General features: G+C 48.5%; 3 protein-coding genes across 3 annotated transcripts; all 3 read left to right on the top strand.

The window, feature by feature from the left end:
- Positions 1-18,055: 18,055 nt before the first annotated feature.
- LOC122389748 lies at positions 18,056-18,844 on the top strand. The gene has a single exon (XM_043382071.1). The coding sequence runs from the start codon at positions 18,056-18,058 to the stop codon at positions 18,842-18,844; it is 789 nt and encodes a 262-aa protein (XP_043238006.1).
- A 16,505-nt stretch (positions 18,845-35,349) lies between these two features.
- On the top strand, positions 35,350-37,970 carry LOC122389747. The gene is made up of 3 exons (XM_043382070.1): positions 35,350-35,633; positions 36,719-36,844; positions 37,704-37,970. The coding sequence occupies exons 1-3, from the start codon at positions 35,412-35,414 to the stop codon at positions 37,968-37,970; spliced, it is 615 nt and encodes a 204-aa protein (XP_043238005.1). The 5' UTR covers positions 35,350-35,411.
- Positions 37,971-58,152: 20,182 nt separating this feature from the next.
- Positions 58,153-70,648, top strand: LOC122389761. Its single transcript, XM_043382103.1, has 3 exons — positions 58,153-58,357; positions 65,008-65,175; positions 69,266-70,648. Exons 1-3 carry the CDS (start codon positions 58,249-58,251, stop codon positions 69,607-69,609), a joined length of 621 nt encoding a protein of 206 aa, XP_043238038.1. The 5' UTR covers positions 58,153-58,248; the 3' UTR covers positions 69,610-70,648.
- The last annotated feature ends 981 nt before the right edge of the window (positions 70,649-71,629 follow it).

Here is a 71,629-nt window from a genome sequence, read left to right as displayed (position 1 = left end):
AGTTACAGTGCCGCCCCTTACAATGTGGGTGGCGTCCTCAAAATAAAAGTGATGTTGCCCCCCCCCCTCCCCCGAGTAATGGTGGCATCTCTTCTTTAAGTATCGGAGGCGCTCCTCATTGTCATTTTGCCCCACATCACTGCTCACATGGCGCCATTCAATGTAATGGTGCCACCCCTCAACGCTCAACGAGATAATTGCGCTCCTCACAGTGTCGGTGGTGCCCCTCAAAGTGGTTAAAGTACCCTAAAAAAAATTGGTGACGCGTCTCGAAATGATGTTGTCGTCCCTTAGCATATCTGCTGCGCCCCCAAAATGATAGTGCCTTTCCTTAACCCTCGCCCGCACATGGGGGGGTGGGGTGGTTGCCACCCCCCCAGGTAGTCTTTCTGCTCTGCACTCAACATTTTTAGAGCTAGAAAGCTGATTTTTCGTATAGCTGCTCCTCTATCCTTTCTTGATGTCCACTGAAAATTTCAAGTTTCTGTGATTTTTGGTTTCGGAGATATGACTTTGTTTTTCAGGTCATGTCATGACCCAAATGGCCAATTCTCAACACCTTGCGTTTGCCATGGGCCTTGTGAGCTTTTGACACCTTGATTTCGGTCTTTTTTGCCAGTCTTACCTCCCACCTATCATGGAACATGTTGTTCGACGAGGTACAGGTGTCAAGGTCAGGGTCAAGGTCAACCTAGGTCATCTAAGATAATTGCGTTTTAGGCAAGCTGAATTTACTTTTTGTGAATTTTTTTTTACTGCATTTTTGGTAAAAGCTTCTCAGATCATTATTTCATGTAATATGAACACAAAAACAATCGGTGCACACATCAGTATACACACAGACACACACAGACATACAAACACATATAATTGACCTTGACCTAACTTGACCTGAAATGACCTCAGCGGCAAAAATCTGGTCGGGTAGTGTGACAAAGAGGTTCTAGCTGGCTTGGCATCGGAAAACAGCATCGTCATCGGTATATGATAAGCAGCGCACTTGATATCCAGCGGTGACCCAAAACAGCAACATTTTTTAGTTTGACCTGAACTGGGTATCATTGGATTCGTCTCTTCCCAAAGAATCTTTTTGGTCTTTACCGCTAAACTCTATCTCGAACAGGAACGAAATGGCGAGGGCGGTGGCAACCCCCCCCCCCCCCATGTGCGTTCTAGGATGGGAAAATGGCATGTGCGGGCGAGAGTTACCCGACGCCGGGCTGAGGCTGTTTGACCCCCTCCCCCCTCCCGACCCCTATAACTTGGATACTGGGCCACTTAGCGACACGCGGTAAGCGGCATTCGAAAGAGTGTCAAAAACTACAATTGGGTTAGTTGGTTAACCGTACTTTGGTTAGGTCAAGTCAAATGTCAAATATCAGGTAACCAGAGGTCATCAAAGGTGAAATGTGGGTGAAATGTTGTCTGTTTCAACATTTATTGACAAACTGGCGCATAACTCGGGGAAGAATAGAACTACAGCACCGCGAAAAAGCGCATTCGATAGCTCTTCAACGTTCCTATAAAGTCATCGACTTGACCTAACATCAACGGCTTAACCTCCATAGCACAACTTGTTTAACCCGTGCCGGGCCGGGGAGGGTTCGAGGGGACAGTGGACCCCCTCCGCCCCTCTACTGAGCTGTTTTAATGAGGAACCTTTCTACTGTAATAATTATTGACTCACGAAAGTTATGACATTGTTTTTTTAGTACTGTGCTCCTCTCGTCGAGATGCGTCGAATGAACTATTATTTGACATTCAAATGTCATTTGGGAAATTAGCGCTCAGGTCCAGGGCATGACCTAACTGGCAAAGGTCATGTTGCATATCAGTCGATTTGTATCGCCAAACTGAAATCATCTAAGGTGTTTTCATCGCTCAGGCATATCGCATGTCTCTATCAGAAGTTATTGAAGAAAAAAAAACTGCTGGAGGCCTTCCATGACCTGACATTACCTCAAGGACATAACGAGGGGTCGTGGGTGGCAATTTTCCGATTAAAGGGACCCTCCCACCTTCAAAAAAGTTAATGAATTGGCATGAAAGTGATGTCACTCGGTTCAGAAAGAGCAAAAACGAATATCTACCAAATTTCATCGAAAAATATTCACCGGTTTTCAAGATACCAGACTTTTACTTTTTTTTACTTTTTGGGATCTCCGCTGTTCCTAGCGACTTTATTTGAAAGTGCGGCATTTGTTGCGCGCAAAGCAGCATATACCACAGCGTGCTACAAAACGTTTTAGTCAAACATTAAACGGACGTTCGAAACCCTGATGACGTCATCAGATTCCCGTAATGGTTAAGAGATAGGGACCACGCTGGTCCCACCCTGCAAGTAAAGGGAAGAAATTTATTGAACACCATAAAGCTGCGGGGGTTGCGACCAGGATAAATGGTGGTTTCTGAGCCTGGCCGCAAACTTGGCTATCTCAACTCAAAACTAATGTTAAGGTGGGAGGGTCCCTTTAAGTGTGTCATTTTTAATTGTTTTCTTATGTTATGTTTAAATTCGTTAACTTTGACATTTGTCTACCTATAAAAAGAGGCACATGCCCTGATTTCCTCCCATTTCATTATACCTAATGAAAGGGTCGCAAAATTGTCCTTACCTTTGGTCAGGTCAAAGACATCGCAATTTTGAGACTTACGACTTACATTTTATATATACAGTTACACACTGTTTGTCTTATCAATCGCTGAAGTTATAAAGGGATCGTTCAGTCGGTATATCTATGGTGAGCATTTGCCTGTTCCGTAGCTCAGTTGGTAGAGCACCGGACTCCCCGCATTGTCTTCGCTTGCATTTTGTCCGCCGGCCGAGCCGGAGAGAAAGTTACCGAGTGAAGGTCATTCAAATTTCAAAAACTCAATGACAATGTCACTGGGGTCACGAAAATGTTTGAGTAGTTAGGTATAACATTCATATTAACTTGGGGGGGGGGGGAGGGATGAACGTATCGTTGCAATACACTGTTCATTACGCGAGTAACTAACAAATAAAAAATGTACGAGTTCATCCTTATCCACCCGCTCTCCCTCTCCATAAAAAGAGAGTTAATTGTGTTGCATTTTATTTATATCTATGCAGAAAAATAGAGGAGTCAAAGGATATGGCCGAATATCAGCGAACCTTGCCGTGTAAGCAATTGGGTATGACAAGTGGGGGTAATGGCCCCGTCCAGCGCCCATAAAGTGGGCACCACTCGTGCGACCTGCTGACCACTGTTCTAGATAGAGCCATAAAACACCGTGAATATTTTAAGCTGACGATACGGATCGACTGGTATGCAACATGTTTTATTTCTGGTGAGGTCATGAACTTGACCTCAGTTAAAATTTTAAAATTATTTTTTGTAGTCAAATTATATGTAGTTCATTTATCGCATTATGATGAGAGAAATACTATATCACGGAAAAATAAACGTAATACCGCTGAGCTTAGGTTGAATCTGAAATCATTACTTATAGAAAGAGTTATAAAAGAACCGTCGAACGTGTCTTTTTTGTCATTAAATATCAGTAGGTATGCCGCCCCCCTCAGATGCCAAGTGCCGCCCCTATGAGTGCAAAATGCCGCCCCTAATTGTGATTGCCGACCTAGTGAAAATCCCTTATAATACGCCCTGTTTGAAATATGATTTTATGTAAAATAATTGATATGAAAAAGCCGTCTTATAAGTTATGACCCCATTTCACCACACGTAAGTGGCAGAAATGACAATGATCAGCTGACGCATTTTTCTTGGCCGAAGTCAGAGCGCGCGGCCCGACGCACCACGCGTATTTGGAAATTCCGACCTCGACGAGCATCAGAAGCCAACTAACAGGCGTGTTCGAAACCGCAGGAGCTGATGATGAACGGGTTTATCGAAACTTGATTGGATGAGCATATCGGTAATAGCGATTTCAGTGTGTGCATTTATTGTTCATAGTGGTGTGAAATGTGGTTGGGGTACGACCGACAACCCGTCGGGGCGAATTTCGCACTGGGGTACTCAAAATTTGAAGAATTTAAGACGTTTCCATGAGTTTTGAAGGTATGGATAAGTTCTAAAAATCCGGTTCTCCTTATCTGGGCCATTAACTCCATACGGTCCAAGAAAGCTGGCACACTACCTTTAAACACCCCACCTTTCAAACGAAAACTATTAAATAATGCTGCGATTAGTTTATTTTGTATTGTGCAAAAATACACATGCATGCCTTCCTATTTACTTCTCTCAGTAGTTTCCCACCCAACTCTGACCCGAAGTCTGAATGTACCTGAGAACCTGAGATCAGGTACCGGAGAACGTAGGCGTTCAAATGTTCACTCATTTTTATCCAGTCAGCTTTCGGATCTTGTCGGAATCCGAGTTTCTTCGACCAGCGCGTCCAGAGGTGAAAAAAACCTGCTACTCGCCTGCGTGCGTAGGTGACAGCCATAGGAATAAGGAGACAGATTCGAGCATCTTAGTTAATGCATCTAAAATTGATAACTAGGCCGTTTCCGCTAAAATCAGAGCTGTCTTCCCATAGAGAGTCACTATGGACCACGGCACAAAAATTTAACAGCGTCATCTCTTTGTAGACAGCTGGGGCTGAAAAATCCCGCCGGTGCGACAGCCGGTGCGTTGTGAATCGCCATAGACAACGCAGGAAAAACGGCGACAGCGCGACAGCTCGTCCCCGCTCGTCGCCGGTTGAGCGGTGGCGGGGACCGGCGCGGCCTTGGCCGCCGCCGGAGTAGGGGAGGACCGGACGACTGGGATGGGGGACGTCACATCTGGGCCACAACTGGGGTGAGGTCCATGACCATCGGTCCCAGAAACTTGGTAGGAGCGTTGATAATTGTTTCTGACTGCTGAAGCAAAGGCAAGTGAATCAGTGACAAAGCTGACAATCCTTTCGTGAGTTCTGATTGAACTGGATCTGGAAGCCAGGAGCCAGGAGAAGCTAGGAAATCGATCAGACCTTTAGGTAAGTTGGAAGAAAGTGATTTATTTTTTGTTGCTGTGTCACTGAAATGTGGTGATGCGTTGTAATGCCCAGAGGCCGAAATTTGGCCTTCAAAGGTGATGAGAAAACGTAAAATAGGGTACCTACTGTTTCAAGATGGCTTGTAAAAAATTCGTGACAGCTAGACATCGCGTAGGTGACAGCTTTTGAGTTTTATTCACCTCTGAGCGCGTCCCTGTGCTTGCTTTGGCCTCTTTTCGGCGTGTGCTAGGCTGTTCGGTCCTTGGCATGATTGGAGACGCAAGCGTTGAACAGCCCCCCCGCCATGGTGGGCAAGATGAGTTTGCTGAGTTTGTGACCAGCCGCGCACTCCAGCTGGGAGCCTTCTTTTTCTTCCAAGAGGTTCAGCGAGATCTCCTTAAACACACTCCTGGGGTTTGTGCAGTGTGCACCCAAACAAAATGGCGCGGGTTTTAGCCTCAACTCTCAGGGACCTGAAGATGGAGCATATGTCCTCAGTGATTTTGAGACAAGTGACAGATGGCTGGAGCAGCTTTCCCCGGTTCAGCAGGTCTGTGAATGTAGCGGCAGCCTCCTGCTCCTCAGCTCCGCTGACTGCTATTTTCACAGAAATTTTGCGATGGCCATCCGCGAGAAGGTCATGACAAGGGTTGCATTTGTGCTTCTTCTGCACAGCGTGGGCCAAGTAGCCGGCCATGTGAAACACCGCGTCCTTGCCTTCTTCTGGACCTTCCTCAGCGGGGAGAGACTCCGCAGCGATCTGTGTTAGCTCTGTTGCCACACGGTGGTCGTTCTCCTCTCGCTGCTGAGTAACGAGCCGCATATCTACCGCTACTTCATCCGGAGTGTACCCACTACCCAGACAGCCACAGCAGGCTCTTGGCACGGATGATAGCCTCGCCTTCTGTAAACTGGCGCGGGCTGGCCCAGAAGTTGCCACCGGCAAGTTTTCTGAGGTCAGGTACTTTGACAGGCCCACCAGGCCTCTGCATGTCAGGACGAGACCCCGAAGAGTGTCAGAGGAGATTTTTGCCGCTCCCGGTTGTCGATCCCAGTCCTCCATCAGAGCGCCAAACTTCTCCAGGTACTTCAGACCGTCTTCATTCTCCAGGCAGATGGGCTTGAGTAAATCGTCCCTTTTTGCCACGTGCTTGTATGGCGACTTCACGTTCACAATGTTGAACCAAGTCCTTACTATCTTCAGGAGCTCGGCAGTGTCTGCGAATCCGTCGCACCCAGGCTCCTTACTGTACACCATGAGCCCTGCTATGGTGGTCTCGTGGGTGGCGGAGTCTGCCAGCTTCACGTTCACGCGCTCTATACTTACTTGTACTTACTTGATGGGAAGCGTATATATGCTTGGAATTGCATCTGGTCTCAAACGCAGATTTTTTCGGTCAGTTCTTCTGGCTGTTAGTGCTTCCTCGCAAAAACTCTTCGTCGAGAAATGCAGCTCACACACTCCACTGTAGTCCAGACATATTGGCTTCAGGGGCTTTAGTACCTCTATCCACTTCTGACGACGGGTTTTTTCCACAGGGAATTTGAAAACAGACTTTTTCTGTTTATAACCAGATCTACACTTAAGAACAGCACATTTACGTGCCATTTTAAAAATGTATGCCTACTAAAATCTACATATCAGCGAAGTGTTCACAATTAAAACATGAATAAACCTACCAATACACTTCAAAAACTGACAGATGGACAGCAAGATGGACAGAGATGTCCTTCGATGTGCATAACAACCATGTGATAGATTTCATTTTCCAAAATTTCGCTGCATGTCGCGTCACGTTTGTCGTCTTAGGGACCCTCCCACCTTCAAAAAAGCTTATGAATTGGCATGAAAGTGATGTCGCTCGGTTCAGAAAGAGCGAAAACAAATATCTACCAAATTTCACCGAAAAATATTCACTGGTTTTCAAGATATTAGACTTTTACTTTTGTTTACTTTTTTGGGATCTCCGCTGTTTCTAGCGACTTTATTTTAGAAGTGCGGCGTTTGCGGCAGATGTTGCGCGCAAATAGCATATACCACCGCGTGCTACAAAACGTTTTAGTCAAACATTTAAAAATCGTTAGATATTTGCGCTGACGTCACACCTAAGCATTAGCCCCTCTGAATCAAAATGCTGCAATTTTGAAATTCAATATTTCCGATTTAAGGCATTTCTCGATGTTGTGAGTGCCGAAACCGGTAATTGTGAGCCAGGGACCCCATTTTGGCTATCTCAACTCAAATATAATGTTAAGGTGGGAGGGTCCCTTTAACCCGCGCGGGGCTGGGGGGGGGTAAATTTTACCCCCCCTCGCGAATTTTTGCGATATCTCAAAAACGGCGGCGCGCAGCGCCGCCAAACTTTCAGTACCTTTTCTTACATCAATTTGACACGTTCCCTGTAAATTTGAGCGAAATCCGTCGGAAAATTTTTGAGAAATTGACGTTTTAGTGACGTCATGTTCGCCATTTTCGCCTCAAAAACGGCAAAAGTTCAAACGCCGCTAACATCTTCATTTTTAAAGGAATCAAGACGTAACAAAAAAGGTTATACGTAATTTTACTTTGTCTATCAAATGGCTATCTCGGTTTTTTGAAAATTTTGGATTTTGGCCTAAATTTTTTCAAAAAACTGAATTTTTTGGGAAAATCATTATAAAATCGAAAATTTTGAGTCTATCGAAAAAACCGGAATATATGTCAGAGAAGTGGTATATGTGCACCTACATACCAAATTTTAGAAGAATCGGTTCAAAAATGTGGGAGTTATTCAAAATTTTATGACGTCACGACACACAAATTTTTTGAAAAATGACTTTTTTGGAAGTTCTGGACCTCGTACGGAAACAAAAATAGCACCATTCGATTCGCCGTGAAAAACTGCATCAGATAGACACCTTTTTAGGCCTTAACAACCAACTTCAAAATTTGACCTCACTTGACCTGACCTTGACCTGACCTCGACCTGAAATTCATCCAGAGGTGGTCCATATCACTTATTGAGTGTGCCTATTGAATTCTATGAGTAAAATGACCCATAAAACATGTGTCGCACATGCCCTTTTCTATATTTTGTTTTTTGGTGACCTGACCTAACCTGACCTGACCTTGACCTTGACCTCTGAATGATATTGTATGCAACGAATATTGTCTTGGTAGCCTAAGAACACGTTTTGGGCGATCAGTCTCAGTCCATGACTCCATTCTTCGGCAACTACGGTGCAAGGCCGATACTGTAGAAACTTGCAATTTGTACCCTTGACCTGACCTTGACCTTGACCTCAAACTTTAAATTAAGTACATGTTTTTAGTAGTTCGTGATGAGAGCTTTCGATTGGCGTTTGAATTTTCCAAATCGGACCATTAGTTTGGGAGATAACAGGGGAGGGGGGGTAAAATTTACCCCCCCCCCCCCCCCCAGCCCCGCGCGTTCGGCTGGAGACCCCAGCCCCGCGCGGGTTAAGGGACACTTCCGTTCGGTTGCATATTTAATCCTGCAGTTGCAATAGAGAACAGAGTCTACAAAAGATCAATTTTATCCAAAAATATTTAATTGTTTATGATTATAGAACTTTCATTCAAAAGATGAAGGCCAGACGAATCTGTAGATAAATTTTCGCGGCCATTCTACCAACTTAAAGTGATTTAACCCTCGCCGGCCGAGGGGGGGGGGCGGGTGCCGCCCCCCCATAGGGTTTTTTTCGCGATAGCTCCGAACACGCTGGCGATAGAGAGCTGAAACTTGGCATACCTGACCTTTGATCCAAGCCGCATCTTTTGACACCAACCGCATTTTTGGGTCAGGTCAGGTCACTGACCTATGACGTCATAAGTGAACCTCTGCACGGTCTTCAGATGTCGCAACTTCGCAACGCCCTCACTGCCAGAGGAGATGTCACAGGGAAATGAAACTTGCAGGATCTAGTATCCATTATGAGTCCCACAACTTGTATATCTCGGATTTTTCCTAAAGGTCATATGAGGTCAGGTCATTTTCGTGACCTCACCATTATAAGTCAATGGGGAAAAATTCAAACTGCTATTCTGGCGCCGGGAACGATCTCCAACTATCTCAAGCACACAGAATCGTGATTTTATGCACTCCTTGCAAGGTTAGATGCGTCACTTTTGCAATGTTGACCTTGCGTGACGTCATTTATGACGTCATCAAGGTCATATTAGTTTTTCGTCAATAACTCTTGATCAAATTGAGCTAGCGAGTCGGGAAAGCCACCAATGGACTCAGGAAGACCTGCCGAATCGAATGATATGCGACATGACCCCTTTCGACCAACTTCGTGACCTGGGGGTGCTGACCTGACCTTGACCTGAGGTCAACACCCCAAGTTGACCTGACCCGGACAAAAAGCATATCATTCGACGCGCCTGAGCGAGACGAACACGATGCTGCCAAAATCGGCGCTCTGCGGCCGTTTTTTGCGAAGTTATTCACCAAAAACTGAACCGTACCTTGGGGCACTTGAACTGACCTCAGAGGTCACCGGTTGACCTAGGACCTTAAAATCGGGTACCAATCTCTGCGTCTCGTAACAACGCACACGCTCGTTTTTTCCGCGACGCGCTAGCTCCACCAGGGGCGAAACGGCGAGGGGGGGTCGTACCCGCCCCCCCCCCCCCCCCTCGGCCGGCGCGTATGTAGAAAACCAATAGGTCCGGCGAGGGTTAAGAAGCTTGTAAAATTTTGCCTCAATCAAATGTCGATTAGGCTAAGCCACTGCACAGTCCATGTTTAAAGGGGTCTATGGCACATCTTATGGCAAAAGTCAAGCCACATTTAGGCGCACACCAGGTGACACCAGCTTCGAGCCAGGTCAATGAGCTTAGTCGTATCGAACAGGAGCCACAGCCGCTCGCGGACTGAACTGGCTCACGTTATCCACCGTAGAAGCAAAATGGCGCAAAATGGCGCGATGCCCTTTGGTGGACATGGTCAGAAGAGATCGGCGATTCGAACGATGTATAATACGACATGTTCCAGAGTGTGCTACTTAACATAAAGCTTCATATGTATGCCGCCATCTCCAGTTAATAATTGTCCTGTTATTGTGTCCACAATATTCGGCAAAAGTGGTCTATTTAAGTTTATACAATGAAAATGTTAGTTTCTAGGGCTTCTACGTAAACTCAGCTTCACAGCCATGCCACTAATTTTTCATATTTTCTCACCGAAAGCCTTACAAATTGATGTTCATCTCACCCTACTTAGGGTCCGCCGGTGGTGTCCGAGCGCCTCTCGACAAACTTCGATTTTGCGGTCAGTTTTACCAACGATAATTATTTTCTAATGTCCGTGAAGTTAGCGTCAGCAACAGCAACGAATACAGCGTCGGATTCAGAATCGCTTAAAAAACTCATATTTGGTCAATTGGGGGACGGGGAGCAAGAATATGACCTTTATTTGGCCCTAGCTCTTACCACTTACCCCTTAATCGGCCCTTAAAGGAAGGGGCGCGTCAAAAGTGCCTCAAGGGTTCGTCTGATCGCCAAAATAAGGGTCGCAATCGATTCCCCGGGTCAATATCTAGCCGCAGCTTCGGGTTCCAGATGTGTGCAACTTACCCCTTACCCCTTAATCGGCCCTTAAATGACGGGGCGCGTCAAAAGTGCCTCAAGGGTTCGTCTGATCGCCAAAATAAGGGTCGCAATCGATTCCCCGGGTCAATATCTAGCCGCAGCCTCGGGTTCCAGATGTGTGCAACTTACCCCTTACCCTAGCTAAGGGTAAGCTAGATAGATATTGACCCGAGGAATCGATTGCGACCTTTATTTTGGCGATCAGACGAACCCTTGAGGCACTTTTGACGCGCCCCTTCCTTTAAGGGCCGATTAAGGGGTAAGGGGTAAGTTGCATACATCTGGAACCCGAGGCTGCGGCTAGATATTGACCCAAGGAATCGATTGCGCCCCTTATTTTGGCGATCAGACGAGCCCTTGAGGCACTTTTGACGCGCCCCTTCTTTTAAGGGCCGATTAAGGGGTAAGGGTTAAGTTGCACACATCTGGAACCCGAGGCTGCGGCTAGATATTGACCCGGGGAATCGATTGCGACCCTTATTTTGGCGATCAGACGAACCTTTGAGGCACTTTTGACGCGCCCCGTCCTTTAAGGGCCGATTAAGGGGTAAGGGGTAAGTTGCACACATCTGGAACCCGAGGCTGCGGCTAGATATTGACCCGAGGAATCGATTGCGACCCTTATTTAGGCGATCAGACGAACCCTTGAGGCACTTTTGACGCGCCCCTTCTTTTAAGGGCCGATTAAAGGGTGAGGGGTAAGTTGCACACATCTGGAACCCGAGGCTGCGGCTAGATATTGACGCGAGGAATCGATTGCGACCCTTATTTTGGCGATCAGACTAACCCTTGAGGCACTTTTGACGCGCCCCTTCCTTTAAGGGCCGATTAAGGGGTAAGGGGTAAGTTGAACACATCTGGACCCGAGGCTGCGGCTAGATATTGACCCGGGGAATCGATTGCGACCCTTATTTTGGCGATCAGACGAACCCTTGAGGCAGTTTTGACGCGCCCCGTCCTTTAAGGGCCGATTAAGGGGTAAGGGGTAAGTTGCACACATCTGGAACCCGAGGCTGCGGCTAGATATTGACCCGAGGAATCGATTGCGACCCTTATTTTGGCGATCAGACGAACCCTTGAGGCACTTTTGACGCGCCCCTTCTTTTAAGGGCCGATTCAGGGGTAAGGGGTAAGTTGCACACATCTGGAACCCAAGGCTGCGGCTAGATATTGACCCGGGGAATCGATTGCGACCCTTATTTTGGCGATCAGACGAACCCTTGAGGCAGTTTTGATGCGCCCCGTCCTTTAAGGGCCGATTAAGGGGTAAGGGGTAAGTTGCACGCATCTGGAACCCGAGGCTGCGGCTAGATATTGACCCGGGGAATCGATTGCGACCCTTATTTTGGCGATCAGACGAACCCTTGAGGCACTTTTGACGCGCCCCTTCCTTTAAGGGCCGATTAAGGGGTAAGGGGTAGGTTGCACACATCTGGAACCCTAGGCTGCGGCTAGATATTGACCTGAGGGATCGATTGCGACCCTTATTTTGGCGATCAGACGAACCCTTGAGGCACTTTTGACGCGCCTCTTCCTTTAAGGGCCGATTAAGGGGTAAGGGGTAAGTTGCGCACATCTGGAACCCGAGGCTGCGGCTAGATATTGACCCGAGGAATCGATTGCGACCCTTATTTTGGCGATCAGACGAACCCTTGAGGCACTTTTGACGCGCCCCTTCCTTTAAGGGCCGATTAAGGGGTAAGGGGTAGGCTGCACACATCTGGAACCCGAGGCTGCGGCTAGATATTGACCTGGGGAATCGATTGCGACGCGTTATGCGCCAAACTCCATATAGAAGCGGACATTGGGGTTCAGATTGTTATTATGAGTAAAATATAAGTCATTTACTTCATTAAACGGTTGTTTCTCTATGCGGCGATCATTTATGAAGCACGCCACACTTAGTTACCAACGAGCGATATCATAATAGCTCCATTTTTGGCAGTATACTGGCTGCGGCCGAGTGCGACGGTGGCGCCGACTATCGGCTACTCGTGCAACTAGGCCTCGCGGTGGCTCCGGCGGCCAAACTTCAGATGAAAACGTCCCTGTGTGGAGACTTAACGATAAACTGAAAAATGCGATATAATGCAATTAAATTCAGTAATATGCGTTTACCCTGACGTATTTTTTACCAATATTCGGGGAGAATTGGCACCGGGATTTGGCAGGAGAAGATAAAATGTTTATGAACATTCCAGATTGTATTATACCTACATTGCATTGTCAAAATATGTCTCAATATATGCGAGACGTCATGCTGTTTGCCGTAGTATAGCGAAATTGTTTCATGAAAGACTCAATACAAATATAACGGGAGTGATGTATCTTAATTTCATTTGGTGGTGCAAATATTTTTTTCTTCCATGTCCCGATCCCGGGTCGAATTTTTCTCTCCTATGGATAAAAAGTGCAGAGATGTGTTGCTCAGTTAGTGAGCTACAGCGTAGTATAGCGACATTTTTATGTAAGCTGCCTATTTTTTCATACTGTGCTAGTTTCCACGAAAATCCGTGCATGCACTGACCAATATTTTTTTCTTCCATGGCCAGATCCCAGGTCCAATTTTTATCCGCTATGGATAAAAAATGCATAAATATGTTGCTCAGATGGTAATCTACAGCGTAGTATAGCGACATTTTTATGTAACTACCCTATTTTCTCACACTGTGCTCATTTCCACGAAAATCCGTGCTTACGCTGACCAACATTTTTCTCTTCCATGGCCAGATCCCAGGTCCAATTTTTATCCGTCATGGATAACAAATACATAGATATGTTGCTCAGATAGCGAACTACAACGTCGTATAGCGACATTTTTATGTAACTTCCTTATTTTCTCACACTGTGCTCATTTCCACGAAAATCCGTGCTTACACTGACCAATATTTTTTTCTTCCATGGCCAGATCCCGGGTCCAATTTTTATCCGCCATGGATAAAAATACATAAATATGTCGCTCAGATGGTGAACTATACCGTAGTATAGCGATATTTTCATGTAACTTTCCTATTTTTTCACACTGCGCTATCACCCATCAAAATCCGTGCTCTCACCGACCTTAGTTCTCTGGCGTTGCCGATAGGCGGCGCTGGCGTCGCGTCCCGCGCTATGGCCGCGCCTGGCGCATAACGGCTTATTTTGGCGATCAGACGAACCCTTGAGGCACTTTTGACGCGCACCGTCCTTTAAGGGCCGATTAAGGGGTAAGGGGTAAGTTGCACACATCTGGAACCCGATGTTGAGGCTAGATATTGACCCGAGGAATCGATTGCGACCTTTATTTTGGCGATCAGACGAACCCTTGAGGCACTTTTGACGCGCCCCTTCCTTTAAGGGCCGATTAAGGGGTAAGGGGTAAGTTGCATACATCTGGAACCCGAGGCTGCGGCTAGATATTGACCCGAGGAATCGATTGCGACCCTTATTTTGGCGATCAGACGAACCCTTGAGGCACTTTTGACGCGCCCCTTCTTTTAAGGGCCGATTAAAGGGTGAGGGGTAAGTTGCACACATCTGGAACCCGAGGCTGCGGCTAGATATTGACCCGAGGAATCGATTGCGACCCTTATTTTGGCGATCAGACGAACCCTTGAGGCACTTTTGACGCGCCCCGTCCTTTAAGGGCCGATTAAGGGGTAAGGGGTAAGTTGCACACATCTGGAACCCGAGGCTGCGGCTAGATATTGACCCGAGGAATCGATTGCGACCCTTATTTTGGCGATCAGACGAACCCTTGAGGCACTTTTGACGCGCCCCTTCTTTTAAGGGCCGATTCAGGGGTAAGGGGTAAGTTGCACACATCTTGAACCCGAGGCTGCGGCTAGATATTGACCCGGGGAATCGATTGCGACCCTTATTTTGGCGATCAGACGAACCCTTGAGGCACTTTTGATGCGCCCCGTCCTTTAAGGGCCGATTAAGGGGTAAGGGGTAAGTTGCACACATCTGGAACCCAAGACTGCGGCTAGATATTGACCCGGGGAATCGATTGCGACCCTTATTTTGGCGATCAGATGAACCCTTGAGGCACTTTTGACGCGCCCCTTCCTTTAAGGGCCGATTCAGGGGTAAGGGGTAAGTTGCACACATCTGGAACCCGAGGCTGCGGCTAGATATTGACCCGAGGAATCGATTGCGACCCTTATTTTGGCGATCAGACGAACCCTTGAGGCACTTTTGACGCGCCCCTTCTTTTAAGGGCCGATTCAGGGGTAAGGGGTAAGTTGCACACATCTTGAACCCGAGGCTGCGGCTAGATATTGACCCGGGGAATCGATTGCGACCCTTATTTTGGCGATCAGACGAACCCTTGAGGCACTTTTGATGCGCCCCGTCCTTTAAGGGCCGATTAAGGGGTAAGGGGTAAGTTGCACACATCTGGAACCCGAGACTGCGGCTAGATATTGACCCGGGGAATCGATTGCGACCCTTATTTTGGCGATCAGATGAACCCTTGAGGCACTTTTGACGCGCCCCTTCCTTTAAGGGCCGATTCAGGGGTAAGGGGTAAGTTGCACACATCTGGAACCCGAGGCTGCGGCTAGATATTGACCCGAGGAATCGATTGCGACCCTTATTTTGGCGATCAGACGAACCCTTGAGGCACTTTTGACGCGCCCCTTCTTTTAAGGGCCGATTCAGGGGTAAGGGGTAAGTTGCACACATCTTGAACCCGAGGCTGCGGCTAGATATTGACCCGGGGAATCGATTGCGACCCTTATTTTGGCGATCAGACGAACCCTTGAGGCACTTTTGATGCGCCCCGTCCTTTAAGGGCCGATTAAGGGGTAAGGGGTAAGTTGCACACATCTGGAACCCGAGACTGCGGCTAGATATTGACCCGGGGAATCGATTGCGACCCTTATTTTGGCGATCAGATGAACCCTTGAGGCACTTTTGACGCGCCCCTTCCTTTAAGGGCCGATTAAGGGGTAAGGGGTAAGTTGCACACATCTGGAACCCGAGGCTGCGGCTAGATATTGACCCGGGGAATCGATTGCGACTCTTATTTTGGCGATCAGACGAACCCTTGAGGCACTTTTGACGCGCCCCTTCCTTTAAGGGCCGATTAAGGGGTAAGGGGTAAGAGCTAGGGCCAAATAAAGGTCATATTCTTGCTCCCCGTCCCCCAATGGACCAAATATGAGTTTTTTAAGCGATTCTGAATCCGACGCTGTATTCGTTGCTGTTGCTGACGCTAACTTCACGGACATTATTTTCTAGGAGGTAAAAATGACACCATCGGATAGTTTGGAATGTTTTGCACACGATTAGACTGCTTTTTACTCAAAAGAAGAGAAAAAATATTTTGAATTTATGCGTGCTAATTCTGAAAAAGGGCCACTGTGAGTCGTCCGACGCGACGGGGACGGAGCAGGCTTTGTGGTCCGCGGCGACGGCTGCTCGGGTGACCTCTGGATCCGCGGGGTCTGCGGCCTCTCGTCTTCCGTTCCCCCTGTGGCCGCTGGAGTCGGTGTCATGTGACCGTCTCCGTTATGGGCGAGCGGTCGGCGGGTGTCCGGCACGTATGTACAGTAGGTCTATTAAAAAAGTCCCTGTTGTGTTATGGTCCAACCCCCGCACGGCTGCTGGCCGCGCCTGCGCGCGCCCCTGCCGCCGCCACCGCTGGCCGCCCCGGCTACATGCCTGTGAGCGCCTCTGCCGCCGCCAGCTGACTGCGCGCCGAGCGGCAGAGCTGGCGCGGGCGACTAGGCGCGGCGCTCGCCATACTTGTTATCTTTTTGGACACTCTTTCGGCCTGAACGTATCGCAGTATAATAAATCGCGTTTTTCATTGATTGTGTGCTCTTTCACTCAAACGAACCAAAACATAACATGGCGCGGTCGGTTTTGTAATTACGTGACTGAGCAGCTTACAGCGCGATGAAGAAAATTTTGATTCAAGAACTGACGGCGCTGCTGGAGAGGCAGACGGAGAGAGCCGCCGAGGCCGACAAGCGCCTGGAGCGTTTGGAGAGGCTGCTGTACAGAGAGCCCTCCGCCGGGACCGGGACGGGCACGACGGCCGGAGTGTCAGAGTCGGGGGCTGAGCGAGGCGCTGATGGATCCGTTGGACCAGCTGCCGCCGCCCGCCGGACTGTCTGCCTGCCGGCGTCGGCGACTCCGGCCCCGCAAGCGAAGTCGGCCTCGACGTGCAAGGCCCGTGCCGAGTGCAGTGTGCGCGACAGTGAGACAGGAGCGGTGAGCAGGCTGGAGGACTCTGAGTCGACGCTCAGACACGCCGTGACAGTGGGGGCAACGTGGGGTGCCCGTGTCACGTGCCCAGACCTCTGCGGCACCAAGGGACATTTCGTGGCCCACCTGTCGGCCTACAAGAGGGACCGCAGTCGGCCGAGTGTCGCCCATGCCGCCGCCGCCACCAATCGTCAGTTTCTTGAGCGTTGCCCTACCTGTGGCCGTCGCCAGCACGCCGGCGGAGACACGTGTCGCGCCGCTGGCGCCATCTGTCGTGCGTGTGGCGAACCAGGACATTTTGAGGTAGTGTGCCACGAGAGGGCCACCGCCGCGGCCGATCGTCCAGTGGCGACCTCTGCAGTGACGAGAGTACGCGACTCGCCGGTGGTGGCGCCAGTAACGGTAGCCGCCGGCACCGCCGTGTTGCCGCCGCAGGCGGACACGGGCCGCACCGGGAGTACTGCAGCGCAGCCCACAGAGCCGGACGGAGCTACGGACGCCTACGGAGCCTCGCCGCCGCCGGCGGGAGGCATCCCAACTTGGAGCACGGACCGAGTGCACGGAGCCTCGCCGCCGCCGGCGGGAGGCCCATCGGTAGCCACCGGCGCCGCCGTGTCGGTGCCGCCGGCAGACACGGGCCGAGGAGCCGGCCGTACCGCGGCGCAGCCCACCGAGCCGGCTGGCGCGCGCGGAGCCTGCCCGCCGCCGGCGGGAGGCTGGCCGGCGCAGACCATGGAGGCAGCCCCCGGCGTGTCACCGCCGCAGGCGGACACGGACCGCACCGGCCGTACCGCGGCGCAGCCCACCGAGCCGGCTGGCGCGCGCGGAGCCTGCCCGCCGCCGGCGGGAGGCTGGCCGGCACAGACCATGGAGGCAGCCCCCGGCGTGTCACCGCCGCAGGCGGACACGGACCGAGCTGGATGTACCGCGGCGCAGCCTACAGAGCCGGCTGACGCCCACGGAGCTTCGCCGTCGCCGACGGGAAGCCTTCCAACGCGGACCAGCCACGGAAACGAAGCCGCTGGTGACGCCGTGTTGCCGCCGCCGGCGGACACGGGCCAACCCGGGGCCACTGCGGTGCAGCCTGCAGGCCCGGATGCAGCGGCTGTAGCTTACGGAGCCTCGCCGCCGCCGGCGGGAGGCCTACAAACGCTGAGCACGGGCCGAGGCGTAGCTGCCGGCACCGCTGTGTCGTCGCCGCCGGCGGACACCGTCCGGACCGGGTGTACCGCGGCGCAGCCTACCAGGCCGGCTGCAGCTTACGGAGCCTCGCCGCCGCCGGCGGGAGGCCTACCCATGCGGACCAGGGACGGAGGTACAGCCGCCGGCTACGCCGTGTCGCCGCTGCCGGGGGACACCAGCCAAGCCGACTGTTGTGCGGCACAGCCCATCGAGCTGAGTGAGACTACTGATGTCTACGGAGCCTCGCCGCCGCCGGCGGGAGGCATGCCAACTCGAAACACGGATGGAGGCCCAGCCGCCAGCACCGCCGAGTCGCCGCCGCCGGCGGGCACCGGCCAAGCCGGCTGTAGTCATGCGGCGCAGCCTACCGAGCTGGCTGACGCCTACGGAGCCTCGCCGCCGCTGGCGGGAGGCCTGCCAGTACGGAGTGGGGACGGAGACCCGCCCGAACAAATGGTAGCGGCTCACGCCGCCGCGCTCCTCCGTACGCCGCAGGGATGCGTGTCCGCCGGTGACAAGTCCGATCGGCGCGGTGACACGAACCTCGGTGACACCACCCTCCACTCGGTCGAGGTGGTGGATGAGGACCCGCTTCACGCAGCTGCCGTCGCAGCTATGCTCGCTGAGCGGGATACGGAGTGCGACTCGCGTCTGCCGCCGCTCGTGGCCCCGAGTCCAGGGGTGACCAGAGCCGCCGCTGACCGCGACCCGTGGCCGCCACCGACACCGGAGCGACGCCTGCCGCGGACCTCCCCGCGCGACGGCGGGCGCGTCCGCTGCAAGAAGCGCCCGAGACGCCGCGGAAGAGAGCGCAGGCGCCGCCGTTTGCACCGCGCTGCGGTGGCCTTGTGCGCCCGGACCCCGGAGGGTCCGCTGTGGCGCTTTGAAGTGAAGACGATGTGATCGTCTTGGGGGGGAGGTGTTGTGTTATGGTCCAACCCCCGCACGGCTGCTGGCCGCGCCTGCGCGCGCCCCTGCCGCCGCCACCGCTGGCCGCCCCGGCTACATGCCTGTGAGCGCCTCTGCCGCCGCCAGCTGACTGCGCGCCGAGCGGCAGAGCTGGCGCGGGCGACTAGGCGCGGCGCTCGCCATACTTGTTATCTTTTTGGACACTCTTTCGGCCTGAACGTATCGCAGTATAATAAATCGCGTTTTTCATTGATTGTGTGCTCTTTCACTCAAACGAACCAAAACATAACAGTCCCCAGCACCAGTGGGCGCTGCCTTCGCTGAGCCGAACCCCCGTCTGCCTGTCCCATATCGCGCCGGGCTCAGGTCAGGTAGGGTCAGCGGGACCGCTCGGTCCGGCCCGCGGGCGGTGGACGGGCGGCCGGTAACGTTTTCCACCAGCCAGCTGTAGAATTCAACAAACGGGACGGCCACCGCTCAGCGCAGCGAAACCGGTGTTAAAGAATGGCAGTAGATGTTCATGGCCACAATGGTTATGAGATGGTCATTGTTAGCCCGTGCCCCACAGGAATGCCTATAGGGGAGAGTGGGGCAAAGCGGCCACCCTAACGTTTCTAACGATGCCGACGCTTGATTTTTAAACTTGGAAAGATTCTTTCTATACCAATGTGATCCCTATTAAATTGTCTTTTATTCCAACTGCGTTTCATTTCCAAAGGCGTTCACATATGGGAGATATTGACAAAACTTTAAACCTATAGCATATTGGCCACTTTGCCCCATCCCTGAGGCAAAGCGGCCACTGGCGACTTCTCAAGTCCCGATATGAGAAACAGAATAGTTGCCTCATGCACGACTAGGGTATTTGATGGTGACAAGGTTTAAGGGAAGATGGATGTTTACTTTGTTATCTTCCCACCTATTGCTAAACAAAGAAAGAATTTTCTTGGAAAAACATTTAATTGCATAATTTGGTAACTCATGTAACCGAAAAGTGGCCAAGATGAATGCATGACGACACATTTGAATATAAATAATGTTTTTATCCAGATGGAAACAACTTATGGCCAATTGGGGGCTGGCCACTTTGCCCCGGCCGCTTTGCCCCGCGCATACCGTCCGAGACAAAAATATTCCAGCTCAGCTATTAGTGGGGTAAAAAGCATTAAAATTGGTAGAAGGCATGTACGATAACCACGCAATGCATGGACAAAAACGCTTATAAAAATTCCAAACGGTTATGGAATAAAATAACATTTAAAAATTGTAAACATAATTGGTAACCTGGCAAGAAATGCTTTTTCGTGTTTCACAGAACAATGGCGATGGGCCTGAAACCCCGGTCTGGCTCATTCGAACGACCGCAAAGAGAAGTATAATTGGAAATCATAAATTGGAACTGACGCCAGCTGTGGAGTGCTAAAACGATGGATGGCCGCTTTGCCCCGGGTGGCCGCTTTGCCCCACTCTCCCCTACTCTCACGCCCTGTTGGAGGGGAAATGGGGCATCATTCTCATTAGTTCATAACTCAGCTTTGGGCATTTAAGTGGTATTCGAAGTAGCGTCAAAAGTAGCAAAAAGAAGAAAAAATACTTCAGCCAATTTTGGATCGGGTCATAGCCAGAGGTCATGTCACTAGAGGTCATCGATGGTAAAATTTTGCTTAGACAGGGTGCGTTGCGCGCACCGGTGCATTGGGTTTCCAATTTCCATGGATACATCAACAGACTCGGAAGCTCGCAACGCTAGCGTGGAGCCGAATTCATATCAACCGCCGCAACAATGCAGCAGCGCAGCGCAGCGTGCTGCAGCGCGGGGCCGTGAAACACCACCCAGGGCTATCCATGTGTCAGGGCAATCCAACCCACGTGATGGGCTCGGCCCCTGCGGAGCATGAGGTCCAGGACTCCCGCCCAGGCCCCCTGTCTCCCCCGAATTCCTATCATCCTTCTCACTCTGAAATCGACCGAAAGAGCCTAACCTAACACAACAATCAGCTCGTTTACCGCTATGTCTGAATAATATTGTCAGATTTAATGAAGGTCAACGGCTTAGCATGTAAATAACGACAACTGCCACCATCGGTATCATGAGAAAACCAATTGCTTTTCCACAAAGACTTAAAAGTTTTTAGCTTAAAACTTGCATGGAATTAATTTTACCAGCCTCGTGTTCCTCTATCAAAACGCTTCGAATGAATCAAAAGTTTATCTTTAAAGGTCATTTGAAAAAATTTGGCCTATGTGCAAAGACCTGACCTGATCAGAAATGGTCATAATGCATAGCAGGATATTAGATCCGTATCGTGGAATTTTACAAACACTTCAGATGATTTCATAACTTAAGCATGTCTATCAAAAATAATTATTACATGGCTCATATGTAAGCTGGGTGTGTGAACATGCTTACGAGTATGTTGAACGCAACTGATAATGTTCTGTTGGCCACAATTTCTATATTTAATTTATCCTCCCGGATTTCATATTTTTGTTAATGACACCTTGATGATGTCGAAAAAAAACGCTTAGGAGATTTTTAACAGCCTGAGATACATTCAGTAAAAGGAAGGTTCAAGGGTGCTAGATTCCTTCCGTCCTCGCTATCCTCAGGAAAAACCATTCCGCATCGCCCCTAGTCTTCATGCTTCCCTCTCTGGACTGGAGTTCACCCCAACAGCCAACCTGTAGTTGATGTCGGATCCATTCCAGGGCACATAATCTTCTTCGGGTGACCGGTTGGGAGACGGCTGGACCGTCCCGACAGGGCAATCGTCCCACGGGAACAGTCTCGCTTCCAAAGATCACTGTCGCTGGCTCGCACAACCCAATTACTACACCAGAGCATAGTTATGTCATATCTCTGCAAGGGCCTTTTCAGACCGAAAAAGATGGCCCCCAACAAAACAAAAAATTTTCTCATTCAGTATTGTATCTCATCAAGCACCACATGTTTTCAGTGTTTATTATGCGTTCCGTCCAAAAAAGCGCAGTTCAATTTTCTCCCATTGACTTGAGCGATCTCAAAATTGACCCGGCCTTTTTGTCAACAATGTCAAACTTGCAAAGCAAACGTTTCAAATACATATACTGTGGCCCATTAAAATCGCTGAAAGTTCTGAAGCGATCGGTTAGTCGGTGTATTTAGATATGATGAGCACAGGAACTTTCCTTGAGGTAAGGACCGTAAGGTCACTTGACGTGACCTGGTGTTATGACCTTGAATTGAAAGACTTGGGCGGGAAAAATGGGTCATTTGAAATCTTAAAATACTAGATTTTAACAATAATTGCAAACACTATCCCGGCCAAATAGTGCGTGAGAAGGGAGCGATTCCCCGACCCCATGTTTAGCTCCTATAATTGAGCTAGAGCTGCTAGAGCCTCGCGAAAAAAAAAAACGAGCGCTTGCGTCGTTACGTGACGCAGCGACTGGTACCCCATTTTAAAACATCAGTGACCTCTTAGGGCAGGTCAAGGGCCCCAAGGCATTTGATCGGTTTTTGGTAAACAACTAAACGCATTATCGTCATTTCGATACAATCGTGTTTTCTGTTCTCAGACGAGTCGATTTGTATGCTTTTTTGTTTAGGTGAAGCAATTTATAGTAGGATGTTTACCTTAGGTCAATGTCATGTTAGGGCAACGCAGGTCACGAAGCTGTTGAAAGGAGGACAGACATGTTGCATAACATTTGATTCGGCAAGTCTTGCAAAGTCCATTGATGGCTGTCCGGACTGGCTAGCTCATTTTGATCGGGAGTTATTGACGAAGCCCTCCTATGACCCTAGTGACGTCATAAATGACGTCACGAAAGGTGAACAATGCAAAAGTGAAGCATTAGACCTTGCCAAGAATGTATGAAGTGTGCTTGAGGTATAGTTTCAGATCATTTCCGACGCCAAATTTACAGTTTCCATAATTCCCCATTATGCTTATTACGCGACACTGTGCATTGCGGATTGCATCATTTTATAACCGACAACCGTGCAGAGGTTTACTTAAGACGTCATAGATGACCTGACCTGAAAACGTGATTGATGTCAAGTGATCCGGCTTGAATGAAATGTAAGGCATGTCAAATGTGAGCCTTCTGTCATCAGTGTGCTTTGAGCTACCGCAAAAAAAAAATACATGGTGGCGGCATCGGCATGATGCGACCGAAAACAAAGCATTCTTCTCGGCCGGCGACGGTTAAACCTCGCTTCGAATTATTGCAGATAATGATGCGACCGAAAATAAAGCATTTATCTGTGTCTAGAACGGCCGGTGACTTGTTGGACAATATCCCCAATCTTAATTCGCTAGATGGGAATAAAATACTCGGTATGTGATACATATAGTTATACCCCTCGATTTGCCCTCGCTCTAAGTCTATTCTAATCATCACTGTCGCTTTTTTATCAGAGATGATGTCGCCGCTAAACGGGTTGTTTTGTTTGCTTGCTTGGGTTGAATGGTCATTACGGATTATTGAAGGAGTATGATAAAATAGGAATGGGATAAGAGAGGATATGCACTGCAGGTGTTTAATTTAGATCACAAAGGCATCATTTCCGGCATCGTGCAGTCATTATCTTCCCCTCCTCTGCACTGCGGCATCTCTGCGCCCCACACACGGCGTCCTCACTCCACGGCCGGCCGCCGCCAACTGACCCACTCGCCGGGCGCCGCGACCTGACCCGTGTCGCTGCCGCGGTCTGCGCAATAGAGTCGGGGCTGGAATCCGGGGGTTCGGCCGGCCGGCCGCCTCTGGAGCGGGGGACTTTTTTAGTAGACCTACTGTACGGTCGCGTCCGTCGCGTCTGCGGCGGTGTTGTACATAGAATCTTAGGACCGGCGCAGAGGTCAAAAGGCGCTTAACCTCAAATGCCTTCTGACATATCGGGGACAGGGCCCAGGGGCGCAGCCAGAACTCTGGCGAGGGGGGTGAGAGACGTTCGCGATGGGCCCCCTAGCAAAGTGGGCCCCCTCTGAACCAAATTGGGCCCCCCTTCTAATAACGAAAACAGTCGCTGTATTGCCGAATATTCTCGGAAAATCACAAACCCATTTGAATTATCACTGAATATGAATGTCTCATTTTTAAACTTGTTAGTTAAAAAAACTTGTCTCATTTTATCTTAACTAAACTTGTCTCATTTTATCAGGTCAGATCAGATCTGACCTGAACATATCAGGCATGATATCAGCACAATCAGGATTGTGATAGGCCCTTTCAGACCCAGACCAGGCACGGACCCTCCCACACATAGGACGGTCCTCACTCCTCTCATGCCCTGGATGAGCCTTCTGAGGCCTGAACTGGGCCCTCTGAAGTCTGAGACCTGCAATGGCCCCTGTCAGGCCTGAAATGGCCCCTGTCAGGCCTGAAATGGACCCTCTTAGGCCTCAAACAGGTCCTCTAGGGCCTGAAATGGGTCCTCTCAAGCTTGAAACGGGCCCTCTCAGGCCTGAAATGGGCCCTCACATGCCTGAAATAGGCCCTTCCAGGCCTGAAATAGGCCCTCTCAGGCCTGAAATAGGCCCTCTCAGGCCTGAAATGAGTCCTCTCAAGCCTGAAATGAGCCCTCTCGAATCTAAAATGGGCGTTCTCAGACCTGAAATGGGCCCTCTCAGCCCGGAAATGGCCTCTATCATGTCGAAAATGGGCCCTCTCATACCGCAATTGGGTCCTCTCAGGTCTGAAATGGTCCCTCTTAGGCCTGAATGGCCCCTCTCAGGGTTGAAAAGGGCCCCTAGGCCACAAACAGGCATTCTAGGGTCTGAAATGGGCCCTCTTAACCTTGAAATGGACCCTCTCAGGCCTAAGATGGGCCTTCTCAGGTCTGAAATGGCCCCTCTTAGGCCTGAAATGGCCCCTCTCAGGCCTGAAATGGGCCCCCTCAGCTCTGAATGGACCCTCTCAAACTTGAAATGGGCCCCCTCAGCTCTGAATGGGCCCTCTCAGGCCTGAGATGGGCCCTCTCATGCTCTGGAACGGGCCATCTTAGCCCTTGGATTGGTTCCTTCGGGCCTAGGCTATACCCTCTTAAACTTATAATGGGACTATAAATCCTAAAAAGGGGGCCTATCATGCCGGAAAACTGTTTTTCAGTCCTGTAACGGGCCTTCCGAAACCTGAAAAAATCATTTTTTATATGAATAAATTGTTGTCACGCTGCATAACGTTACAGTTCGAATCGACGATGGGCCCCTTGGATGAGAGATGGGGATGAGATCTCACCCCTTGGCTGCGCCACTGATCGGGGACCACTCCCAAGGGCGGATCCAGGGGGGCCAACGGGGCCATGCCCCCCCCCCCCAAGACGGTCAAAGGGGGGCCATACTATGTTTTGGCCCCCCCAAGACATAAGTCAAGAAAGATAAAAAATAAACATTCTCAAGCTTCCTATGCTGAAAAACTGAAATATTGCTTTGATGATGCAGTGACCTTGGGGAAAACGTGAAAAACTCTGCCAACCAGAGTTTGGCAGCCTGATCCGCGCGCAATGAAGCGTTTCATTCGAAACAAAATACGAATCATGGGCAGACCATGGTACGATTAGATGTATCCAATGCATGAGATTACGTCACTAGCTCATGAGGCCTGAGGAGCCAGAGCTGTGGAATAGGATGATGTCATCGGTCAAAACACTCTTGTTTCGAAAGTTGCGCTCACAATTGTTAAAAAAAAGAACTACGTCATTGGTTTATTTTAACCCTCGCTGGCACAGGGTTGATGCAGCCCCCCCCCTAAGGTTTTTCGCAAATAACTCGCGTAAAAAGCGGCCGATCGCGACGAACCTTTCAGTACCCTCGGGTTGATCAACCCTCGCATGTGTGCGGCGTTTTCCAGCTTCTAATGTGTAGGGGGGGGGGGGGTCGGTTGGACCCCCCCTTGCCGTTTGGCCCCTGATCGAGCTAGAGCTTCGCGGAAAAAACGAGCGTGTTGCACGTGACGAGAGGAAGCCGATGATACCTAATTTTAAGGTCTTAGGTCATTGGTTGACCTTCCAGGTCAGGTCAATGACCCAAAGTCGGGAAAATCGGGACCTGTTAGAAAGTCGTAAAGTGTGGCTGCTAAGGGGTTTTTCGGGGTGCTGATCACGAATATCGTGTTAGTTTTGATCACAGATGATGTCTTGAAGCATTTAGACCAGGTCGGGTCAGGTCAGGTCAGGTCAACCAGTAGGCGTCGTGACGGGTATTCGTAGTACGTGTCAACCGCCTCTGACAGCTTCGTAACATGTTACGAAGTCACCAAAACTACTTCGTAAATGTTCAAATGGTTGCTAAATTCGAATTCAGCTCCAAAAACTAGCCTAGAAACATGTAAAACTCGAAAAAGTGACCCGAGGTCACCCGAGGTCACCAAAGGTCAATGACCTGACCTGACCTTCAGGTGACCTTGACACACACGGGAGTAACATCAAATCACATGTTTGAACGTTTGAAACCACGAAAAGCTTGCAAACACGCGGCTAGTGCGAGCCGACATACGCGAAATCGCGATTCCGGCCAAACATGGTCTCGGAAAAGAGGTCACAGGTCAAAGGTCATTTGGGTCAGGGTCATGAAATTTTCAGGGTAGGTGTAAAATTGATCAATACGAGGGTACTGAAAGTTTCGTCGCGATCAGCCGCTTTTTACGCGAGTTATTCGCGAAAAACCATGGGGGGGGTCCATCCGACCCCCCCCCCTACACATGCGAGGGTCAATTTTACACCTACCCCAAAATTTCATGACCCTGACCCAAATGTCCTTTGAACTGTGACCTATCTTTCCAGACAATGTTTGGCCGTAATAGCGATTTGGCGTATGTCATCCCGCATTAGCCGCGCGTTTGCCGTCTTTTCATGGTTTCAAACGTTCATACATGTGATATGATGTTGGTCCTACACATTAGGGTGGGTGTCAAGGACAGGTCAGGTCATTGACCTTTGATGACCTCGGTTCACTTTTTCGAGTTTTACATGTTTCTAGGCTAGGTTTTGGAGCGGAAGTCGAATTTAGCAAACATTTGACTAAATTCATAAAGCAAAACATTTACGAAGTAGTTTTGGTGCCTTCGTAACATGTTACGAAGCTGTCAGAGGCAGCTGACACGTACTACGAACACCCGGCAGGCCCATCTGTAGTAAAGACATCATCTGTAATAAAAAAATAACATGATATTCGTGATCAGCATCCCGAAAACCCCTGAAACAGCCACACTTTACGACGTTCTAACAGGCCCCATTTTTCCCGACTTTTGGGTCATTGACTATGACCTTAAAACCGGGTACCGTTGGCTTCGTCAATTATGGGCCAAACGCGAGGGGGTCGCACTAACCCCCCCTTCCCCTTGGCCCGTCGAAGGACGCAAAATGGCCTGTGCCGGCGAGGGTTAACCCTCACCCATGTAGGGGGGGGGGGGTTGGTGCAACCCCCCTGAGGTTTTTCTTAGCTACACGCCGAACCGTTTCAGATAGCCTGCTCAAATTTTCAGTAGGGGAGAGTGGGGAAAGATGCCCAGGGTTTTACTATGTCATATATTATTCGAAAATGACGATCGGAAAGCAAAAACTTGGAGTTTCAACGGAAGCCGACATCATTTTTCTCCAAAAATATCACACTTCCGTGCCTGAAATATGATAACTTTTTTTGCTATTAAGCATTTTCCTGAAGAAGTGAAAGGGGGCATCTTACCCCACAGGGTGGGAAAGACGCCCCCTGGCGTTGGAGAAGATGCCCCCTGCACTATAAGTGACATAAATGGGCACGTGAATCGCCTGAACGAATCAGTAGTCCCTTCGAGCCTGCAGTAGACACCAAACGTCATCGTAAGGGCCCTCAAAAGTAGTCGTAAGGGGCTTCAGAGGTCATCGTTAGGGCCATCATAGTCCAGCGCAGCCAAACAAGCCTCTGTGGTGGCGTTTGGAGACCACTGTGGGGCCCTTATAGGTCTTCATGATGCTTGAGGGCCCTCGAGCTCATCGTGGGGACCTCAGATGCCAGGGCGGCCCGTGGAGCCAACGTGGGAGCCCTCAAAGGATGTCGTGAGGGGCCCTGGAGCCAATAATGGGGCCCACAGAGGCCGTCGTGAGGGCTCTCAGAGTCAGATGCCGCCCAAAAAGTCGCTGTGTGGGCCGAGAGACCGGCATGGGGAGCACCCGACCGTACTGGACTCCCATTAGTCCCAGATCGGCTTTTGTCTCTCATCACAAGTATGTAATAAATAATTTGACGGGCTGCTTGAAGGACAGCCTACGGATTTAGGGGGGCGTCTCTCCCCATCAGGACAGGGGGCATCCTACCCCAAGGTACCGAAGCAACATTAAATCAGTACAATTTGTTAGCCATAAAACTACATCCTGAAATAAACTGTTTGGGACACAGTACACGCATGTTAATGTATCACGACTATAGCAAGGGACGCAAAAATTATCTACCTTCTTTGATATTTACAATGTTTTGACACCAAAATATGTTTTGAAAGCAGCAAATAAAAAACATGCAATCACCAACCAGCCGTTGCCCAACTGAGCTCCGCAAATTTTTGTGCAGTTAACAAGGCAGGCTTCCGCTTTACGCTAAAAACATTAATTTCCAGGTTCGGTTCTTTGTTTCGCCGCTAGAGGGGGTGGGGCGTCTTTCCCACCCTGGGCATCTTACCCCACTCTCCCCTACCCTATGGGGCATCCTTTGTGCAACTTTTGGTTTTTTTGTCAAGGTCATGTCAGGTCACGGAGTTATGACGTCATAAAGGGAACAACCTCCAGCCAGATTTACGCTAAATTGGAGATTGCTTCACATTGGTATAAATGCCGACTGACCTGACACACTGATGGATTGTTTTAGAATCACAACTGGCTGATTTGACATTAGCACAATGTCCGTTGACATTTTGAAGGTTACTAAAGGTCAAGGTAAGGTCAGTGACCTCGGTTGACCTGTAATGACTTCTTGCACTTGCATGCCTTGTATTTCGGGTATTTTGATGCCCTGAATTCGAGTTTGCTATCCATTTCAGGCATCGTCGGTTGTTTCTTGTAGTTCATTTTGGGTCAGGGTCAGGTCAGTGACGTCACGCACCTGACGTGACCCAATGCACAAATGACCTTGCAGACTTCCGATGCTCCCAACGCATCATTTTTAGAGTTATGACATCGAAATACACACCAAACGATAGAGAATTGATCAAGGATCACGATAGTGAAGGTTTCAAGTCGATATCTCTTACCGTTTTGCCGCAATCGGCGCAGAAATCTGAAAAAGATAGATTTTTCCGAAAATTTGACCTTTGACTGGTCATAAGTAGGTCAAATGTTGACCTAGGACGTCAAAATATACCACCAATCGCGAGATCTTGTTGAGAGCAATCCGTTGGTCTTTTCCGCTAAGCTCTACGACGCTCCATTTTCAAACGCCAGGGGGGGTCGCACCAACCCCCCCCCCCCTGCATGGGCGAAGATGGCAAAACACCGTTTACGGGCGAGGGTTAACATGCAAGAGAAATCGACATGATATCACATTGTTATTCGCATTTATAGGCACGTGTTTTGTATTGTGTACTGGTTGGTTTTAATTGCAAATTTGTTGGAAAATAAGATGCACATTAGGCATGTTTTAAAAAGAAATTGTATTTTCAACGTTTGCCATGGCCAACTGTGTGATTCTTGTCAGAAAGTTCTGAGGAATGATCATAGAAACACTGAGATAATGAACTTCCGCTTGAGAGATTTCAGAAGCTTCTTAATAGCTGAAGCTTCTTCATTAACATTATTAACCAGGAGGGGATTTTCAAAAGTTCAGGAGTGCTTTCTTGTCTCATGTCTGAATGTATATGGATTTAACCCTCGCCCGTATTGGCGTTTTGCCAGCCGCGAACGTAGAGGGAGGGGTTCGTTGGACCCCGCCCCTTGCCGTTTGGCCGCTGATCGAGCTAGAGCTTCGCAGAAAAAAAACGAACGTGCTGCCCGTGACGAGAGGAAGACGATGATACCCACTTTAACCCTATTCCGGGGGAGGGGCCTTTAAGGCCCCCCCCCTTCAGGTTTATCTTGTGCCATTGCCAAACGCCGCAAGACTGAAAGCTCATACTCGGTGACGTTTTCTGAACATTCATTGCGCACATTTTGACAACAAAGAAGTTGCCGGGTCAGGTCAGGTCAGGTCACCAGAGGCGGTTTGGTGACCCCACCTCAGAAAAGTTTGCAATCACGCCAGAGCTAGAGTTTTTGAGGGATCAATTTCTTCTCTTCAGGTTTTAGTAAGGGTACCAGTATGTGCAATTTGTATATCTCAGAATTTTTATATCTGTGACCTGAGGTCAGGCCAGACTCGCGACCTTTACATTGCAAGCCTATGGGAAAATATTGAAACGCCTCCTGCTTCGTGTAAACGAGTCAAAACCACCCAATTCTTTCAGTATTATGGAAGATTATCTCATCGGTGATGATCCTGGTGCCGCTAATTAACAGGGGGACCGGGAAAGGTCATCTGAGGTCATGTGACGTCATAAATCGTTTTTCTGTCAATAAATCACGACATGATGGTGCTTAAGACTTGTAAGTGGTACCAAACTGCTCGCCTCGTCTAGGCGCGTCGTTTGGTATGCAGCATGACCATACCCCACAACCTCATTGATGAATGACCTGACCTTGACCTCGGGTCAAATTGACCTGTGAAGGTCATTGCATACTTATTTCGCATCGCCTCGACGAGAGCAACAAAAAATGTATTAATTTTATGTCTCTATGTGTCTTAGTTTAAAAGTTATATGTTTAACTAATTCCAAAACATTTCATCGTTGATGACCTCTGGTGATCTCAATATTGACCTGACCTGAAAATATTTTATGCAAAAATGTAGATCTTTAACCCTCGCCCGCACATGCCATTTTCCCATCCTAGAACGCAAATGGGGGGGGGGGGGTGGTTGCCAACCCCCCTCCCCGCGCCATTTCGTTCCTGTTGGAGATAGAGCTTAGCAGTAAAGACCAAAAAGATTCTTTGTGAAGAGACGAATCCAATGATACCCAGTTTTACCTTCTCGGGTTAGTCATTGACCTTCCAGGTCAGGTCAAACTAAACAATGTTGCTGTTTTGGGTCACCGTTGGATATCAAGTGCGCTGCTTATCAAATACCGAAGACGATGCTGTTTTCTGGTGCCAAGCCAGCTAGAACCTCTTTGTCACACTATCCGACCAGAATTTAGCTGCTGAGGTCATTTCAGGTCAAGTTAGGTCAAGGTCAATTATATGTGTTTGTATGTCTGTGTGTGTCTGTGTGTATACTGATGTGTGCACCGATTGTTTTTGGGTTCATATCACATGAAATCATGATCTGAGAAGCTTTTACCAAAAATGCAGTCAAAAAAACTTCACAAAAAGTAAATTCAGCTTGCCTAAAACGCAATTATCTTAGATGACCTAGGTTGACCTTGACCCTGACCTTGACCCCTGTACATCGTCGAACAACATGTTCCATGATAGGTGGGAGGTAAGACTGGCAAAAAAGGCCGAAATCAGGGTGTCAAAAGCTCACAAGGCCCATGGCCAACGCAAGATGTTGAGAATTGGCCATTTGGGTCATGACATGACCTGAAAAACAAGGTCATATCTCCGAAACCAAAAATCACAGAAACTTGAAATTTTCAGTGGACATCAAGAGAGAATAGACGAGCAGCTATACGAAAAATCAGCCTTCTAGCTCTAAAAATGTTGAGTGCAGAGCAGAAAGACTGCCTGGGGGGGGTGGCAACCCCCCCCCATGTGCGGGCGAGGGTTAAACGACCTATCAATCGCCGTTTGCCGTTTGTCGCTGCGATGTGTAATTTTTGAGATCTGAAGGGGGACCGAAAAGGCCCCCACAGAATCGAACCTTTCAGAGCCCGCCCGGAATAGGGTTAAGGTTCTAGGTCATTGGTTGACCTTCCAGGTCAGGTCATTGACCCAAAAAGCGGGAAAATTGGGACCTGTTACAACGTCGTAAGTGTGGCTGAGCTTTTTCGGGGTGCTGATCGAATATCGTGTTAGTTTTGATCCCAGAAGATGTCTTCATGCATTTAGGGCAGGTCGGGTCAGGTCAACCAGTGGTCCTGCCGGGTATTCGTAATACGTGCCAACCACCTCTGACAGCCTTGCAACATGTTACGAAGGCAGCAAAAGTACTTCGTAAATGTCCAAATGGTTGCTAAATTCAATTTCAGCTCCAAAAACTAGCCTAGAAACATGTACAACTCGAAAAAGTGAACTGAGGTCATCAAAAATCAATGACCTGACATGACCTTCAGGTAACCTTGACACCCATCCAAATGCATGGGACCAACATCATATCACATATTTGAACGCTTGAAACCACGAAAAGACAGCAAACGCGCGGCTAATGCGTGCCAACATACGCCGAATCGCGATTCCGGCCAAACATGGTCTCGAGAAATACGTTACAGGTCAAAGGTCACTTGGGTCAGGGTAATTAAATTTTAAGGGTAGATGTAGAATGGATAACCTCGAGGGTACTGAAAGTTTCGTCGCGATTAGCCTGTTTTTACGCGAGTTAATCAGGAAAAATCGAGGGGGGTCTGTTCGACCCCTGAAAAATAAGTGGCCTAAAACCGGTGAGAAAACTAGATTTGGGGGTACCCTAGGTTTGGCTAGTCCCCAACCGGTTGCCCCCCCCCCCCCAAGACGGCCGGCTGGATCCGCCCTTGACCACTCCCATGCATTACGGTCCTGTGTCAGAGCTCGGAGCGGGGCCGCTACATGTGACACATTCGGGATGTACCGAGAAAGGAAGCTCACCATACCCAAAAATCTTTTTTCAGACTGGCTACATCCGTGGGAACGGGAAACTCGTTCACTGCCGTTACTTTGGTTGGGTTTGGCTGCATCCCCCCGTGTGGCGTCAGAGCGTGCCCCACCCATCTGATCTCCGTTGGATCTCCGGCACTTTGTACCCAAACTTGTCGGGATTTAGTACGAGATTGCGTGCACGTGCACGCTCGAGAAACGCGTGCAAATTTTCATCGTGGTCTCGCTCCGCCTCTACGATCGACTCCCCTCTGCCGACGATGACGATATCGTCAGCGATGACCTCGACCGCAGCTAGGCCGCTGACGAGGTCATGGATCGTTCGCTGCCAGGTTTCGGGGCTGGACTTGACACCATATGGTAGTCGGTTCCAAATATACCTTCCGAATGGCGTATGGAAACAGCACAGCCGCGCGGAGGCCTCGCTTAGTCCGATCTGCCAGAATGCCTTTGCCGCGTCCAACACACTGTAAACCTTAGCGTCACTCATCCGCGCAGTGACCTCGTCGACGGTCGGGTAATGCTCACGGAGCACTGTTTTGTTTAGATGTCGCGGGTCGATACACAATCTGATGTCACCTGAGGGTTTGTCGACTATCACCGGGTGCGATACCCACACGGTCGGTTCTACAATGGGAGATATCACATTCACACCCTGGGCTTCTAGCTCGTCTAGTTTCTTTTTTAGCTTATCCCTGACATGGACTCGGACCCGACGGGGTGGTTCTACGACGGGGACGACTGTTGGGTCTGTGATGATATCATAATCATTGATTGATCATTGATGAGTGATGATATCATATCATTGCGGCCCTGGTGGCGCAGTCGGTTAAGGCGTCGACCCGCGCGCGGTGCGGGCGGTGCCGGATTCGGGTTCGATTCCCGGTTCCGCCCGTTCCGCGGGCGTCGTCCCCGGCTGTGTCACCAGGTGTGGGGTAGGCTCCCACTTCAGCCGTAGCCGGGGGGGTGGGGGAAGAAGGGCCAGGAGGAGGAGGAGCCCTCCTGTAAATGGGCCACAAGTGCCCGTTGGAGGGAGGCCTGAATAAAAAAAAAAAAATAATCGTCCACAATCAGGCCCACCCTCTTTTTGTCGAGCACGTCCCGATGCTGTTCGATGATGTGGGACCGCCCGTCTCGAGGCTGAGCATTCGGGGACGCGGATGCAGCTGACGAGCGTGGGGCCAGAGGGTCAGGTCAGGTGGGCACGGCGGTGTGGGCGTGACATTGGTCAGATTCCTATCAGCGGTACCTACTCTGGTATACAAAGTCCAGCGAGTCACAGTCTTTGACGTCGATCAGCCCTAGACGAAGCGATGTCTTTAACTCTTTAGACTAAGGATCGGCGCGATAGCCGCTTTTACCACTTTACATTGTAGCGTAGGTACAGTTGTGCCCCGTCAAGATACTAAGATCTAGATACTAAGATCTAGATAGAAGATATAGATACTAAGATCTAGATACTAAGATCAAGATTCACTTTTCCATCCGTGTACATACACGGGTCCCCCGTCATACATGCGGAGTGCCGTCGAGCACGGCCTCAGCCGCTCACCCTGCCCGTCACCCGTCAGCCGCACGGCGCACATAGTCAGCACGTGTAATGACGTCACATTCAGCACCGGAGTCGATTAAAAATGTCACCGGCACTCCATTCGCAGTGACAAGAGTTGTGTGAGCCTTACTTGGAAAGCCTTCGGTCGTCATGATGTCGAATTCCGTCTCCGGGCTGCTGCTGGAGTTGGCTGGCGACGATACTTCCGGCTGTGCGGCGATACCTCCGGCGATACCTCCGGCTGCACTGCCGCCGCCGCGCCGGCCGCCGTTGCGTGGCGCCTGCAGAAGGCCGCCAGTCAGCTGATCGGCGCGCAGCTGACTTCCCGCGAAAAACTTTTTTTTGTGTCGAAAATGGCAGAAGCCAGAAATGACGTCACTCCGACGTCATTAGCGGCCAACCTATCATAGCCTTTGGATTTTTTTTTGGCCACAATGTGCAATAGCTATTTGAGTATTCACGGGAGGGTACTGAATGTTTGGTGACGATCGGCGCAGCGGTTCTGGAGATACCTATATCGAAAAAGCTAAAGGGGGCAAAAAAATGCCCCCCCCCACCGCCTGGAAGGTTAACACTGTCTCAGATTTAGGTACTATTGAGCGCAGAATCCGCGCTCATACCGGGACCGGGGCTGGGCCACGGCGGGGCAGGCCTGGTGTGTCAGAGAGTGTACCGATTAGTGTGATGCGGCACAGTATCCTTTGAGGGTCACGGAATGACATGACCCGGGCCCTGTTTCACCGGTGATAGCAGCACGCCACTATCAAATTGCGCGAGCTGACGTAATGTGATGACGTCATACTGCTGACGTAAGGGATAATTCTGGCGCACGATTGCCGCAATATTGTTTTACGTCATCAACTAAATGTTCGAAGTTTACGTCCAAATTTTCCTTAAAACCAACTTTTTTTTAAATACATCATATTAAAAAAATATATATTGAAAATAAATATACTATCATGACTGCATAAACTCTTACTTTTAAAGGCTCATACGTCACTTAATGCCGCGGCCAAGGTTGCGGCAATCGTGCGCCGGAACTGCCCATCACGTCAACAGTATGGCGTCATGACATGACGTCAGCTCGCGAAACGTGATAGCAGCGTGCTGCTATCACCGGTGAAACAGGGCCCTGGCTGTTTCTGTTCCGAGTGGGGCGGAAAGCCGGGGAAGGAGAGCCGCAGTATGCGGCCGCAGCCCGCGTGGAGTGTGTGCGGCTAGACGTCAACGTGAGCGTGATGGCACACCTCAGTGATCTTAACAAGGGCAGGCTCATCTTGCTTTTCGATCAATGTCACTCTGTCAAGCAGGCGGTAGAGATTCTCGGTGTAGCTCTAACTACTGCCAGACGGTGGAAACACCGTTATGAGCAGGAAGGGGAAAGGGGTTTGAAAGCGCGCTATGATAAGTGTGGAAGAAAACGGAAGACGACGGAGGAGGAAGACAGGCGCATGGTGGAGGTTCGTACTTTTCTTTTATTATTTGTTGCTGTTGTCTCTGCATTTCTAGGTCAAGACGAGCGTGTAGTATCAGATGACTAATCGGGCCAGCATAATGATAATATCGGGCCATAATGACTAATCGGGCCAGCATATAATGATAATATGTCGATTAAACAGCATGTCTAATTGATTAAACGTGTCAAACTATTTAATGAGGTTAGTGCTTGTACGAGGAATATGTTTATAAATAATAGAAAATGTAAAAACATGACCTTTTTTCCTCGATAATTACCAAAACTAATGCTGTACAAATATATACTTTACTTGACAGAATGTAATATTTATTTCGACCACAGGTCTTGTTCAAACATTTTCAAATTAGAAAGGTGTCAACTATTTACTTCAAGATAGGATTGATAATAATAGCGAGTATTTTTTCTTCGGATCTCGCTTAATGTCGCAAGAGCCACAGCTCAAACATTTTATGTTCATGTTGAATGCTTGTAAAGTTTGTGAGACAAAATCAGAGCACATAAAAAAATCGAACCAACTGAACAATGGTTGGCGGTTTCCTGCCCTCTGGGTGTCTAAGAGACAAAACCTAAGATAAACGTTTTATGGTCTTTGTGTAACAGGTCAAATGCCAGTAAACGTTCGATTGCACAAGTCATATTCAGGTAGATCTCGTTTTTGCCCAGCACGCCGTCTTCCCCGCACTCTTGCAAACGGTTCCATGTCAATTCTACCAGTGACATTTCAAGCGGGTCAAACCAGCGACAACTACTCAACCAGTGACATCTGAACCAGTGACAACTCAACCAGTGACTTCTGAACCAGTGACTTCTGAACCAGTGACAACTCAACCAGTGACAACTCAACCAGTAACAACTCAACCAGTGACAACTCAACCAGCGACATTTCAACCAGTGACAACCAGTGACAACCAGTGACAATCAGTGACAACTCAACCAGTGTGCTAAATGCATTGGCTCTATTGTCACAAGCCACGTTGGTTAGGTTGTCACAGGTTGAGTTGACTGTATACCCTTGTGAACATGTGCATTTTTTCATTGTTGTTAAATATGTCTTCACTACCCCGGCAGGTGTTTTTGCCTTCCGTGGAGGAAATGCGCCCCGACGAGGAGCGACCCTGGACTCTAATGCAAGACAACGCCCCTATCCACACAGCGAGGGCAGTCAAGCATTGGTTCGAAGACCACGCAGACTCAGTAAGTGGCATCATAAACCTATCATGGCTGCTAACTCTAAAGGCTGCCCCACACTGGACCTCGCATGCGGGTTGCGAGTTTTTGGGTTTTCGGGTTTCTTCAAAATCAAATAATACAATCTAGCTGAGCGACCCACACTACTATCTAACAAGCGAGTCTGCATGTTTTTAGCTTCCGAGCTACCTTGCGTCGCACTCCAAAAGTTGATTTTGAGTCAACTTTCGATTTTCCTCGCTGCGAGGTCTGCAAGCTCTACGAGGTTTGCGGGTTTTCGTTGGAGTCGAATTTTGGTTCGTTCATGCTGGTATTGCGACTATATGTAGTTTTCTGAAGGTGTACCGGCTTCACAGCATTCATGAAGTGACCATGAGGGTACGGTCTAATTACTCTATGAGTTAGTATTATGCCCGCAAACTCAAAACCCGCATGCGAGGTCCAGTGTGGGGCGGCCTTAGCCCTTAAGTTGTGGTATGGTTTAGCTAGGTGACCGGTGACCTGATGGCATTATTAAAAAAAAAAAATCTTGAGATGCTGTTTATTTATTTATCTGTTTATTCATTTTCACCCCAACAGCAATGCATCCCAATTAGAGGAGGCGAGGCCTACGGCTATATGCGGGAGGCCGCCTTGCCCCGGCCCTGGTCGCCTCGTCCCCGCCTGTTATAAACTTATTGAGATAACTTCAACAATTATTTAAAAAGTTCTTAAGATGCCTTACAAAATTGCTCAGTAATGATCAAACACTTTCCAACATATAGGTGTTATTCGTTGCACCATACAGCTTCATAGTCATGACCGATGTGTCAACCTATATCACGCTACAGTGAGTATTGAGTAACAAACATGGTTTTGTTCGCAGGTTCGTGCCATCCCCTGGCCCTCAATGAGCCCAGACCTGAACCCTATCGAAAATGTGTGGTCTCTAATGGTTCATGACTGGAGGAGGAGCTGCGCCAGCCGGTCCGGCTACTTCCGGAGCCTGGTGGCCTCGATGAGGCAGCGCGGCTGGAGCAGTGCTCCGAGGCAGCGGGCGGCGGTGACCGGTGATGCAAGACCGGTCAACGCCGGTCGGCCACACCTCCTACTAAACCGTTCTGTTTTTTTTTTTTTTGTCATCTTATGTTAAAGAACAGTGTTTTGTTTATAGATTTTACTTATGTTACCTACATGTGATTAGTGTGCAAGATATATAGGGTAAGGTGCCTAATTAGCGACCCTTTCCGATTTGCGACCTACCTCCCTACAGAAAAAATGGCAGGAGAAAACGGGGTAAAAATGTCGTCAAAAGGTCAGCCATACTTTGGTTATCAAATTAAATTTTTTCCGGTCGTCGATGTTTCTGGTGGGACGTTTCAGGTGAGTTTAAATAAAAATGACGAGTTTCTTATCCAAAACGTGTGTGTTTGGGCCCTCTCTGATGAAAAGCGATGCACATTAGGATGATGCACCTTTTTTATCCTGAATCGACGTTCCTTCTTCAATTGAATGCCGTTTTCCCATAGCGAATCGCTCAACTGTGCACAGCATGGCGGTTAAAAATGTGTCGCAACTCATATTTCCTATTTGCGCCTGGCATGGTCGCAAATAGCTCAAGAAGGGAAAGAAAGGGGAAAAGAGAGAAATGAAAATGAGGTGTTGCTGAAGCTTGCAATGTGTGGTAGGGGATGCCAAATGTCGTCACCGACTGCAGGGGTGCCGAATTCAGCGCGGACCTCGAATATCATACGAGATAGCCCGCAAAATTCGGGTTTCCGCCTTCTTTTCGCCTTTCGGTGCATCACGTGATCAGTTTTTACTTCCGTAAATGTGTTGGATAAACGTTCCTGTTCGAGTGATTGAGTGCTTTGCGTATAGGTTACCTTTTTGAGATCATATTTCATCTTTTCAGGCGTCGCATTTTTTGCCATTTTTAATATGGGGAAACCCATAGACTTATTAGCGACCCTCCCCGGTCGCTAATCGGGAAGAGTTTCCTATTAGCGTTTTTTGCAATGGTTTGCCAAAATGCTCACTACAAATAAGTTAGTGAATATTGGTGCAGAAAATGACTATATTTTAATAGAAAAATGAACGGTCTCTCCGAAAATCAAGCCAGTAATACAGTGGCACCCACAGGGCGTGAGCAATGACGGGTCAAATTAAGGGGGTCGCTAATTAGGCACCTTACCCTATTAGTACAAATGTGACTCAGTAACAAGAGGCTGATGCCTGATTTTTTTTCGTGATGTGATATTCAGGGGGCTTGAAACGTCTCATTTATCAGTGCGAGCTAGGAGTGCTATGATCAGCAGCACTTGTATATAGCATCGCTGGATTATGTGCAGTGAGAATAGACTTGATTACTCAACTTTTCATCCGACAAACCCCAGGACTTCACTTGAAGAAATATATAGCTGACACTCCTGGCATGTCTTGTTTTATTATTTGAAAAACTGTTAAGCTTCGTTTTTAGACGTAGCTGCTACTAGCATGCAGTCATTCCTCTATTGCAGTCATTTCCTCTAACAATGAATTAGTCAACTCTAATTCATTGACAGCGAGAGTTTTATCAGCACCCAGGGCTTCAACAAATTTTGAATGACTCCGACTACTAATAAAACTGTTCACTCCGACCGACTACGGTTCCGGCTTCGACATCTTTTGCATTGAGGATTCCTAAAACGGTTGTGCAAAAGATGAAAAGGAAGATTGGTGCACTATGTGATATTTATTTTGATTGTCGCCCGTGGAAAGGGTCGCACCCTCCTGAGGTTTTTCACGAATAGCGAAAAAAGGCGGCACGTAGTGCCGCCAGCTTTCCGGCTACCTTATGGACCATCCTTTGCGCAGCTTTTGGCGAAAAAATGACCGGGTCAGGTCAGGTAACAGAACTATGACGTCACAAAGGTAACAAGGTCAGGCCGATTTTGCACGAAATCGTAGTTTTTCGTGCTTTTAACGATGATATCGGTTACACTTTGGCATTGTTTGGGTCAAAAGTGACTGACATGGCAATGATACACCCTCCATTGACCTATGTAGGGTCAAGGTCAGGTCAGGTCTAGTTCAGGTCAGTGACCTCTGGTGACCTCTTGAAGTTTGACTTTCCGGCGGTAATTTTTGGCCCTGAATTCGAATCTGACGGCCAAATAAAGCTCGGGCACTTGGTTTATTGAGCGTCTCAGGGTCAAGGAGAAGTCGCCGACAGGTTAGATCACATTTCCGACCCCAACTGTAAGACGGCATTTTCGACCCCCCGGGGCGCGAACGCGACCCCGCCGGCTTCCGGGCGCTCTGCCCCGGAAGTTATCGCGTAAAATGTGACAAACTATACACCAAAATGCACTAAATTCATCCAGAAATGCGATGGTGAAAATTCCATGACGATATCTGCCATAGCGGCGACGCTACAGGCGCGCAAAGTTAAAAAATGCCGATTTTCCCGAAATTTGATCTTTAACCTGCCAAACCTAGGTCAAATATTGACCTGTGGTCAAAAGTAATATGCGCAATCGCGAGCTCTCGTCGAGAGCAATACGCTGTTTTTCCGCTAAGCTCTACGACGACGCGTTTCGAAACGGCAGAAGGGGTCGTACCCCCCCCCCCCTCACTGGAAAGGATGGCGAAATGCCGTCCACGGGCGAGGTCTAAATTTTTAAATTGCAAAGTTCTTAAGCGCCGATTCGGGCAACTTTCATGACGGTAATACCGAGGGGCACGCATTCGTGAGTGTGACGCATGTCCAATAAATGTGTATTGTTATGTCATATTGACGTTAGCCCGCGCCCCGCTGGGGGGGGGCAGAATCTGCCCCCCCTCCCGTTTTTCGCCAATAACTTCTAAACGCGTTACGCCAGCAACGTCAAACTTTCGGTACCTTATCATACATCAATTTGACACGTACCCTGAAAATTTGAGCGAAATCCGTCGGAAAATTTTTGAGAAATTGACGTTTTAGTGACGTCATGTTCGCCATTTTCGCCTCAAAAACGGCAAAATTTCAAACGCCGCTAACATCTTCATTTTTAAAGGAATCAAGACGTAACAAAAAAGGTTATGCGTGATTCCACTTTGTCTATCAAATGGCTATCTCGGTTTTTTGAAAATTTTGGATTTTGGCCCAAATTGTTTCAAAAAACTGACTTTTTTGGGAAAATAATTATAAAATCCAAAATTTTGAGTGTATCGAAAAAACCGGAATATATGTCAGAGAAGTGGTCTATGTGCACCTACATACCAATTTTGAGAAGAATCGGTTCAAAAATGTGGGAGTTATTCAAAATTTTATGACGTCACGACACACAAAAATTTTGAAAAATGATTTTTTTGGAAGTTCTAGACCTCGTACGGAAACAAAAATAGCACCATTCGATTCGCCGTGAAAAACTGCATCAGATAGACACCTTTTTAGGCCTTAAAAACCAACTTCAAAATTTGACCTCACTTGACCTGACCTTGACCTGACCTCGACCTGAAATTCATCCAGAGGTGGTCCATATCACTTATTGAGTGTGCCTATTGAATTCTATGAGTAAAATGACCCATAAAACATGTGTCGCACATGCCCTTTACTATATTTTGTTTTTGGTGACCTGACCTGACCTGACCTGACCTTGACCTTGACCTTTGAATGACATTGTATGCAACGAATATTGTCTTGGTAGTCTAAGAACACGTTTTGGGCAATCAGTCTCAGTCCATTCTTCGGCAACTACGGTGCAAGGCCGATACTGTAGAAACTTGCATTTTGTACCCTTGACCTGACCTTGACCTGACCTCTGACCTACTTAAGCAAAAAAATTTGGGCTCTTAAGATCCGCCTTGTTGAGAGCTTTCGATTGCCGTTTTCCCCGTCTTTCTACGACCATCGGTTCGGAAGTTAGACAGGGGGGGCAGAATCTGCCCCCCCCCAGCAGGGCGCGTATGGCTGAATAGCCCAGCGGGGCGCGGGTTATGTTACCATATAGTTTGGAGAAACAAAAAGTCTAGTTCAGACAGAATGGCGGTGGCCACAGGGAAGTTGTGGCATTTTCGCTTATAGTTCGACTCAGACTTCCGGTGAGATTTGTGCTTCCGGTACTTATTTGATAGGGACGGATTTTTTTTATTAAGGTGAGATGAGCATTTTTTAGAAACATGACAAACTTCCATTTATAGTTAATAAAAAGTGTGCTCATGGTCTGGAAGAGCAAGGTTAAGAGCAAGCACTGAAAACAATTCAACCCGCGGATTGCGAGTTGGCCCGAGTATCGCGGGTATTTTGAAGAAATTACCCGCTCTGCGCGAGTTTTTGCTGCCGGGTAGGCTGACTACCCGTTTAGCTTCCCGCGTTTCGCAGAGCATCCCGTTATCATCGTAGCTTTCACCCGCTTCACGGGTGTCAACGCCCGCTATACTCGGGTAAAACAGCAACCCGTCATGCGCGGATACATGAAACCTCCTCTGGCGGGGTCAATCACTCGTCCGCAGCGGGTTGTGGCCGCATGGCGTTACTCGCGCCCACGGAGTAAGCGCATGACGCAGGTTTTGCATCGTGTAACTCGCTGCGCCAAGGTAGGTGACATGCTATACGCAGGTTGCCTTGATCACGCATGTGTCATGGCTGGAGATGTGCAAGGCAATTGTAATCTTAACTGTAACAGCTGTGGGGCTACGTTCTGTGAGTTAGGAGGGTACTTAACGGGCTTGGGACATTTGAATCATTGTTTGGATGACGTCACGTCTTGGCCGGCAGAATATTTCGCTGGAACGCTCAGCAGAATATTCTGCAGTCCGCGAATCTGGCGCATTGTGGTGAAGTTTGCAGACCGTTCTTAGCACATTTTATTGGTAAAAATAAGCCTGGATAAATAAATCTTTCCCGATGCAAATGAAATATGTGTCCAAACTATTCCTTAATATTTAAAACAATATAGGCGGATTCATGTCAATTGTCTAAGATAAGCCTTTTTACTTTCTGTATTGAGTCCGCCGTCAGTTCTTCGTTTTAATCTGATATACACCGACATTTCAGTCTTTTTGCGTCAGGTCGCCTGTGGCGCAGTTGGTAGCGCATCGGTTTGTAATGTCAAGGATATCGGGTTCGAATCCCGGCGGGTCGGCGGCTTTTTCCTCCTTGAACGCCGCCACTGGAGGGTACTTCACCCTCCAGCTGATTTGGACACCCTACCAGCGGATATTTGTACTCGCAGAAAGCGAGTTCACAACCCACGCAGCGCAGGTAATACGCCATGTGCGGATTGTGTACCCGCTGCGAACGGGTAGGTTGCCTTCTGTGTGTGGGTTGAGTCCCCATCCTATGCGGGTTAGGTACACAATATACTCGGGTTGACAGCCTGCGATATGCGGGTAAACGCACCCGCTGGTAGAGTGTCAAATTAGGTGGTGGGTAGGTGTACCCGCCAGCAGCGGGTTTTACTCGCTGTACGCGGGTTGAATTGTTTTCAGTGAGGAGCAAGGCCAAAAACATCAGGAGTTTTTCTATAAAACGTTGCGGTGAGAGCAAAGAGGGCGAGGAATTTAAGAACGATCCGAAACTACGTAACGGCACACCTTAAAATACAGAAGCCTCTTTAATCGCATTCCTACAGAAAGGGGTCTATCCCCGGCTGGTCGGCCATATTACAGTAATACACCGTTTCACCACGTCTGTGGCCTGCCTGTGTAGGTGAACAGCTATCTGCTACACCGCCCGGGCCCGCTCCCCGTAAACAGCCACCGTGATCAGTGGACTTCAAGCAAACCCAAAACTTTGCTGGAGAAATAATCCCAATATACACAGTAGGGGAGAGTGGGGTGGGTTGTATCAGTTTTTACTCCGAGACCCATAACCTCGTAACTATCCGTAATAAACTCATTATTTCCATACTATCTCCTTCCTTGATTCTTCTGCTTTTTTGTGCAAAGTAACTTTTCCGCTACCTCTACAAGTTTTTCTTCTACAGTCTGCTGAATAGAACAATGTTTTTGATACAACTTGCCCCATGGCTTGGGTGAGTTGTATCACATGGTGGGGTAATTTGTATCACTAGGTATTTCACGTTTCAGGGAGTGTGCTTGCTACTGGTTTTGAACATAACAACCATAGAGATCTTATATACATAGAGATGACATGCACTTAAAATCGTGGCGATTCAGTGGGTCTTTTTAAGCAACTTATTTTCAGCCAGTAGCGTGCCAATATGGCTGAGGCATTGTTAGTCTGAAGAAATTATTACGCAGCGAGCGAAGCAAGCGTAGTCTTTCGTAGATTAACGGAAATTTCTGAGTATGAGCGGCCGGCCGGCCGTGGTTACGCTTTTGCGAGGCTTATATCTCAGCAACCACTTGACCGATTTACATTTGATGATTTTTCTAGGGTAGCTTCATTCCTTCTACCAAGTATTGGACTATTCTCGATGCATGTGGGTGACCGCTTATGCACGTGCCACGTGCAAAACGAAGAGGTGTCAGTTGTGCAATTGTTGCAATATCTTGGTAACTACTTGGCCGATTGCGCTGAAAGTTGGTATGTAGGTAGGCACCCACTAGGCAATGCATATTCATGTGCCACAGTTGGGGTGCTGCTGCACGTGCGCACGTGCAGGGGTCGATTCCAGATCTCGAGAACGGCTGAACCGATTGTGCTGAAATTTGGTACATGGTTAGGGACCAGTTAGTAGGGTACCGTGCAAAAGTCAGTTGTGACCCATTTTGCACGTGTGCACGTGCAGGGTGCCGCTTCCAGATCTCGAGAACGGCTAGGCCGATTGCGCTCAAATTTGGCACATCGCTAGGGACCGGTTAGTAGGGTGCAGTGCACAAGTTAGTTGGAGGTGTCCCTTGCAAATTTGCTTGTCCAAGGCCCACCCTCTCGCTCGCTCCGTTGGTCGCCCCAAAAGGCGTTTTACTGGTTAAAAATATTGCTGTTCTTTCCTGGCTGATTTCATTCCTGAGGTAAGCAATGAAATTTGTAGCATGATTTCATTTTGTGCTTTTATTGAATTCCTTAAAAGCTCGCCTAAAAACATTCTCTCTCATTCAGGCTCTCATCAACCCGGCAGGCGGTGGACCTCCCGGCCACCTTCCGCGCGGTGGGGGGGGGGGGGATTTTTTGTATCTCCATTGTGTATCCCCCTCCCGTATCTCCAAAACTACTGGACGGATCCGTAACATTCAAACGATGTTCGATAGCCCTGTCAAATTTGTCGACGGAACTCCAATTTCATTGACCTCGGGGTCACCGATGACGTCACATGTCAGGTCAAAGATAAAATGTTTTGCGTACGTTAAAAATAGGGCGTACGTTGCCTAGTATATATGTTGCTATTAGAGGTCACTGATAATACCATGTCAGGTCACAGGTCAGGTCACCAAGGGTCAGCACATGAACCAACTTTACTATTTACTAGGGTTGTGCGATGCTTGTTTTATGGCCCCCTGACATGGTCCCCCCAAAAAAGGTTACAGGTCTAAGGTCATTTGGGTCAGGTTCATGGAATTTTCAGGGTAGGTTCCTTGAGATTTGGTCAAGTTTGGCGCTTTCGGTCAACCGTCGTGAAAACGGCTGTTCTGAACCTTTCTGAGCACGATGCAAGCTCAAATATACATATGTTGCATGTTCCCATTCAACGATACATTAACCCTCGCCAGACCTATTGGTTTTCTACATACGCGCCGGCCGGGGGGGGGGGGGGGTTGGTACGATTTCCCTCGCCGTTTCGCCCCTGATGAAGCTAGAGCGTCGCGGAAGAAACAAGCGTGTGCGCCGTTACAAGACGCAGGGACTGGTACCCGATTTTAAGGTCTCATGAGGTCAGGTCAAGTGACCAAGGGCCAGGGTTCAGTTTTTCATAACTTCGCAAAAAAAAAACGGTCGGAGAGCCGCGATTTTGGCATCATCGTGTTCGCCTCGCTCAGGCGCGTCGAATGGTATACTTTTTGTTCGGGTGAGGTCAACTTGAGGTGTTGACCTCGGGTCAAGGGCAGGTCAGCTCCCCCAGATCACGAAACTGGTTGAAAGAGGTCATGTTACATATTACTCGAATCGGCAGGTCTTCCTGAGTTTATTGGTGGCTTTCCCGACTCGCTAACTCAATTAGATGGGGAGTTATTGATGAAAAACTCTAATGACCCAAGTATATAACTGCAATGAAAACCGTAAGCCTCATGCTAATGATTATATTCAAAATAGGGCCAAGAAAATAAAACATGCTGGCCAAACTGACAAACTGACTTTTGTCAAACCGTCTTACGGTTTTCATTGCACTTACATATGTAATCATGAGCCTCAAAACCGCGCTTTCTTTAATCAATGACCCAAGTGACCATAAATGACGCCACGCAATGTCAACAATGCAAAAGTGAAGCATCGGACCTTGCAAGATGTGCAACAAATCACGATTCCATGTGCTGGAGACAGTTTGAGATAGTTCTCGGCGCTAACATAGCAGTTTTCATTTTTCCCCATTGACTTATACCTAATGGTGAGGTCACGTGGCCGACCTGACCTCATGTGATTTTTAGGGAAAATCCGAGATATATGTACAAGTTGTGAGACCTCTGGATGATACTACATCCTGTAAGTTTCATCTCCCTGTGAAAGTTCCTCTGGCACAGACTGACGGCGTTGCGAAGTTGCGACATCTGAGGACTGTGCAGAGGTTCACTTATTACGTCACAGGTCAGTGACCTGACCTGACCTGAAAATGCGGTTGGTGTTACAAGATGCGACTTGGATCAAAGGTCAGGTATGCCAACTTTCAGCTCTCTATCGCCTGCGTGTTCGGAGCTATCGTGAAAAACCCTATAGGGAGGCGGCACCCGCCCCCCCCCCCCGTCGGACGGCGAGGGTTAATGATACATGCAGTACCTAATACGAGCATAAGGTTAAAACATGCCTAATTTCATTTCAATAATAACGCTCGAAAGCGTCACAGCTAGACAAAAAAGAAAAACTGTACTTAAAAATAAGCGGATGTGAACACAATCTCCTTGACCGAATCCTTACAAAATGCAAGTCACGGGCCATGGCACCCCAGAAAACCTTGCTTAGAAAGACCCACTGAATCGCCACGAAATCAAGTGCTTTAACATAGGCGTGTCATCTCTATGTATATAAGATCTCTATGATAACAACAACATTAAATGGGGCTAATACAATGTATATGCTCAAAGGCTTCACTTTTATTACACCAAACTTAGGTCAATGCAATCCGAACGAAACATCGAAACGAACGAAACATCAACAGACTAGATGCAAAAGTGGCCCGTTAAGAGCAAAGAGGCCAACACATTGTGCCGAAATGGAACGAGTATTGACTAGCTACCTACAAAGGCGAGACAGGGCTTAGCTTTCGCGATCAAAAGCAACATACCCATACATACATACATGTTACAACATACCCCACCCGGCTCTGATACAACATGTACCTCGCCGCCATCTTGGAAAAACATCCTCGTGCTCAAAAACAGCGGACAGCTGGAGAAATCCATTTTCACTCACGCAGCCTTAGAACCTACCCTCACCACCGCTACGGAGATCTTTCAAATTCGTGCACATCTAAATGCCCAAAACACACATTTTCTTGCAACTCATTTTTTTAGAATGACATTAAAAAAAAAACATAAAATCGGCTCTCACCTCGAGACGCGTCCACCCAGCCACACGACAGAACAGGGAAAGATGGTGCCCGGAAAACCTCGTCGGCTGGTCGTGTCACGAGCGCTATCTATTGGATGAGTTTGGCGCAATTCGCCCTGATACAACTTGGACATGATACAACTCTCCCCGCTCTCCCCCACACACTGCCGCACTAACTCCGCGCGGGCTGCGACTGCATGAAACGCTCCCCTTCCCCGGCCTCCCTCCCCCACTCGGGGGGAGGGAGGCCGGAGCGGCTGCCTTCCGTGCGGCGGCTGACCCAAGTTCACCAGACAGCAGCCGCCTGGATGGGATACTGTTCCGCAGCGCACTATCGGTACACTCTCTGATACACCAGACCTGTCCCGCTTCGGTCCCGGTATGAGCGCGGATTCTGCGCTCAATAGTACCTACCATTCGCCACAACTATTTTCATTCTAAAACGTCATTGATGTTTTGCATAACATAAGCCTATCAGCATGTTTAATTTCGGAGCATCTGTATTAGGTATAGGTTCTTTTAAATATTTGTGCATGGGCTTCTGTGGTCCGGTCCGGCGAGCATTTTCGCTCAGTTTAGGGCCTCAGCAGTACGGTAATGGCCTGTATCATAAGATGCACGCTGGTCGCTGTAGCAAAATTCTACGCAAGCGCGGCATGAGTAAAACTGCTGTATGACGGAGGCACCGGTGTCTGACAACTGGGTGGAAACTGGAAACAGTCTGGAGGCTGGCCAGAGGTCATGCTCGTATCACTCACCCTTGACCCCGTCCATCGCCTCTGGCGGGTACTCAACAGGGCGCTCATTGGCTCATTGGTCTGCTCATTGAGCGCCAATCATAGTCAGCTCAGTGAGCGTGCCGCGTATGAAATCGCAAGAAGCATGATTCCGCTATAGCATTTTACCTGGAAGAGGCCATCTTGATCTGTGTAGACGGCATTGCCACTGCCAGTTAATGGGAGAGGGAGGGGGGGGGGGGGATTCGGCACCTCAACTAGTTTTTTGATCAAATGGACAGTGGATGACACAACATATTTTTCCACCGTTCGTTCGGATTCATTAAAATAAAGAAGAAAGAACGTTGAAGCACATAACTATAAGGCTAAGAAGCCAATAATTTTCATAAGGTGTACTGTTATGCAACTGCAGCCACACTTTCATTTCACTTTAATTGTTGCAATCGGTCATCAGCCACATACCTACGGTCACAGCGTATTCGGATTCAAAATGAAAAACCTGAATGAATTGCACCACTCATGTTCTGATAAGTTTGCCGTTTGGAATTGAAAAAAAAAATCATAAGATCCTCTGCGGGTAGGACGGCTTTCTTTGAGTACACGTCTATTGTCATCGCAAAGGACGGCGACCGCCTCCCCGCATCTCCTCGACCTCTCCCCTGAGTGCTGTTCGGGCAGCGCATCCTTTTGTAAAATTTTGCACCACGCATGCGCAGTTGGGGTCCCTCGGGTGCCAAGCTCCGCCCTTCGGCGTATGACGCCACACGTGTGACGGGCTCGCGCAAAAATTTTCAGTTTTGCGCAAGAAGAAAATAGTAGCTGCAGGAGGCGAAAGTGGCGCGGATTCAAGTTCCTATATTTATCACCCTCCTTTATATCATATTGTAAGTGGTTAGTAGGTATGGTGTTTTTTTGTATCATTATCTTTCTTTTCAATGGCATACCAAATCTGCACCTAATATCTTTTACAGCAAATATCTTTGTTTTAATAATTTATTTCAGTGTATTAATCGACGATACTCTCTGATGATATGACAAAGCAGGCATATGAGCAATTAGTACAACCCTAGCTGATAGCTACTAAGAGACACACTGAACCTAATTTGACCAAATCTGCACCTAATTTGCACCAGATGTGCACCAAATGTGTACCAGATGGCCATCGTAAAAACGGCTATTATGGCTACACTACTACCTGAGTACGTACCTATGACTTGCTCTCTACGAATGAAGTGCTAGATCGGAAAAATCCTCACTGCGCACTGCAGTCATGCTCTGGCGCCTGGCTCTATGTCGCTGATCGAGCACAAGTGACTGTGCCTAATGGACCGCGCTGCTAAACCTATAATTTGTCACCGCGACAAAATGGTCAAAGGTACAAGTGCACAAGCCACACACGGGCTTTGATAAATGACGGGAGCATTTCAGAGGAAATGAGGTCACTGCTTGCACCGTTGCACTTGCTTGTTGGGCTTTCATTAAATAAGAATTTCCGTTAAAAGCGGAGCATCGCGACGAAACTTCTAGTAACCTCATGGAAATTGATTTTACGATTACCACTGCCCATGCCCCTGACCATGGGCGTCGAAAGCGGGGGAACGTGGGGGACGCGCCCCCCCATCGAAAAATCCGGGAGGACTCCCCGCCGAAAAAAAACACCCAAGATTGCCCGTAAAAAATATTATTTGCAAAGGTCATTCGCAATGCAGCCATGTTAACAGAAATAAACCTTCAAAAGAACGCTGATGCTGGACAGCTCGACCAAACACAAGTAAGGCCTCATGTGAATGTAAATGTAGAAGCTTGTTAAATTCGGACCCGTCAGGAACCGATCAGCAAGAGTGTAGCCCGGAGAGGACGGAGGGATTTCCGATATATGGGCAGCACTGGCTCATCAGCAAATTTATGGCATAGATATTAGTCACGTTGGGGGATGTAACTGACAAGTTTACGCAGGGTGCTTTACCCCCCCCCCCACCCCCCACCCCCCATTGTAGGGTGAACATGATAATTTGTGTGGATGCACTGAAAACTAAAATGATTCCGGGGGGGTGATATTAGGAGAATGGTCTAAAACGAAACCCCAATTATTCCCGTAATATACTTCAAGTAGCACCTTTTTGGCCTTAGATACCCCCAATATCCCAACATGATTACCCTAATATGCCTGTTGGATGGCTAAGTGGAATCAAAATGATTATCTGGTTATGCCTCCATTATTCTTACGAAATGCCTAGTGTATTCCCCTTGATTCTCCTCTATGCCCCTTTGATGCCCCCATGGCATAGTTCGGATGCTCCGTCTAAACCCGATCTATGCTCCTTTGATGCTATCTATATACCCCATTGATGCTCCTTTGATGCTTGCTATAAACCCCATTGATGCTCCTTTGATGCTCTCTATATACCCCATTGATGCTCCTTTGATGCTCTCTACATACCCCATTGATGCTCTCTATATACCCCATTGATGCTGATTTGATGCTCTCTATACACCACATTGATGCTCCTTTGATGCTCTCTATATACCCCATTGATGCTTCGTTCCGCAGTGGCGGATCAAGGGATGGGCTCGCGGGGTCATGTTATTCCTCGTGAGATCCCCATGAGATACCTAGCGCACTGATTTCTTTACCCACACAAAGGTAAGAGATGCCATTTATGTAACCACCTTCGCCCTTCCTCTGAATTTCCTGGATCCGCCCATGTCGACGCTCAGCCACACCAACAGCAACCACGATACGCTTGTCTGTATAAGAAAAACGTACTGTATTGATTGGAAAGACAACTGCCTCTGCATTCATTTCAAAATCACAGCTTCCTAGCTGCCAAAAGACATTCAATTTGTACTATCCATATTAAACATACGTCACGCACACGCCTCATATAACAAATGCCATATCACATGTTGAGATCCAGGCTGTAAAAAACACATGACACACGAGAAGCGCCGCTGGCTCTTCTACGATGACCGTTCCCTCTTACGAAGGAGTCGCAAAACAACCGGTGCCCCTTCAAATGGCGTGTTTTTTCCCACCTTTGCTACACAACGAAAGTTGAGCGTGTGGCTCCTACGAGTTCCCCCTCCCTGACCTCAAGAAAGTCCGACAACGTAGCCCAGGGGCTGCCACAGGATGTCAACAGGCCCGCCCATGCCGCTTGTGACCCCTTTCCCTGTGGGGCGGGCCATCACGTCCGTCTCCATCATCTCCGTCTATCACTCCGTCTCCACTCCGCCCCTGGGCTTACCTCACTGCGCGGGCACACTAAGCTGTCAGCACCGACATATTTTTCAGCGCGTCCGCCGTCGCTGTTGACTCTGCCGGCAGGCCCATGATGTCGTGGACGATGAACCACATCGTGGAGCGCGATGCACGGGACACTTTCTGGTTGAAGACGTAGTGGGCGACCCCGAAGAGAAGGAGTGCCTCTTCAAGGCACTGGGCGCTGGCTACCACTGTTTCTTCGACCACGATGTCGAAACTCGTCTCCCGCTCGTGTATCAGGGGATGTGTCATCGTCGTAGGCTCAATAAGGCTCAATTCCAGCCTAAAAATGGCACCACTCGCAACCACACAGCACCCAACACCGCTCTTCACTGATCACCGGAAATGGCGGAGAAAAATGGCGGACCTTTGGCGCGTTCCTGATGCTTCCAACAAAGAATCATTGAGGAATAATATGGTTCTACTCGGGTGATATCAAGAGTATTTTGAAAGAATCAGGCAAAGGAAGCATAACAGAAGAATATGAAAGCATCTCAAGGGAATATGAGCCTCCCTGTGATTCCGGCAAGATACCCTCTGGGCAATGAAAGGGTATATTGCAAGAAGAGATAGAGAATCATAAAGGCATAACTATCAGCGACTGGGGTATCAACAGCATATTATACGCACGGAATCATGCAGAATCATTTGGGGTATCAATGGCATAATATGGTTCTCACAGGGTGATATCAAGAGCTTATTAAGAGAATCAATAATTCATGGAGGACGAGGGAATATCATGGGAATATGAAGCCAATTGCGATTCCATGAATATACCCCATAAGTATAATGAAGAGATCAAAAGGGAATAATTGGGGTATAGACTTCAATGATCAGGGCATCAGGAGATTCATTTTGGTTTTCAGTGTGGATCATGCTTCAATGCCGCGGGCAAATATGAATTTAGTTAAACCCGCGTCCGGGTGAGTCTCAGTCAGCTTCGCCGTGGTGAGGGCGTAAATGCAAATCAGATTATCTCGAAGACTGACTGAAAAAAAATGACTTGAAAAAGCAATCGATAGCTTTGAACTAATAGGTTGTTCCAGTAAGGCCGCAATAAGGCAGCATGGCTAATTTTCGATCACCCACTTACTGTTCCATTGTCTCTCTGGGTTCTGACATAAGATCGCAGCTCTATAATAGTCCTAAGTAGGTATATGAATTGCTGGTACTGATACCCGTACCCACAGGGCTGCGGAGTGATTGATCGACTACGACTTCAACTTCATCTCCGACTGCGGGCGTCCCTCGCAAAACGCATCACAGTGAAATAACCGTAATATACTTCTGAGGTTACTGCGGGTGATCCTTAGCTTCCTGTCCTGTCATCCCCAGAATCCAGTCCTCTATCTTTCAGTGTTCCCCAAGATGATGCTGGCGGCGGGCCGGCTGCGGGCGCGTGCGCCGGCTGGCCCACGCGCCGGTCTGACTCTGGAGACGGCCATTAATCCGGCATTGAGGGGTGAGCGCTGCGCCCGCCCGGCTGTCGCTGCCGCTGGCGCTGGCGGGTGAGTGTGCCTATTTAATTCTATGAATAAAACGACCCATAAAACATGTGTCGCACATGCCTTTTCTATATTTCGTTTTTGGTGACCTGACCTGACCTTAACCTTGACTTTTGCATGATATTGTATGCAACGAATATTGTCTTGGTAGCCTAAGAACACGTTTTGGGCAATCAGTCTCAGTCCATTCTTCGGCAACTACGGTGCAAGCCCGATACTGTAGAAACTTGCATTTTGTACCATTGACCTGACCTTGACCTGAACTCTGACCTACTTAAGCAAAAAAGATCCGCCTTGTTGAGAGCTTTCGATTGCCGTTTTCACCGTCTTTCTACGACCATCGGTTCGGAAGTTAGACGGGGGGGCAGAATCTGCCCCCCCCCCCAGCAGGGCGCGATGGCTGAATACCTAGCCCAGCGGGGCGCGGGTTAACCCGGCAGGCGGTGGGCCTACCAGCCACCTTCCGCGCGGTGGGGGGGGGGGGCACTTTTTTGCCCCCCGTATCTCCGAAACTACTGGACGGATCCGGAAAATTCAAACGGCGTTCGATAGCCCTGTCAAATTTGCCAAGAGCAACCAAATTTCATTGACCTCGGGGTCACCGATGACGTCACAGGTCAGGTCAAAGATAAAATGCTTCACCGTTCACGGGGCTTCTAGGGAAAGCGCTATAACACCGAGTAAAATGCATTTTGTCGAAAATCAGCGATAAGGCGTCAGTTGTCTAGTACATATGTTGCTATTAGAGGTCACTGGTCATACCAGGTCAGGTCACAGGTCAGGTCACCAAAGGTCACCAAGGGTCACCAATGAGCCCAACTTTACTAAGGTTATGCGATGCATGTTTTATGGCCAGTTTTTCATTTCCAACTAAATGGTGTTGGTTATAAGACCATCAGGTACGGTTTAGGTCACTTTCTGGTGGAGGTCAGGTCAAGGTCAGGTAAAAAAAAGTCAAATTTCAAAGTTGATATTTTTGCATAAAATGGGTATCGATTCGATGCAGCTCGTCACGGGAAGTCTAATGGTGGTCTTTGTTTTGCGCTACGAGGTCTAGAAATTGCTAAAAATTGAGTTTGAAAATTTGACGTCATCAATTTTGAACAGTTTTTTCGCTATAACTTGGCCAAAAAAAGAGGTATCGATCTCAAACTTGGTATGTAGATAGAAGGCGGTAGGAGCTATCACATATAATCCGGTTTGTTCGAAATTCAAAAAACTTTTTGGATTTTTTGGCTATTATATTCAAAAAATCTATTTTTTAATTTTTGGGGGTAAAAATCCAAAAAATTCGAAAAACCAAAGTAGCAGTTTTGTAGCCCTTTTATTTACACATCTTTTATGTCTGAAACATTTTTCTGTATCTCTAAAGCTGTAGGTCTGACAGCTCTTCCCGCGAAACCTTTTTTTTGGGTCGAAAATGGCAAAAATGACGTCACTCTGACGTCATTAGCGGCCAACCTATCATAGCCTTTGGAAAAAATTTTGGTCACCATGTGCGCTAGCTGCTCCCGGGAGGGTACTGAAAGTTTGGTGACGTTCGACGCAGCGGTTCTCGAGATATATCGAAAAAACTAAAGGGGGGGGGGGCAAAAAAATGCCCCCCCCCCCACCGCCTGGAAGGTTAAATTGGTATGGATCCCCCTCGGTGCGCGGTTTAACCTCCGATGACCCTAATTGGTTTCCCTACATTTTGTAACTTACTTGGATATTGTCATTGCTTTAGCTATTTGCATTCACTTCAGCATTCAATTTTTATCTTTCTTTAGCCTTTTTGAACACGCATAACGCATGAAGGTTCTAGGTACCAGTGTTGGCAAACGCGTTGGAACTAAGAATAACCGGCGGGATGCCTGATGGTTGACTTGACCTGATCTAACCCGGCGTACCACATATACCCAAATAGGTATAGGTATTATTTTTGAATAAGATTAAGGTTTATTTCTAAATCAGGTCACCAAATTGCTCTAGAAAACGTCCTACATCTTTATATTCTTGGAATTCGAGTCAATTTAAGCTGTCCTGCAAGATTAAATAATAACTAATCCATGACCGTAAAACTGAATCCAATCGGCTTCGTCTTCTCATGAGCAAAACGCTGGTTTCTTTTGCGCATTTATAGCTTCAGTAATCGATAGGCCCGAAGGACAGGAGGTGGCGATCCGTCGAACCATCCGTAAAGCTAACCGCTGTTATTAACCCGCGTTGCGTTGGGTTGGGGGGGGGAGGGGCGAAACGCCCTCATTGTCTTCTTTCTTCCATATCTCCATTCTCCTGCCTGAGGCTGGTAGAGCCACCAAACTTTGTACACCCCTTCGGCATCAATTTTACGCACCCAACAGGATGGCCGAAAATAACGTAAGATTGACTATTTTCGGTCAATTTTGATGCAAAACGTGGTTCTACGTCACTTGCCCTGAGAAGCCCAGTTTTTAAGCTAGCAGAGAGAAAGGATACATAGGTAGGTATATAGCTTAAAAACAGTTGTATCAGATTTTCAGTATTTTGACAAGTTTGAAAATTATATAAGTCAAAATAAAAAAGATGTTTTGCCATTTTTTTCATTTTTTACGTTCATAAAAACAGAATACGGGAAACTGAGATTCATAATTACAGTTTTCCTATTTTTCATCTGGTACAAATACGTTTGCAACTATCATGCTCTTTCTTTTATTTTCAAAAACTAGGATGTTTTATCTTTTAAACACAGCTGAAATATTTCCGAAATGGCTTCTTTTTGGGTCGAAATTGTGGTCAGGTTAATTCGTATACGACGTAAGATAAAAATAGCAAAACCACCCTGTTTTGTGGTCAGGTTCTTAGCATAACCTGAAGCTGCAAAAAAAAAACTCGATGTTTGAATAACCTCGATGATGGTGAAATGAACCTACCTACAATTGATTCGATGGTCGTTACAATTTCGTAGTGTTCATGAAAGCCTGAAACAATTACCAAATAAGTATCATTCCAATGAAGTGTACTTTTATTAAAGATACAATTTCTAGAAAATGCTACCCACACCTGACCGAGAGATATCAATGCAAAGGATTCATCGATTGAATTTAAATCGATGTCATTTTCCTTGCATGACTTCGGTCAAAGTTTTTTTTTCATTATTCCAAAGTGATCAGGCGTTTCATCATCATCGGCATTATTTATTTCGCATAACCTCCGCATCTCCACGGCTTTTCGGGTCAAGTGTCAAGTTACAGTAAGAACATAAAAACACACAGCAGTTACCTACCTACACTAAAGAGATGTAAAGATATGCTAAATGACACAGAGATAAAAACAGTGGCGACTCCCCCCCCCCCCCCAAGCGGTGAGTAAATTGAAGTTGTACAATCCTGATGCGAAACGCCTTTAGCGCCTACCGATAAAATTATGTCTTTGCCTCCTTGTCCACAGCATGCACCTTGTTCCATGTTGAAACAGTTCCATATGCCATGGGAAAGACCGCCTACCAAGCTCCGTACGAACATGAGGCAGCTGAAGAGCGTCACCCAGCGACGCACGAGTTTCTCTTTCGGAGACCTCTGCTCTGTATGCGATCTGATCGCGGAGGGAGTCTGGTGCGTAGGAGCTGGACAAAGTACGGTATAACATGGCGACGTCTCTCTCCGTGATGAGCCGCTCTACTGTGGGCCAGTTCATGTCGGTCAGATGAGGTGTTATATGATCGAAGCGGCGCAAATTTTTCACGATCCTGACACATGGTTGATTACTTTTTGAAGTCGTTTACGTTGCGTTAAATTACACCCGGCCCAAACAGTGGCACAGTTCAAAATATGTGGGAAAACCAGACTTTGGACGAGGAGTTTTTTCACTTCTTCGGGAAAGCGACGCGACATTTTAGACAAACCGCCCAAGGTTGCATAGCAGCGACGAATAACTGCAGATATGTGATGTTCGAACGTAAAATTTTTGTCCAACACGACACCGAGTACTTTAATTTTCTGCGCCTGGTGAAGTGTGGCACCATCAAATTTTATATGAAAGTCAGTACTGAGCCTTCTGCGAGATGAACTAACCAAGATGATGTCACTTTTCTGGGGATTTATCTTCAAACTATTTTGAACAAACCAGTTGTTAGCACGGTGAGAGTGGTTTTTGGACACTGTTTTGGAGGACAGTCATGTCTTTTGGTGCGCTCCGGTGAATGAACTGTGCGTCGTCCGCATATAACACCACCTTATTGTCGGGCAGGTACGAGGTAAGATCGTTTGTAAATATCAAAAATAAGATTGGCCCTAAAACTGAGCCCTGGATCACGCCGTGGTCCACGGGAACGGCGGCACCAGATCCCCCTCGGGCCCTCTGACACCGACCGCTCAGCCAGTTCTCAAACCAATGAGAGTCAACGCCGTACCACCCTAGTTTGTCCAGGAGCCGGCGATGCTGGACGCTGTCTTAGAGGTGTCAGCCGTCGTGAGACAGCCGACCATCCCCTGGTCAATACCGTTGGTCAGGTAACTGACAGCGTCCAGCATCGCCGACTCCGTGGACCTGCCCGCGCCTGAAACCGTGTTGCTCATCACAGAGGACGTCATGGGCTATCAGGTAATCGAGCAGCTGCGTACAGACAACACGCTCCGCGAGTTTCGCCACTGTAGGTAAAATCGAAATTGGTCGGTAATTAGAAGGGTCATCTGCGCAACCTGATTTAAAGATAGGCAAAACAGTAGCGCTTTTCCAACAGACAGGGATTACTCCGGATGTAATAGACGCATTTATAACATTTAAAAGGTGCGACCCTATCACAGAAAACGTCATGCGCATCATTCCCACAGTGATGCCGTCGTCCCCAGACGCCTTAGAAGATGACATAGATTTTAGACAGTTAGACAGCTCAGGTAAAGTGACCGGGAGGACCCGTTTCTCGATATGTAACAGTTTTCGCATGATCCCGTGTCAGCAGGCAGCAGCAGGCTGCTGCCGGTCAGCAGGTGGCGCGCTGCGGTCACATTGTGCAGCGTTGCTTTGGCGGTCAGCCGGTACCGTGACCGGCGCCGTGCCGCTCTGCCGGTCAGCAGGTCGCGCGCTCTCCGCCGCTCGTCGGATCTCCTCTCTACAGCGCGCACTGTCCGCCGTCGGCCGATAAACGGCGCCGTGTTTGCCGGCGGCCAAGGTCCGTGTAAACAGAGCCGACACCTGGCCGCCGCGGTGCGTCGCCGCCGCCGCCGCCACTGGCTGGCCGGCGCGCCAGCGACCGACAACTCGCGCGCGCGCGCGCCCGTCGCTCCAGTGGTGCACGCGCGCGGCGCGCAGGCAGTGCGTCGCGGCACGTGCGCGGGGGTATGGTGATGGCCTGTGGACGGCTGCCGGGGCGAGGCGGCGGTCCGGTGCAGGTGGTACCGCCACCGACGGCGCTCCTGCTGCTGCTGCTCCTGCTGCTGGTTAGGCCAGGTGAGTGGAAGTCGGACGGGTCACGGTGTCCGGCAGCGCGTTCGTGAGATGCCATCCCAACAGACGTCATTTGCATTCTGCAGGTGTGCCATTGGGGTGTGTCTGGTATCTGCCTCGGCACGTGCTTATGGCGGTGTTTATTTTGATGAGTCGCATTTAACTGTCGCTTATTTGCTTATGGTGGCAACGCCATGAAAAGGCTGTCACTGATTGGAAACGGTGCCGGTGCGGGACAACAAACTCAGCAGGCTCGCACACGTTGGCACCAGTTCCGACAAAAGGTCGGCGTCAGGGGCGCGTCGGACTCATTGTTCAAGTGCTCTACAGTCTACACCCTGCTCTACACCTGTCTCCAGTTTTGCCCGCCGAGCCTGGACTGGGGACTCAATCTTATCGAGGGCCCCGAAAATAGCACTGGGCGCTGAGTAGCGCTGGAATTTCAGTCCATATGAAAGTGGCGTTTGCAGGGTTATTTCATGTACACATTTGACAATACCGCAATCATTGCATGTGGATGTTGCATCAAATAAAGTACATAGGAAGGCTCTTACGGCATTATATTACTACACCTAAAACGCCTTTTGGGCGAAGAACGAGCGAGCGAGGTAGTGAGCCCTGCACGTGCGGAAGGGCGAGAGGGTACTTCCAAGGGACTTGTGCAAAGCACCCTTCTAACCGGTCGCTAGCGGTGTGCCAAATTTGAACGCAATCGGCCCAGCCGTTCCTGAGATCTGGAAGCGGCATTCTGCACGTGCGCACGTGCAAGCGGGGTCCAAACTGACTTTTGCACGGCACCCTACTAACTGGTCCCCAACCGTGTACCAAATTTGAGCGCAATCGGCCCAGCCGCTCTCGAGATCTGGGAGCGCCCCCTGCACGTGCGCACGTGCAGTAGCATCCTAACCGCAACGCATGGGAATGCATTGCCTGGTGGGTGCCTACCTGTATGCCAAGTTTCAGCGAAATCGCTCCAGTAATTACCGAGTTATTGAAATGGGAACAAAATTTGGCACCTCTTCTTTTTTGCATTTTGCACGTGCAGTGTAGGTCACTCACATAGATCAAGAGTATACGACCTTTTGGTAGAAGGGATGCAGCTACCCTACAAAAATTACCGCAAGACAATCGCCCAAGCGGCTGCTGAGATATGGGCCTCTCAAAATCACTACTTTTGCAAAACAGCTTGAACACCCTTGACTTTTCACGTGGCACGTGCCACGACGGTCACTGAGATGTATCAAAAGTAGTCAATTACGGGGTAGAAGGGATGGGGCTACCCAGAAAAAAGACCGCAGGCCAATCGGTCCAGCGGTTGCTGAGATATAAGCCTCTCAAAAGCGTTACAGGCCGGGCCGGGCCGCTCATACTGAGATTTTCCCCTTACATTGAAAAGACTCGCTTCGCTCGCTGCGCTCGCTCGCTCGTAATTATCATCTTTTAAGAGACGTTTCCCTTCTGTGGCTGGATTACAGATTCTTCCCAAGTTTAAAAATTTGACAACGATAGGTCCGACAATTTAAATCGGCTTCTAATTATTGGTTTTCTACTAAATTGTACCCCGGTTCCCGACTAAGGGTATGAAGGTTGGAATTTGCATACGATCCCCTCGGCAATTCGCTCCTGATTGAGCTAAACCCGCGCACCGACGGGAGCGGATGTTCGCCCCCTGAGGTTTTTTCGCCAATAGCGGTAAATCCACGGCACGTAGTGCCGCGAAATTTGGCATGACTATATCCCGATCAATTTCACACAGTGTGCAAGGCTGAACCTCCTACCTTTCAAGGTCAATTCACCAGGTCACTTCGAATGACTCGACCTCAACTAACTTTTTTGCAAATTTGTCACCATGTCAGAGCTACAGTAGATAACGGAGTCCTTTGAAAGTTGCAGGATGTAATGAAGTCATAACTCGTAAGTAGCTACAATTTTTATGTCACGGAATTTTGATATCGATAAGGTCAGGTCAATTTCTTGGCCTTCCCATTATAAGTCAATGGGGGAAAATCAACTGCCTGATTTCTTCGCTTAAAAGCGTCGGAATAGCTTAACCCTCGCCCGTATTGGTGTTTGTCCAGCCGCGAACGTATAAGGGGGGTCCGTTGGACCCCCTCCTGCCGTTTCGCCCCTGATCGAGCTAGAGCTTCGCGGAAAAAAACGACCGTGTGGCCCGTGACGAGAGGAAGCCGATGATACCCAATTTTAAGGTCCTAGGTCATCGGTTGACCTTCCAGGTCAGGTCAATGACCCAAAGGTCGGGAAAATCGGGACCTGTTAGAAAGTCGTAATGCGTGGTTGCTACGGTTTTTTTCGGGGCGCTGATCACGAATATCATGTTAGTTTTGATCACAGATGATGTCTTCATGCATTTAGACCAGGTCGGGTCAGGTCAGGTCAGGTCAACCAGTAAGGGTATTCGTAGTAGGTGGCAACCACAGCTAGCTCTGACAACTTCGTAACATGTTACGAAGGCACCAAAACTACATCGTAAATTTTAATATAATTATTTGACAGATGTGTAAAAATGCAAGTGTCAGCAAGGCCGTTCCGTCGCCCATTACGTTGTAAAAAACACTTTAACTCCCGACGTTTCGCTGTTTCCCGACGTTTCGCTGTTTACTGTTTACATCATTCCCATGACTAAGCAGTAAACAGCGAAACGTCGGGAGTTAAAGTGTTTTTTACAACGTAATGAGCGACGGAACGGCCTTGCTGACACTTGCATTTTTATACATCGTAAATGTTCAAATGGTTGCTAAATTCGAATTAGCTCCAAAAACCAGCCTAGAAACATGTAAAACTCGAAAAAGTGAACCGAGGTCATCAAAGGTCAATGACCTGACCTGACCTTCCGGTGACCTTGACACCCATCCTAATGCATGGAAGCAACATCATATCCCATGTTTGAACGCTTAAAACCACGAAAAGACTGCAAACGCGCGGCTAATGCGAGCCGACATACACAGAATCGCGATTCCGGCCAAACATGGTCTCAAAAAGTAGGTCACAGGTCAAAGGTCATTAGAGTCAGGGTCATGAAATATTCAGGGTATGTGTAAAATTAATTAACGCGAGGCTACTGAAAGTTTCATCGCGATCGGCCGCTGTTTAAGCGAGTTATTCGCGAAAAACCGAGGGGGGTGGGTCCGTTCAACCCCTCCCCCTATACGGGCGAGGGTTAATATACCATTAATGACTTAATATACGATCAACCTTGACTACCTTGAGGCCTTTTTTGCTCTTGGGCAACTGTAAGGTTATGTGACGTCATCAAATGTCACCGAAGGTTTTTTTTTGCCAATAACTCCTTACAGGAACAAGATACAGCTGCGAAGATGGTCTCATTGTGTTCAGCTCGTCAAAGCGCATCGAATGATATACATAGTAAAATTGAGGTCACGTGACCTGAGGTCAACCTTAGACCTTAACCTTTCGAGGTTAAGGTCTAAGGTTGACATGTTTCGATCACAGGCATGTTTCGATGCGGATCGACAAGAGGGTCACGATGGTGCTATTAGTTTGTTCCAAGCTTGGCTACTCCGAAAGTTATTCGAGAAAAAACTTCATACCTATCTAGCGCCGCTTTTTAACTATTTTGACCCCTGTGATGTCATCTTTGACCTGACCTGAAAATGACCACAGCAAAAATTGTAGATCTTGTTCGTGTGTACCCCATGCCGTTTATCGCTTGTCGCTATCTTGCTTTGTTTTCGAGATCTCAGTGGGGGGTGGGGGTGGGGGGGGGGCGGTTATCTGCCCCCTCCCCTGACGGAACTATAAGCTGGCGCGGGCCCCCGTCGGTGCGCGGGTAAAGCTACGCGAAAAAAAACTGAGCCTATTTGCCGTTACTAGACGCAGCACCTGATACGACTTTCAGGATCTCTGCTCAAACGGTACCTAATCTTTGAGTCTGAGGTTAGGTTTTGACTCCTACCTATATCGGCTCCTTTGTTTGTAACAAATTTTTGGGATAAAGGGCGCAGAGCGATAGTTTTCGCCCTATCGTAGTTGTTACGTCCAGCCGCCTCGAACGATATTGGTAAGTTAGTAGGGTAGCCTGGGGCAAGACGCCCCAGATAATTTATTTTGCTACATAAATTTTGTCACACATCACCTGGAAGGCCAAAATATTCCTCGCGTATGTAGAAAACCAATAGGTCCGGCGAGGGTTAAATCAAAGGTCAGGCACTCCAACTTTGAACCTTCTATTGGTAAGGCAATTCTGTAATCGCGGGCAAAAACGTCAGGATCCAGTATCGATTGTTGATAGTTACATTGCCTTTGCGCCAACACAACCAGAAAGTGCTATTAAGGTCATTAACTGCCGAAGCAATGAGTTTATGGCAGGTTTTGTGCACCTCCTGCCGTTTGATGGCCATAAATGGCAGGACGGCGGCCGGTGAGCCCGCTCTGTCGCGGGCCTTTGTGACCCGTACGACGAATGACTCGCAGTCGGCGGGCGCGGAATGGGCCGATTTTGCTGTCGCGCAGCAGGGAGGCCGCCGTGCCTGTGAGCCCGTGTGCCACGCACGCCTGTTGACATGGTAGTCAATCTGTAGTCATCAAGGTGCCTGCTGCATGGTGGGTGAAAAACGCAATCAGGAAGTGAATAGTTATCCACGAACAAGAGAACAGAAATGACATATGCAAGCAAAATGTTGAAATATACTAATTTACGCAAGAGTTGATATCAATTTCCTTCAATTAGCTCAGGTAAGGCAGTCGCTTTCGTCTGCACGCTTTAAAGCAGCGAGTAGGTATACTCAATCGTGGCCTTTTAAATGTAGGATTGAAAGTGCATGGTCACGCAGCCAGTCAGTGAGTTCACAGTTGGTAAACGGACTCGCGCCGTGTACTGGCTGACTCATAGTGCGTTGATGGGACTGTGACTCGAGAGAGAGAGAGAGAGAGAGAGAGAGAGAGAGAGAGAGAGAGAGAGAGAGAGAGAGAGAGAGAGAGAGAGAGAGAGAGAGAGAGAGAGAGAGTGAGAGTGAGTGAGTGAGTGAGTGAGTGAGTGAGTGAGAGAGAGAGAGGAGAGAGAGAGGGGAGAGAGAGGGGGAGAGAGAGGGGAGAGAGGGGAGAGAGGGAGAGAGAGAGAGGAGAGAGAGAGGAGAGAGAGAGAGAGAGGGGAGAGAGAGAGAGAGAGAGAGAGAGGGAGAGAGAGAAGAGTGATAAATAGTAAGGTAAAAGGTAAGGTAAAGGCAGCTTAAAATGGGAATACGATAGAAATGACTCACTATTTTTGTTTTATATGCGAGAGAAAACCAAGCAGTATTCATCAGCTGAATGTGCAACAGCACTGCATCATGCATGCTTCTTACAATGTCCTGAGTGGTCATCCTGCAAAATTCAGGGCTGACCACCCCCGCCCCCCCCCCAAAGTGAAAGACGTTCAGCTGTTGTTGACGTTCAGCTATGTTGTATCCTCAGCTCTCGCCGCTCTGACGACCTCCGTCGTGACACTCCAGCTTTCTTGACCGACTCTATATTAACCCTCGCCCGTATTGGTGTTTTTCCAGCCGCGAACGCATAAGGGGGGGGGGGGGGTCCGTTGGACCCCCCTTGCTGTTTCGCCCCTGATCGAGCTAGAGCTTCGCGGGAAAAAAACGAGCGTGTTGCCCGTGACGAGAGGAAGCCGAAGATACCCAATTGTAAGGCCCTAGTCATTGGTTGACCTTCCAGGTCAGGTCAATGACCCAGAAGTCGGGAAAATCGGGACCTGTTAGAATGTCGTAAAGTGTGGCTGCTATGGGGTGTTTCGGGGTGCTGATCACGAATATCATGCTAGTTTTGATCACAGATGATGTTTTCATGCATTTAGGCCAGGTCGGGTCAGGTCAGGTCAGGTCAACCAGTAGGGGTCGTGCCGGGTATTCGTAGTAGGTGTCAACCGCCTCTGACAGCTTCGTAATATGTTACGAAGGCACCAAAACTACTTCGTAAACGTTCATATGGTTGTTAAATCGAATTCAGCTCCAAAACTGGCCTAAAACATGTCAAACTCGAAAACGTGAACCGAGGTCATCAAAGGTCAATGACCTGATCTGACCTTCAGGTGACCTTGACACCCACCCTAATGCATGGGACCAACATCATTTCAGATGTTTGAACGCTTGAAACCACGAAAAGACTGCAAATGCGCCATTAATGCGAGCCGACATACGCCGAATCGCGATTCCGGCCAAACATGGTCTCGAAAAGTAGGTCACAGGTCAAAGGTCATTTAGGTCAGGGTCATGAAATTTTCAGGGTAGGTGTAAAATTGATCAACTCGAGGGTACTGAAAGTTTCGTTGCGATCGGCCGCTTTTTTCGCGAGTTATTCGTGAAAAACCTTAGGGGGTTGCATCACCCCTCTATACCGGCGAGGGTTAATGGTTGACATTTGGGAAGACTGCAAATTTTGATTTAGGGGCAAGGATGCTTGACAAGGTGATCGGTGTCCAAGGATAAATTTGGAAACGGGATGCACCATTCGATGCGTTTTGGGCTTTATCAAGTTTCGCGGCGTTACGTGCCTCGCTTTTTTCCATACACAATCAGTATCTACTTTTGGGGTTTTCGGTCAGTCAATCCGTCACCGGCCCCCTAGCAAAAATCCCTGGCGCCGCTCCTGGCCCTATCGTTCTCACAAGCGTCTCCTCCTGACTTCAGGCGCGGGAATTCAGTGCTACCACTGCGTCAATCGCTCTTGCTACGACGACGTGAGCTGCAACCCCAGCGGTGTGCCCGTCTGCGACTCGGGCGGCAGCCGGGGCGAGCTGATCGCCTGCCCGGCGGACGTCTCCACGTGCAAGGAGGACGCATTCGAGGACGATCAAGGCGAGTGACGGTGAGCGGATGAAACAAGAGCAACTTACACACTCCCCTTCAAAAGGTTTATTAAATGAGTGATGGGCTTGTTGAATTATTTAGAGGGGTTAGTAGACAAGTGAATTTCAATTTCACTCTCATTTAGACCTGATAAGTCATTAAGCTCCAACATCTTCCCCAAAGCGTTCAACAAATCTCACACACACGTTCGTCGTTCTACACTTAACTTTTGCATAAAACGGCGGGCCCGTTAACCCGCGCCCTGGTGGGGTCTGTTTATAACGCGACCTGGTGGGGGGAGGGGCTATTTTTTGCCCCCCCCCCTCGTATCTCCGAAACTACTGGACGGATCCGCGAAATTCAAACGGCGTTCGAAAGGCCTGTCTAATTTGTCGAAGGAAACCAAATTTCATTGACCTCGGGGTCACCGATGACGTCACAGCTCAGGTCAAAGATGAACGGTTAACCTCTGAAGCATGTCTTGCGTGACACATTTTGAATCAAGGCGTTTAAAGGTAGGATATGATCTCTCTCCACAAAATCTGAGCTAGTCCCATTTTCTGATAGTCAACAAATTATACTGTAAATTAAAACCATTTTGCCAAATCACTACCTTGCCGCCAATAGCTCACCTTGAATTTACGTTACGTAAGCGCGGAGCGCTGAAAATGACGGTTGAACAAGTACCTACTTGCATCGCTTTTAGTACTAACATGAAATCCTCTGAAGCGACCGTATTTCTGATCTAGATTTGCATCATGTCTACATAGCTTAATCCGCACCCCGTTGGAGTCTGCCGAGCAACGCTCCCCGTTGGGAGGGGGCCTTATTTCCCATTGAACTCCCCGTGACGAGCTGCATCGAATCGATACCCATTTTATGCAAAAAATATTAACTTTGAAATTTGACCTAATTTGACCTGACCTTGACCTGACCTTGACTTGACATTCACCAAAACATAATCTAAACTGACCCCAAAGGCTGCCTGACCCACATAATCGCATTTGGCGTATAAAATGGACCACCAGGGAGCTATGGATCACCCGCAGTAACCTCAGAAGCATATTACGGTTATTTCACTGCGATGCGGGTTTTGTGAGCTACATGCATCACATAATATTTTCAAACTGTGACCCTCAGTGACCTGAACTCTGTGACCTGACCTGGTATCAGTGACCTCAAATAGCAAAATATGCGTTTGACGAACAATACCCCTTCGATGATTTTCAATGAAATGCATTTTACTCGATTTTACAACGCATTTCTTGAAATGCCTGTAAACGGTGAAAATTTGACATTTGACCTGACCTGTGACGTCATCGGTTTGAACTAGGTCAATGAAATTGGGTCACAAGGTAGTTCCCTGTTGGGGCTATACAACGCCATTGGTTGCTTGTCGCTATGTTGCGTGGTTCTCGAGATCGTAGGGGGGGGGGTGGCAAATTGCCTTCCCCCAACAGGGTGCGTTGCTCGGGAGACCCAACGGGGGTGCGGGTTAATCTGCCAAATCTGCCACCCTCTCTAGCGGCGAAACAAAGAATCGAACCTGGAAATTAATGTCCTTAGCGTAAAGCAGAAGCCTGCCTTGTTAACTGCACAAAAATTTGCGAAGCTCAGTTGGGCAACGGCTGGCTGGTGATTGCATGTTTTTTTATTTCCTGCTTTCAAAAAATATTTTGGTGTCAAAACATTGTAAATATCAAAGAAGGTAGATAATTTTTGCGTCCCTTGCTATAGTCGTGATACATTAACATGCGTGTACTGTGTCCCAAACAGTTTATTTCAGGATGTAGTTTTATGGCTAACAAATTGTACTGATTTAATGTTACTTCGGTACCTTGGGGTAAGATGCCCCCTGTCCTGATGGGGAAAGACGCTAAATCCGTAGGCAGCTGTCCTTCATCAGCCCGTCAAATCATTTATTACATACTTGTGATGAGAGACAAAAGCCGATCTGGGACTATTGAAAGTTCAGTACGGTCGGGTGCTCCCCATACCGGTCTCTCGGCCCACACAGCGACTTTTTGGGCGGCATTCGACTCTGAGAGCCCTCACGACGGCCTCTATGGGCCCCATTATTGGCTCCAGGGCCCCTCACGACATCCTTTGAGGGTTCCCACGTTGGCTCCACGGGCCGCGCTGGCATCTGAGGTCCCCACGATGGGCTCGAGGGCCCTCAAGCATCATGAAGACCTATAAGGGCCCCACAGTGGTCTCCGAACGCCACCACGGAGGCTTGTTTGGCCGCGCTGGACTATGATGGCCCTAACGATGACCTCTGAAGCCCCTTACGACTACTTTTGAGGGCCCTTACGATGACGTTTAGTGTCTATTATAGGCTCGAAGGGACTACTGATTCGTTCAGGCGATTCACGTGCCCATTTATGTCACTTATAGTGCAGGGGGCATCTTCCCCAACGCCAGGGGGCGTCTTTCCCACCCTGTGGGGTAAGATGCCCCCTTTCACTTCTTCAGGAAAATACTTAATAGCAAAAAAAGTAATCATGTTTCAGGCACGAAATTGTGATATTTTTGGAGAAAAATGATGTCGGCTTCCGTTGAAACTCCAAGTTTTTGCTTTCCGATCGTCATTTTCGAATAATATATGACATAGTAAAACCCTGGGCATCTTTCCCCACTCTCCCCTAAATATATATATATATATATATATATATATATATATATATATATATATATATAGTTCTGGTAGACTTTTTCTTTTATTAATTAAAAGAGTTACAACAGCTTTACAGAGTTGTACAGGATCTCTATGAAGTAAAGTCAAAGCACGTGTGATATCATGAAAAATACCCCCCCCCCCCCGCCAGTGCAGGGCGAGGGTTAAGTAAGATTGATCACTGATGACGACATTCTGTGTTCTGTGAATGGACGACTGATGCTGCCTTTGTGTGCACTTACAAACTCCCCCGTTATACTGTATGTGTATAATGTGTATGCCTGATCAAAAGGTCAATAAGATTGTGAGAGATTTGCCCACCTATACCAGGTCAATGCTGTTTATTACGGCGCTCTTCCACTCTCTCACGTATGGCACATGTGAATTAGGCCTGTGATAGTGCACCATTGGTGGCTAATCTCGGTGGGTGAGTGGGCGGCACCACTGGGCCCGCTGAGTGGGCGACAGGGGCGGGTAGCGGCCGTATCGGTCCGGCCCGCGGCGCCGGCCGACGCACTATCTGACGCCCGTCGCGCGCCTCCTCGAGTAGCCCGTCTCGCCGGAACGGTGGCACGCTGGCGCCATCGGAAGCTAGCTCCTCTTATCATTTTGATCAGAGTAGTGGCTCGCAGATATGATTGCATGCCTTCGCAGCAATGTGTTGGCACGTCATGCATCCTTGAGGACTTAGCAGAAGGTGATGAAACCTAATTCAATATACCCTGCACACAGAAAAATATTAACACCGTTAGCGGTGTAATTGCACAGTACATATCTGAGCACTTGAGGAAAGTTAATTTAGTCCCTTCCCCGCTTACATTACTCGCGCTTCTAAATGAACACCAGGAAGAAGGTAATAGAACACTGTTAGGAGGGTTGGGTGTTTTGCTACATGTAGTAAAACACCCAACCCTCCTAACAATGTTCTATTACCTTCTTCCTGGTGTTCATTTAGAAGCACGAGTAATTTAAGCGGGGAAGGGACTAAATTAACTTTCCTCAAGTGCTCAGATATGTACTGTGCAATTACACCGCTAACGGTGTCAATATTTTTCTGTGTGTGGATGAAACTGTGTGTCATTGCTTGTAACGTTTTGTGATATCATTCAGGGTATATTGAATTAGAATATCATTCGACTTTGAGATAAACCTCTTATAAGCTTAGTTTTTTTTTTTGCGCTTAGAGCGTGCTGTTTTTCTCTTGGACTCTCAATTGCATTCGAGAGACAAACATTTGTGCTGAGTGTTCACTGTTCACGCTGTTTTGTTGGCATCTTGCCTCCTGCATCAACAGTCCACACGTTGACCGAGCAGACTCGCTCAACAATGAGTCACTGGCGAGACGGTCCGAGCATTCGGCTCCGGCTGGTAACCGCGCCGATGGCGCCCACCTGGCTCACACGGCAGCGCTGCCTGTTTCAGGTGTGTACCGCAACTGCGGCAACCAGGGCGACCAGGACCCGCGCTGCGACGACAGGTTGTCGTGCACGTGCAAGACGGACGGTTGTAACGTCGGCCTGGTGGCTGCCGGTGAGGCGCCGCCGCCGCCGGCCGCCCCATCGCCGGTCGGCGGTACGCTCTGGTGGTGGCTGATGGCCGTGCCGGCCACGGCCGCCGTGCTGCTGGCCGTGGCCGTGGCCGTGGGCCTGCGGCAGCGGCGCCGCGCGGCGCGCCGGGCGCTGCCGACGGGCGCCGAGCCGGAGTGGGCCGCGCCGCCGCCGAGCGCCGCGCGGCCGACCGCCACCGGGCACCACCGGCTGCTGTGAGCCGCGGCCGATCGTTCGGACACCGGTCCCCCTCCGTCCTACCGGCTCCGGCCGGGCCGGCCATTCCTCCACCAGTGCATCGGTTGAGTGAGCTGCGAGCAAACTAAGGACACAAGTGCTAAACATTGTGCAAACACTGCTGCCGTGCACAAAGCACTTTGGGCTGTAACATTGCTGAATGCAGTGGATGTGTTCACTGTTCACCACGTATGCGATTGTGCGCACTGAAAACAATTATACCCGGAGCTGGCGAATTCAGCCTTGCACTGCGGGTGGTATATGCGGATTAACTCGTCATGGTCCAGATAGAGGGTAAGAGGGTAAGCAGACTACCCCGCGTTATTACTAAAAAATATGCACCGTACATGCAGTCCGAAGATAAGGCAGGTATATACCCAGCACCGGGCATTGTCCCCGCGGGTGTCGAGTCATTGGCATAGCCCTCACTGAAAGAGTTGGAACTACTCGAGATATCGTATACGCGTATCCGTGGATGGCGAACCTTAACATAACCTTTCCTTAAAGAGTTGGATCTACTGGTAAATTGTGAAGGCTCAAACACCACAACTACAGGGTGATTTTTATACAGGGCAAAAAATGAAGAGCAATGGCGGTACCAGAAAACACATCAACTGACAGCAAATGTATATCTTTGTAATAAGCACATTCTGACATTTCATTTGCACACAAAAACTTTGAGTTTGAGTTCCGTTTAGGCTTACAGAACGTGCTCGAAGTGAGCACAGTTTTAATGCACGCAAGCCTGGAGTAATTGGCGATTTTGGGGAAAACATTTTGTTGTGCGCCATTTTCACGGAACTTCACAACAGAATGAGTCCCAAGAAGTCTCTAAAAGTTCCTGAAAACAAAATGGCAAACAATTTCCTTTCACGTGGATATACTATTTTCGCGTTTATTATATGTTTTGGCATCTCTAGGCTTAAAGGGACCCTCCCACCTTAACATTAGTTTTGAGTTGAGATAGCCAAATTGGTGGCCATGGCCTGCAAATACCGGTTTGGGCACTCACAACATCGAGAAATGCTTTAATTCGAAGATATGGAATTTCAAACTTGCAGTTTTCGGATTCTAAGGGGCTAATGCATTGGTATGCCCCCTTAGAATTTGTGACGTCAGCGGAGATCTAACGATTTTTAAATCTTAGACTAAAACCATCGTTAACACGTGGTGGTATACGCTGCTTTGCGCGCAACGTCTGCCGCACTTTAAGGCTGCCAAATTATTGCTTCCAAATAAAGTCGCTAGTAACAGGGAGATCCCAAAAAGTAAACAAAAGTAAAAGCCTAATATCTTGAAAACCAGTGAATATTTTTCGGTGAAATTTGGTAGATATTCGTTTTCGCTCTTTCTGAACCAAGGGACATCACTTTCATGCCAATTCAATAACTTTTTTGAAGGTGGGAGGGTCCCTTTAACAACTTTTTGCCCTGTAAAAAAATCACCCTGTAGATGGCGCTGTCTCATATACAGTTTTGAATTACAACATTTTTTTGCACCAATGATAGGTATATTGGCACATTGTTTGGCGGTTTTAAAGTGGGGGCGAACCTGCAATTGTTAGGGTGCATCTTTAAAACCTCTGCAATACTCATCACGGGACGATTGGCAACGCTTTTTCTTCCGAAACTACCAAGTGAAACCATTTTAATTCTTATATAGGTCACGAAATCAGTGGCGACACAATTTCATGTTTTCGGGCGGTCTGCATGACTGCTGGTGATAGGGTCATGTCACATTTTCTGTGGGAGTTCGATTTTACCTTTCCAACCGATGTGAAACTTTCTCACCGGTGTTTTCTCGGCGTGAGATTGTCATTTTATAGATATCTTCCCTCAAATATGGACAAGCGTGGGTGTTTTTTGGCCCCTCGTGACTTGGTTGGCGAAGAGTATGGCTTGGTGGGTATAACCCTTCTCTTAGGGATTTGTGGGGTGCGTCTGCCAGGTAGGCGTCAATGAATGCCTTTCGATGGTGGGGTCGCGAGCCACTGGTGCGCGAA

The sequence above is a fragment of the Amphibalanus amphitrite genome, unplaced genomic scaffold (genome assembly GCF_019059575.1).
Source record: "Amphibalanus amphitrite isolate SeventyFive unplaced genomic scaffold, NRLGWU_Aamphi_draft 000370F_arrow, whole genome shotgun sequence".
NCBI classification, from domain to species: domain Eukaryota; kingdom Metazoa; phylum Arthropoda; class Thecostraca; order Balanomorpha; family Balanidae; genus Amphibalanus; species Amphibalanus amphitrite.
This window is presented reverse-complemented; position numbering and strand designations above follow the sequence as displayed.

What these genes read in the sequence shown, in the direction of transcription:
- LOC122389748 (XM_043382071.1), top strand. Translation starts at nt 18,056, where the DNA reads ATGCGGACCAGGGACGGAGGTACAGCCGCCGGCTACGCCGTGTCGCCG.
- LOC122389747 (XM_043382070.1), top strand. Translation starts at nt 35,412, where the DNA reads ATGGCACACCTCAGTGATCTTAACAAGGGCAGGCTCATCTTGCTTTTC. An exon ending in AAGACAGGCGCATGGTGGAG is followed by an intron (nt 35,634 to 36,718) that starts GTTCGTACTTTT and finishes CTACCCCGGCAG; the next exon opens with GTGTTTTTGCCTTCCGTGGA. An exon ending in TCGAAGACCACGCAGACTCA is followed by an intron (nt 36,845 to 37,703) that starts GTAAGTGGCATC and finishes TTTTGTTCGCAG; the next exon opens with GTTCGTGCCATCCCCTGGCC.
- LOC122389761 (XM_043382103.1), top strand. Translation starts at nt 58,249, where the DNA reads ATGGTGATGGCCTGTGGACGGCTGCCGGGGCGAGGCGGCGGTCCGGTG. An exon ending in CCTGCTGCTGGTTAGGCCAG is followed by an intron (nt 58,358 to 65,007) that starts GTGAGTGGAAGT and finishes TCCTGACTTCAG; the next exon opens with GCGCGGGAATTCAGTGCTAC. An exon ending in CGCATTCGAGGACGATCAAG is followed by an intron (nt 65,176 to 69,265) that starts GCGAGTGACGGT and finishes TGCCTGTTTCAG; the next exon opens with GTGTGTACCGCAACTGCGGC.